Source organism: Peromyscus maniculatus, chromosome X (genome assembly GCF_049852395.1).
Source record: "Peromyscus maniculatus bairdii isolate BWxNUB_F1_BW_parent chromosome X, HU_Pman_BW_mat_3.1, whole genome shotgun sequence".
Lineage (NCBI taxonomy): Eukaryota > Metazoa > Chordata > Mammalia > Rodentia > Cricetidae > Peromyscus > Peromyscus maniculatus.
This window is the reverse complement of record NC_134875.1, coordinates 26489578-26561666: the sequence shown is the minus strand read 5'-3', so window position 1 is coordinate 26561666 and position 72089 is coordinate 26489578. Positions and strand designations below refer to the sequence as shown.

The following is a 72089-nucleotide window of genomic DNA, read 5'->3' as shown; positions in this document are numbered from 1 at the left end:
CCCCATATGTAAAGCAAATGTTAAACTCTTGGTCAACATATAATAGGATTGTACCACAGGACTGGTGGGACCTTGCACAAGCTGTTCTGGAACCCAGCCAGAGACTTCAATTTCTAATGTGGTTTAAGGATGAGGCTAAAAACATAGAAAAACAATGGAGGAATAAAGGAATACAAGTTTGCCAGGATCAGCTTATTGGAGAAGGCCAATATGCTTCAGTACAAACACAATGTTTATATGATGTCCAAACCCTAATTTTATGTTGAACGGCAGCCTTGAATGCATGGGACAGAGTTGAGGAACCAGGAAAAATATCTGAGTCATTTACAAAGGTTATGCAAGGCCCAAAAGAATCTTTCACAGATTTTTTACAAAGACTGGCTTCAGCAGTAAAGAGAATGGTCTCAGATTCAGAAGCTAGTAAGGCAATAATTGAATCTTTGGCCTTTGAGAATGTGAATGCAGCATGCAAAAGAATAATCAGGCCGTTAGGGGCAAGATCTGCACCTTTGGAAGATTGGATTAGAGATACAGTTAATGTTGAGGCTCATGAGCATGATGATATGTGGGTAGGAGAAGCAATTTCAAAAGGTTTGAGGAATGTTAGATGATTTGGATGTGGAAAGCAAGGACATTTGAAAAGGGACTGTAAACAGGTCATTCCTAGAAAAAATGTTTCTTCAAGGAACAATGGCAACAGAATGTCCCTTCCTTCTGGAGTATGCAGAAGGTGTGGTAAGGGAAAACACTGGACCAAGGAATGTAGATCAACAAAGGACAGACAGGGTAATCCTTTGCCTCAGTCTTCGGGAAACTCCCAGAGGGGCCTCATGCAGGCCCCCATTGCAAATCCAGTTCAAACCTTTCCTGCAGCCATTGAAGAAATCCCTGCTCTGAGCGATTAAACAACCAAATGCCTATTGGAATAAATCATGCTGGTCAGGATGATGAAACAGAGAGAATAGAAAATTCAGGAGAAAACATAAAGAAAATTTTTTGGCAAACTTCTATTAATGAACAAAGACCAAAATTAACGATAAAAATAAATGGTGTTTTGTTGTCTGGTCTGGTAGACACAGGTGCGGATGTTACCATAATTGCACCAGAATTTTGGCATCCAACTTGGCCTCTTCAGGAGGTAAATGTTCAACTGTTAGGAATTGGGACATTATCTCTGGTGAAACAGAGTGCAAGATGGCTCAAATGTATAGGTCCAGAAGGACAGAGAGGAAAACTAAAACCATATGTGGCTAACTTAACTATGAACCTGTGGGGTCGAGACTTGTTGCAACAATGGAATACTCAGATTAACATCCCTCCAATCTCAGAAACAAGTCATAAACTAGCACATGTTACTGAGAGAAATATTAGAAGATATTGTTCTAATGAGTGGTCACCAGCCATCCATATTATACAAGAACAGGGCACAATAACTGATCTTCCAAAGACACCAACAGCTCTACCTTTAAAATGGTAAACAGACAAGCCTATATGGGTCCAGCAATGGCCTTTAACAACAGAGAAACTCCAGGCTTTAGAAGAGCTGGTAGAAGAACAGTTAAATGCTCAGCATATTGAAGAATCAACAAGCCCTTGGAATTCTCCTGTATTTGTTATTAAAAAGAAATCTGGTAAATGGAGAATGGTAACAGACCTTAGAGCAATTAACAAAGTAATTCAGCCAATGGGCTCTCTACAATCTGGGATGCCTTTGCCTACTCTGTTACCAAAAGGATGGCCTCTCATAGTTATTGATTTAAAAGACTGTTTTTTTTTTTTCAATACCCTTACAAGAAGAAGACAGAGAAAGATTTGCTTTTACAGTGCCTACTTATAATAATTCTCAACCGGTTAAAAGATTTCAATGGAGGGTCCTCCCACAGGGAATGTTGAATAGCCCAACTCTGTGCCAATATTTTGTACAACAGCCATTGGAAGTGATACGTAAAAAATTTCCTAAATCTATAATTTATCATTAAATGGATAATATTTTTCTAGCTGACACAAATGCAGATACTTTAGAAAGAATGTTTGAAGAAGTAAAGAAAATTTTGCTTGCTGGGGACTACAAATTGCTCCTGAAAAGATACAAGGAGGAGATTCTATTAATTATTTAGGATATAAAAACAGAGCTACAAAAAATTAGACCCCAAAAGGTGCAAATTAGGAGAGATAGACTACAGAGTCTTAATAACTTCCAAAGATTATTTGGAGATATTTCTCATCTACGAACTATTGTTGGGGTAAAAAAATGATGAACTGACTAATTTTTTCAAAACCTTAGAAGGTGATAAGGACTTAAATAGTCCAAGAGAATTATCACCTGAAGCTGAGAAAGAATTGGCCTTGGTAGAAAAGAAAGTGCATGAAGGGCACGTGGATCATATTGATCCAAAGCTGGATTGCATTTTGGTTATTTTACCTTCTAGGTGTTCTCTTACTGGAATATTAATGCAGAGGGAAGATATCATATTGGAATGTATATTTTTACCTAATAAACCAAATAAAAAATTAAAAACTTCTGTGGAAAAAAATCTCTGACTTGATTTGCAAAGGAAAATTGAGACTTCGTCAATTAGCAGGAATAGACCCAGCAGAAATTGTCATACCATTAACTAAGGAGGACATTGAAAAATTATGGACAGAAAGTGAACCTTGGCAAAGAGCTTGCAGTAATTTTTTGGGAGAAATTACTAGCAAATATCCCAAAAGTGATAGAATTGATCTTATAAAGAGAGCTGATTGGATCTTGCCTGGAATTGTACGGCAAAAACCCATATCTGGAGTGCGTACATTTTATACAGATGCCAACAAAGAAGGAAAGGCAGGTTACAAATCAGAAAATTTAAGTAAAGTGGTTCAAAGTCCGTATAATTCAGTTCAAAAATCAGAATTGTATGCTATTCTGTTGGTATTAATGGATTTTTCAGAACCTCTCAACATAGTAACTGACTCTCAGTATGCTGAAAGAGTGGTGTTACATATTGAGACTGCAGAATTTATCCCTGATGCTTCAGAATTAACTTCACTATTTATCCAATTACAAGATACAATCAGGAAAAGGAATCATCCTTTATATATAACTTACATTCGATCCCATACTGGTCTGCCAGGCCCTCTAGCATAAGGCAATGATGAGATTGATAAATTATTGATAGAAAATGTGCTGGAGGCCTCAGAATTTCATAAAAAACATCATGTCAATGGTAAAGGCTTAAAAAAGGATTTTTCCATAACCTGGCAACAAGCCAAAGAAATAGTAAAGAAATGTCCTACTTGTTCCTTCTATAATCAAATGCCATTACCAGCAGGATGTAACCCAAAGGGTACTCAGAGGAATGAAATCTGGCACATGGACGTGTTTCACTTTGCAGAATTTGGAAAACTGAAATATGTACACCACACCATCGATACTTATTCAGGATTTCAATGGGCAACTGCTTTGAGTTATGAAAAAGCTGATTCTGTAATCACTCATTTGCTAGAAGTTATGGCCATCATGGGTATACCTGCACAAATCAAAACTGACAATGCTCCATCATATGTCTCTGTTAAAATGAAACAGTTTTTTGCTTATTACAATATAAAGCATATTACAGGCATACCACATAATCCTACAGGTCAAGCAGTTATAGAAAGATCAAACAGAACTCTAAAGGATATGCTAAATAAACAGAAAGGGGTAACAAAACCCCCCAGAATAGACTGCATAATGCTCTATTAACTTTGAATTTTCTCAATGCCAATGAGAAAGGAACAACAGCTGCAGAGAGACATTGGATAATAGAAAAAACTACAGAATTAAATCAGCCTATATACTTTAAGGATGTGTTGACCTCAGAATGGAAACCAGGGTATGTATTACATTGGGGATGAGGTTTTGCTTTTGTTTCCACAGGAGAAGATAAGCTGTGGGTACCATCAAAATTGATAAAGGTTCAATTTGAACAAGAGAGACCTCTTAATTAGAGGAGGTGATAGTTCATCAACCAGCAAGAATATCCAATTTAAACTAACTTGTACCAGTAACACATGCCTTTTCATTTAATCAGATAATAACTTGCCAAAAGGAAACATCCCCAAAATTAGTCTTGGGGAAAGGTTTTTGTTTTTGTCTTTTAGGAGAATGAAGGTTAAGGAATCTGAAGAACACTGGACAAATGAGACAACTGAAGAAAAGGGACAAATCATCTATCCCAAGTAACATAGTGAAATGGCGTATGGGTTTATATTATCTAAAAAATTTTATGTCTTCTTAAATGTTTGTTTCTGCTTTTCTCTAAAGATTTAACACTATTGGTCTTCTAACAGTCCCAGTTCAATTAAAATTTAAAGCTGACTTTGGCATTGGAGAATGGCTCTCTCCTTCTTTAAAATCAAGCATGTTGTTAAAAGGAAAATGCAAACTCCCTGTATCATGCCAGAATAAAAGAGCCATCTTCTGCTATGGGACAGGACAAAAGCCAAATTAAATAAGGGACTATTCTATTACTAATCTCAACTCTTTGATTCTATTCTGATTCTTTAAACTTTTCTTAAAGTATGAATTTTATATCAAAATTTACAAGATTAATATATATATATATATATTTATACATTTTAAACTTTGTTAAGATATGAATGGTCATATAGAGTACTAACTAATTCTAGAAAAAAGGCTTCAATTAGCTGCATATATATGTCTTTGTGTTCGAGTCTCTTATCAGTTTTCTGCAGGAAATCACGGCCAGGCCTAACATCAACTGAAGTCTCCAGAAAGAAAATGGGGCCCCACAACAACAACAATTCCATGTGGACAATAATAATATCATTAAGCTGACAAACATCATCCACAGATCAGCTTTGAACTGCAAGGTGCTCAGAGCAATTTTGAGATGACGAGCTGAGATGATCCAGTCTCAAAGACTACTTGAATAAGGACTTGAGATAAACCCTGAACTTTGGCATTATACACAGACTGGATAATGAAGGATATAGTTACTTTTCCTAGAATTTGACAATTAACCTAAAATTTTTCTTTCAGGATAAAGAAAACTTCGCCCATACCCAGCAGGAAGCAATTTTAAGAATACGACGCCCACATTCCCAAAGAGGTGGTGTGGGGCGGGTGGTTTTTTTGGTCTTTGTAATGGGTTTTGGTTCTTGGATAATTTTCAATGTTTAGGGGGGTTGGTTACAAGTTGTTTTCAAGGGTTAGGAAAAAGGCTAAGCGAAGGAGATTAGATTTAAGGTTCTTATTTAAAAAAAAAGAAAAAAGAAAGAAAAGAAAAGAAAAAGACAATTACTAGTTTTAAATACTTTACATTGGATTGGATTGTTTTGTATACAAATTTGAAACTGATATTGTTAGAAAATGCTATATGTATGTTTCTAATTGTATTTATACCATTCATTTAACAATGTAATGCAATTTTCAGATCCTTGAATGTTATTATTACCAACTATTAGGATATAAAGAAATGAAAGTTAGTAGTTAGACATTACAATAGAACTTGTAGTCATATTAGATGTGTTTTAAAAATTGAGCAGAGATGTTTTAGACAGGTCATCTTCAAACCCTTCAGAGATCTACAGAATATGGCATTTAAAATGTTTTAATAACTTAGAAAATTTTTCTTTTTTGAGACATGTCGGCTCCTGGCAGTACCAATCTACTTCAGAGAAAATATGGGCATTGAAGAAACTGCATATGGAGTCAACTTTCATTGTGGCAAAAGTTAGCCACTGGACAACAAAGTATCCTCGAATCAACAGGACAAAATGGACAGACAGAACACGAAAAAAAAAGACTACTGATTCTTGTCAAAACAAGTGTGGTTATGGCTTTATCAAAAGGCATCTTCTGAGGCCAGGACAATACGGCCCCATCCTTGAAGTGGCCTTCACAATCCAGAAAAGCACCTTTTCTTCGAAGGCAGCTTAACAGACAAAGGGCCAATGGCTTCTGTTGTGCAATGGAACAGCAGCTGAAAGCTCACGCCTCTCGATAGTAGACTGGCATTTAATAGAGGGATGTGGAGAAGAAGGGGATGCTGAGATGAAGCCATATATACATAGCCAAGAAGAATGGACAGCTGAATTCAAAAACTGTCAACAATTTCCAGAATTTCAAATCCTGAATCATGACAGGACACTAGTGGAATTCAGGTGTTTCTGGTACATGGACTGTTCTCACCCAATGTGAGGTTGAACTGTTGACCTTATGTACATCCTACTTCACAAATGAGTCTGTCAGATACACTAAGCCTGTAGGCTGAAGATGATGCCCCAACATTGCGGAGAAACCTCACATGACTGCCCAGGCAGCTGGCTGTTTCTGTCAACTCAAAAATTTTTTGGAAGTTGCTTGCTTGCACTTCCTGTTTTTATTTTTGTTAGCTAATATTATTCCCTTCTTGGGTCTCTGAGGGAGTTGAAGATTAGTTAGTTATGATTGAAGATTAGTTAGTTATAGTTGAAAATTAATTAGGATAGAAAGTGCATCTTGGATTTACCAAAATAGGATAGATAATGGAATTATTTTCTCTGATTTGTCAAATACCTGTTTAGGTATTTATTACTTGTATATATTGTATATAGTTATTGTACTTTTGTATATAGTTTTTCTTTTGTTAGTTATAACCTTTTGCTTTTTTTCTTTTTATTAAAATAGAAAAGGGGAAATGTGGTATTCTAATTGTACTGAAATGTGATTTTGATTGTATGTTAATAAATAAAGTTGCCCAGGGGTCAGAGCTATTAGAGCCATAGACAGAGTGTGGCGGTGGTGGCACATGCCTTTAACCCCATAGATCTCTGTGTGTTCAGGGATACAGCCAGCATTGGAGACATATGCCTTTAAGACCTGGGGGGATGTAAATATAGACAGTGACGAGGCAGTCACGTGTTTGGGTTTACAACCAATGAGAAGGCAGAATGACTATGAAACGACTTACACACAGGGAAATTGCTCTCTTTCGGGAAGCTGGGACCACCACAGGAGGAAGGGTGAGATTTTAGCTCTGAACTCTGACCTCTTGGCTTTCTCTTTTACATTTTTTACATTTGTTCTGTGTTTCTTATTTAATAAGACGGTTGGTTACATCTACAAATGGAACTAGAAAATATTACCCTGAGTGAGGTAACCCTGACTCAGAAGAACAGACATGGTATGTACTCACTCATAAGTGGATAATAGATATAAAGCAAAGGATAATCACACAATATCCCACAACTCCAGAGAAGCTAGCTAACAAGGAAGACCTAAGGAGGGATGCATGGATCGCCCTGGGAAGAGGAAATAGATGAGATCTCCATGAATTAACTGGGGATGATTGGTGACCAATGGAGGGTAGGGAATTAGGGATGAGATTATAAGGGAGTGGGATGGTCGAGCTGGAATGTGGATGGAGTAGGAAAGCAAAGAGAGATACCATGATGGAGGGAGATAACATGGGGATAGAGAGAACCCCGGTGCTAGGGAACTTGACAGGAATCTCCAAGGATGATCCCAGCTTTGAATACTAGAAATAGTGGATAAGGTGCCTGAACTGAACTGGCTTGCCCCAGTGATCAGATTGGTGAATATCCTAAGCTTTTCTCCAATGACTGATGGAAGTAGATGCAGAGATCCACAGCCAAACACCAGGCAGAGTTCTAGTAGTCCAGTGGAAGAGAGAGAGGAGGTATTCTATGAGCAAGTGCATCAGGATCATGATGGGGAAACCTGCAGAGACAACCAAATCAAACTAGTGGGAATTCATGAAAAATGGATCAATGGCTGTGGAGCCTGCATGGGACTGGACTAGGTTTTCTATATAGTGAGACAGTTGTGTATCTTGATCTGCTTGGAAGTTCCCCTGGCTGTAGGATCAGATTCCATGCCTGGTGCATGAGGGAGATTTTTAGGGCCCACTACCTATGATGGGACACCTTGTGCAGGTGTGAGGCAGGGAGAAAGGATTGGACTTGCCTCTACTGGATGTGCCTCCCCATGGCAGGCCTTACCTTCTTGTGGGGGGTAGAGGGAGGCTGGTGGGGTGGGAGGAGGGAAGTGGGGGATTTTTGATTAGTGTGTAAAATAAATGAAAAAATAGTTATAAATGAAAAATTTAAAAATTAACATAGAAAAAAACACATTGACCCATCTATTTTTCTCAGAAACAGTGATATTAATGACAATCACTTAAAAAGACCCTTTAGAGAAGGCACATTTTTCCACAATTTAGTTTGCCATGTTCTGAAACTGTAAATAGAATTTACTCTTGACCTTCATATAACCTCACTTTAGTCCAAAAATCACCCAAATAGTATCTACAATTGGTTGGTCAACCGTTACCCACTGAAGACTAATGTGGCAAGATTAAAGTTTAGTCAGTTTGCCTAATCCATCTTAGCATCTTGTCTTTAATTCTAATTGGTGACCTTCTCCTTGTTTCTCAAATGTATAGATTTGAGGTGTGATACCTCCTGATTTTCTTCATAATCCAGCCTACTGCTGAATACACTTATTGCAGCAGTTGGATGGGATCTGAAAGCAGAACCTCTGGATCCCAGCATCCTTTTTCTAACCTGAGAGCCAATGATTACATAGCTCCATCCACGGCTGATTCATTTATTTTTCTTTTTTCCCTCTTCATTTTTCTTTTTTCCCTAAGCACCCTCCTACCTTTCTTTCTCAGAGTGATACAATGTATGGCCTAGTCAGTTTCTTCCCATGACATTCTGAATGCTATGAACAATGAAACTAATAGTGAAAACTGCTGCTCATGAGTCCTTAGTTCCAACTCTTCTAGGAATTTTGGTCTGAATGCCAACACTGTTCATTGCCACACACACTACTTCACTTTGCCCACACATTTGCATCATAGTTTGGGACTTAGGAAGCTCATCCTGTACCTTATTTGATTTGTTGAGCATTTAAAATATGATGCTGCTATGTGTGTTGCATTGGGAGTTACTTCACATGTGTGGTATATTACTCAAGGATGTAGAGAACAGAACATTGTCAAAATAGATGGCTACTAGTGTTTGAGGGCTGAGAGGCCAATAGACTAAAAAATAAAAATCCTCTCTACAGCCTTTAATTTCCACCACTAAAAAAATATCTGTAATGTGAAGTAACAGTGGTTAATACTATAGAGCAGAACCATTTATTCTCATTAGGAAATAACCCCACAAGATGTAAGTAGCAGCACAACTTTGACTAGTTAGGTCCAGAGTCACAGCAGCTACACAAAGAGGTGGAGGTAGAAGTCTACCTGAAAGGAGGGTAAAAGCCCTGGGTATGAAAGAAGCATAGAAATAGATGGAAGAATGGGAATGACTAACTTTGCCAACTTTATTTACTCGGTTAGCTTAGATCTGAGAGGCCCCAAGAGATGGTAGTACCACTGCATGGAAATAAACTCTGAATGAAGATGGAGTAACATCTGCTCACCGAAGCAGTTCTGTGCCATTAACAAAAAGGCTATTATGTTGCTCATAGAGACTTCCCTGCTGCCATTGCTCTATTGTGCTCCTCCAAAGACTGGCAGAGAAGCCTTTTCCCTCTTACCTCAGGGTCGGTCCCCACAACATCTCCCTATCTGGAACTCAAGTGTCCCCTTTGAACCTCTTAACTTTTCAGGATTTGTTCAGCTCCTACAATCTTCTCCAGAGAGCTTTCCTTGAAATATGCCAAGGTGTCTTCCGTCAGTGCTTCTGAAGAACCCTACACACCTTCCTGGTATAGGACCTACTGTTCTGCATCATAGTTACTACTTTACAGTATCTGATTCATAGAGAAAATTTAATAACGTAACATTTCTCGAGTGAATGCTTTATGTGTTTTTTCACCTGTTCGCCTATCATTAATTTCTTCCCATTCAAACACAATTTAACACGTTTTAAAATCATCTAGTTCCACAAGTAAATTTTATAAAATATTTCTGGGTATTTACATTTGAGTGAGTACTCATTGAGATAATGTTTGTGGGAATCCTGGAATGGTATATGTCAATTAGACACAGTCCTGAGTAAAACCAAGCCTTAAACAGGATTCTCTGAATAACAACAGTAGTAGAGATTAGAGCCCAATTCATACTCAAGGTATTTTGGTATTTTTCTCCCAATAAGTGCAAAGTATACTGTGAAGAAGCTGTACATTATGATCAGAGCTGGAAGTGCAGCTTAGTGGAAGAGCATTTGTCTAGCCTGTGCAAGGCCCTGGGCTCAAAAACCCCAGCAGCACAAAAATTTCAATGATCTATTTTGAATGTCTTACTTAAATTACATGTACTTTGTGTTTCTCTGCGAATATGGTGTGTGTGTGTGTGTGTGTGTGTGTGTGTGTGTGTGTGTGTGTGTACGCACGCACGCACACTGGCGTGCACAGTTCATTGCGTCTTCCTTGTTCAGGATACGTTTCTCACATTGGCTGTTTTTATAATCTCTTTTTCACGAGAAGCAGTTTACCATACTGAGACTTTCCTTATATGAAGACTGGTGGATAAAATACTAACAACTTCATTATATTATTGGGAGGGTTAAATAAGACTATCTACGGACTAGCGTAGTGTGGGTGTACAGTACACATTCCACAAATGCTGTTTTTAATTTTTATTGCTTATTTGAATCAAGTATTTTTCTACTAATTCCATTTCTCTCTTTCACAAAGGCAAGTTGTGACCAAATTGTGCATTTGCTGAAGATCTTCAATAGCTTCTCTGAGATAACAGGGTAATGTGTATGTAGATGCTTGGCATGTCATATCAGAATCTGAGTGATTCAGTCCTTATTTACCAGTCAAGCTTCATTTTCTGTGATTTCCATGAGCTTTTAGCTAGGGCAATATTGAAATATTTAGTTTATACAATATACACTGTACTCTAATGTCCCTTGGCAAACACATTCTTATTTGCTAGAAGGCTCTGTCTCCCATCATTCCTTCGTTTGCTTGGAAAAGCAAACCCTTTGTGCATCAGCTCAACTGTGGCTTCTTGTATAAAAGCCTCTGTGGCTTCACTGTATTTTCGTTGTATTTTATGTATATCTACTTCTGTTATGCACTGATCATATGGGGTGTGATTACTGACATGACTTCTCCACTAAACTATAAAATACAATGGTTGGGATCACGGTTTTGCTCCTTTGAATGTTCATTAGCTAGCCTGGTATTTAGCAGATCTCAATAAATATTATGTGAGTGAATGGATCACATGGTTTACTTAATAAGTATTGCTGATGTTTCTATAACTCATGTGTAGTGCTTGATTTCTTGGTCTTTTCTTTATCAATCACACTACCATTTGCAGATATATATGCCAGAAGGAAAATAAAAACAACAAAACAAAATCCCTCCACTCAGCTTTCAAAGGACTTTGACATTGGCTGTTGTTCACACTAAAAACCCAGAAATGTAAGAACTAATTTGAAATGTATATGTATGTAAATGTGTATGTAAACACCATGTTTTATTTGACTTATGCTCTATGTATTACTCTTTGGAGACTTAAATAATGAAGGCAAATGAAATTGATTTATGTTCTCAAGTGAACTAATTGTGACTGGGGATGCTGGTGCCATGCTTGTCTAGCACGCTCAAGGCTACTTCTACCCCAGCTACGCAGAATTCATTTGGGAAGACATCGGAAGTTTCCTTCTTGATAACATTGCCCTCAAACCATGTCGACATTTTAGAGCAGCAGAAGCAGTTAACACAATGCAGATGGAGCCTTAGATCTGATGCAGATTTGACTGCTGTCAGAGCAAGCTGTCATCCTTACAGCAGTGGTTCTCAACCTGTGGCTCACGACTCCTTTGGGGGTTGCATATTAGATATCCCACATATCCGATATTTACATTATGATTCATAACACTAGCAAAATTACACTTACGATGTAGCACCAGAATAATTTTATGGTTGGGGGCCACCGCAACATGAGGAACTATATTAAAGGGTAACAGTATTAGGAAGGTTGAGAACCATTGCACTAGAGGCAATCTGTGTTGACACCAGAGGTTTCACTGTGAATACCTGCTACTAACTAACCTTCCCAAGATGGTTCAGAACCAGTGCCAAAGGAGACAGATGAGACAATATGGCTGTCTTTGCACTCTGTCAGCAGCAGAAGAGAAGCAATTCACAGTTAATTGGGTGTTTCCTCTGCAGGGCACAGCATGTGCCTTAAATGTTTTGTAGTCCACCGGTGAGAAGCCCTATAACTTGATGGTTATTCAGAGTGAATACTCCAGTTCCATCAGGTGATCACTAGTAAGAATCCTGGCAAGTTGAGTCTAGAGGGCCTAGGCCTGTAATTCCAGCTACTTGGGGGGAGGCTGAGCCTGCCTGAGCCGTATAGTGACATTTGAGGCCAGCCTGAACAACTTAAGAAGAGCGTAACTCAAAAATCAAAAAGTAAAATTGGGGTGTGTGGATCAATGCTTTCCTAGTGTACACAAGACCCTAGAGTCAATCTCTAGTAAATCAAAAGAAAGGGGCAAATATAGTGTCCAAATGCAGACGTGCCCAACAAATTTCAAACCCAAGGGTGACTGCTTTTGTCAGCTTGCTGACTGTTAGTGGTATTCCACACATGCTCAGTCTGGCTACGCAGACACAACTGGTAGAAATGAGTGTCAGCATGCAGAAGTAGCCCGACACTGTTACTGGAATTCACAATTTAATTTTTTAATAGAATCATTAATGCCAAGGACCAGAGCTTTTAAAAATTATCATTTAATGAATGAATTTTTACACTAATCTTGATCATAATTTCATAAATCACTTTCTCTGTTTATGTGTGTTTTGAAAAGGAATATTTGCCTCTTGTTTCGGAATATCATGGAGAGATTGTCTGGAAACTTCTGTTGCTTGCGAAGTATGAGATGAAGCAGGAATTGAGATTCTTTTGGTTCCTGGGGTGAAGAAGAGGTACCATTGAATATGAAAATAGCAAACAGCCCTCCTTACTGGGAATCTACATTACTGGTATACTAGACTACTAAGGATACATTGTCAGATACAAGAAGGTATTATTTATATAAGATAAAGTAGACCCTCCAAAGAGAGGATGACTCCATGGCTTTTGAAATTCTTCTTCCTATAAAATTCCACTGGCCCACCCTTGCCCTAAGACACCCTAATCTTAGGGGGCTGGTGTTGCAAGAGTGAAGAACAGAGCGACACAAACAGAAAGGAAATGGGGTTGTGAGAGGTTAAGAAGAAGGTAAGAATGTAGACAATTTAGGATGTGAAATAGAAGCAATAGAGAAAAAAAAAAGAATTAGGTTTTCTGCCTAGGCAAGAAGACAAGGAATGGAGAAACAGGAAAAAGGACTTTGGCTCACTGGAAGGTGATACATTTGGTTTTGTGCACAGTAGATTTAGGGGACTTGACAACCACCCAGGTAGTGATGTCCTAGTGTTCTTCATAGGTGTGTGGATGTGTGTGTGTGTGTGTGTGTGTGTGTGTGTGTGTGTGTGTGTAATATGCTTGAGAAACTTTGTAAGATAGGCTGCATTTATGTCATATTTGTGAGAAAAGTATAGCAGTAGAGGTATGCTGTGGGATGTTCTGTATGTCCTGTGGGAGCCCTTCTTGGGTTCTTTGTGGCGTTACCCAGCAGGTCCGTATAGAGGATGATTAGGACCATGGGCCTGAGTGCAGGTGTTTGAGATGGTCTGCACTTGGCTGTGCTGGGGGATGGTCTGTATGTCAAGTTGCTCTGATTGGTTAATAAATAAAACCTGATCGGCCGTGGCTAGGCAGGAAAGATAGGCGGGACTAACAGAGAGGAGAAATAAAAGGACAGAAAGGCAGAAGGAGACGCTGCAGCCGCCGCCATGACCAGAGACACTGTAGCCGCCGCCATGACCAGCAGCATGTGAATACGCCAGTAAGCCACCAGCCACATGGCAAGGTATAGATGTATGGAAATGGATCAATTTAAGATAAAAGCACAGTTAGCAAGATAAGGACAGTTAGCAGGAAGCCTGCCACGGCCATGCAGTTTGTAAGCAAAATAAGTCTCTGTGTTTACTTGGTTGGGTCTGAGCGGCTGTGGGACTGGCGGGTGACAGAGATTTGTCCTGACTGTGGGCAAGGCGGGAAACTCAGAGCTACAGAGGTATACTTCTTGGGAGAATTTCCTGCATCAAAGCTCCCAAGGCAGCTGGGCGTTGGTGGCGCACGCCTTTAATCCCAGCACTCAGGAGGCAGAGCCAGGCGGATCTCTGTGAGTTCGAGGCCAGCCTGGGCTACCAAGTGAGCTCCAGGAAAGGCGCAAAGCTACACAGAGAAACCCTGTCTCGAAAAACCAAAAAAAAAACAAAACAAAAAAAAAACCCATGTTTAGCCGGGCGGTGGTGGCGCACGCCTTTAATCCCAGCACTCGGGAGGCAGAGCCAGGCGGATCTCTGTGAGTTCGAGGCCAGCCTGGGCTACCAAGTGAGTTCCAGGAAAGGCGCAAAGCTACACAGAGAAACCCTGTCTCGAAAAACCAAAAAAAAAAAAAAAAAAAAAAAGCTCCCAAGGCACAGTATAATATGTGAGGAACTCGGCCTATCTGTACAGACCCTATAGCAAAGACCCTAACTTCATTATACTTTATAAATCCCAAAAAGGCCTATTTACCTAGCGACTGTCCAGAAATGTAAGAGTGACACTAACGCCATTGAATTTTAAGAATCTTGTAGCAAAGAAAGCACAAACTTTATAATCATGAGGAAAACTACAAAACTAGTTATTTAACTGAAAAAAACTATGAATATTGTTCATTTTCTTACCTCTGTCAAGAGAATGATGTGATCTCCTTGATGTTTCTCTATCATGCTGTGTGGTATAACATTAAAAGGAAAAACACTATTGACTAAGCTCCTAAAAGGGACTGTTAACCTACTCTATAGTAATCTAAGACAGTACCCTCCCCTTAATCCCCACTGTTCTCAATGCTAATACATAATACCAGAGTTCTTTGGGTGCCTTGCATAGGTACCTACATCTTACTAGTTCAAAACAAAGCCCCATGTATGTGAGTACCTCATCTTTCCAAACTTACTTCTCTTCTACATTTTATATTTTGGCTAAACACATGGCCAATACACAAGGTCAAAAACTTCAGAGTTCTTTCCTTTGTTTCAGAGGAGGATAATCCAATGCAATCTAGTAATTATTGGGCACATTTCTTGGAACTAAAGTTGACTATTTCTGACCTGAAGAAGTCCAGCTACTTGAATAGACAAACACAACCCAATACAATGAGTTCTGATGAGGAGGTAAGCCTGTCACTATGAGAGAAAGCATTTGTGAAAACCTACACACAAAACTGTCATCATCATCATCATCATCATCATCATCATCATCATCATCATTTTCCTCATCTACCTCAGGAATTTATTCAGTGGCCAAGTCCTGAAACCAACTCTGAGATCCCTCGATTCTGCGGCCTCTAGTTCAACCTCATTGCCACTTCCATAGTTGGGCCCTTGCACTGTTCTCATTTTACAGTCTTAGTGACTGAACACGGGTCCTTTTACCTGCTGGGCAAGTACTCTGCCACTGAACTACTTTCCCAGTCCCTGTATTCTACATCTTTATCTCGACTGTTCCAGAAGACTTGGAACTAAATTTCACTTTTCTCCATTATCCTTTCCACAAACTGCAGCTAGTTTATCATTTTGGAATCCAAATAATTCTTTTTTCCTCCCACATTCCAACTTCCTCCCACATTCCAGCTAAAAAAGCTCCAATGTCTCCATTACTGAGCGGATAAATTTGTGCTTCAGCAAGGTTCTGGCTTCAATCTACTTTTACAGGCTCATCTCCATCTTCTTGGCTCATGCTCCCATACTTCCAGTCTGCAATATTGCCTCAGTGTACCCTTACATAGAAAAACATGGAAAATCTCTACTTACATGTCAAGGTTTAAATCAACTAACCTTCCTTTAGTAAATCCCTGTTAAACCCCACAAGGCAGGACTGGTCTCTATCTTCTGTACTCCCATTGAATTTTATACAAATAAAATCTTTTGGTATATTGTAAGGTTTTTGTTTATGCATGCTTTACCCCTAGATGGTAACTATCTTCCATCTTGCTATCCCCATTGCCCTTTTCCTTTCCTCTTGTTTAGCCCAGGACTTGGCCCACAGTAGCCCGGTTTAAGCTCAGTTCTGCTCTACTAAGCATGAAGCTGACCCAGTATACCTTGCCATGGAGAGGGTAAGACCTGCCTAGGACTCCATAGTCTCTGATTAGACCGTATCAAGTTAAGGAAGGGGCTACCCCATACAAACAAAAACTAGATATATTAGCCATCAATGCAAAACATATGTGACACAACTTTCTACCTTTTGCTCTGTTGTATTTGGTCCGCTCCTCTGTTGAGGTGGTAAACTTGCGGATGTCTTAACAAAAAACTTATGACTTTGAGAATATAGGCTTGATCCTAAAGCAGACCAGAAGAAAATGATATACTTTTGAAAGTTCATTGAATTATAATTGAAGTAGAATAAAGTGCATATATTTAAAATGTGCAATTTCTTCAGTTTTGATATATTAAACTCATGAAACTATCGTCAGAACCAACAAGTGTTTCTATCACAACAAAACGGTTTCTTATGCCGGTGTAACTCACACCTCTCTGTACCCATGTCCTCAGACAACCTGATCCTTCTGTCATTATAAATGACTTTCCATTTATACAATTTTATACAAGAAAATTAGACAGGATACATTTTTTGGGTTTAATTTCACACTGTCACTTGATATTCTTCAATATTTATTTCTGTGTTGATAGTTTATTCTATTTTATTACTGAGTAGTAGACTATTTTATGTATGTCCCACAGTTTATCCACCTACATGTTAAAGGCCATTTTGATGGTTTCCCATTATAGACTACTATAAATAATGCTGTTATAAACACTGGCATATGAGTATTAATATGAACACATAGCTTTGAAACTTTGGGGTATATACCAGATTGTGATGGCTGGATCCTTTGGTAGATTTAAGTTAACTTGCCAAACTCTTTCCCATGGTAACTGTGTCATTCTATATTCCCACCAGCAGATAAGGGAATTTGAGTTGTTTCAGCAATTGCAAATACCTTCATATTGCTTAAGTTTTAACTCATTTATTGTGATTGTGTGTATGATGTTTCTATGTGTTCATGTGTTCTGGAATGTGCACAGAAGTCAGAGGACAGCTCTATGTAGTTGTTCTCCCACGTTCATGTGTTAAGAACTCAGGTCATCTTGCTAGATTCATCATACCTGGTGAATTTAAATTTTACCGTTTTACTGAGCATATAATGATCTCATTGTATAATTTGAGTTTCTTTGATGCCTAAATATGTTGAACAATATTTATGTGCTTATTTGCCTTCTGTATATTTTCTTCATAAAATTTGTTTATACCTTTTTGTATCTTATTGGGTTATTGAAAAATTTACTGTGTATTTTCTATAATTTTCATCTTCCTACAATGAGTGTGCTCTCAATATGGAGATCTGGCTTATCCTGTTTTACTGGGCTTGCGGCCGATGCTTCATTGACATGAAGCAGCCATCGTACAACAGAACTGTTTCAAAATACTGTTCTCTCAGTTTTGATGCTGTAAGACACTGTCCTAGTCATTCATTCATTTTATATATATATATATATATATATATATATATATATATATATATATATATATATATATATATATATACTGTTTGGAGGTAGAGTATGGGTTAGGAAGATTAGAATTTGTGCCATGAAAAATGCCATTCATGTCACATTCAGCACATGTCACCCCAAAATAAGAAGACAATAGTGACGCCTTGCAAGTTATGCAAGTGTCTTTAGAATTACCCTAAATTTTGTTTTCCTTATGTAGCAGTAAGGACTACTTGGCTCAGAAATTTCTCATATAGTATTGTTGTTTTGATGATTTTTTTTTAAAAATTAATGTGTATGAGTGTTTTGCCTGCATGTATGTAAGTGCACCATATTCAGTGTCTGCAAAGACCAGAGAGGATGCCAGGTCCTCTGGAACTGGAGTTACAGATGGTTGTGAGCTGCCATGTGGATGCTGGGAAATAACACAGGTTTCATGAGGGCAGTGAGTACTCTTAATGGCCAAGTCATCCTACCCAGGCCTGTGGTTTGGATCTCAAATTGACCTCAAGACTCAAATGCAGAAGATTGATCATCAGTTGATGGTACTATCTGGAGTGGTGAGGACTGCAGGAGGTGGGAATGAGCTGGAGGCAAGCATGTCCTTGAAGGGTATATTGAGATGCTGGCCCCCATTCCCTATCTTTGCTTCCTGTCTGGTATGAGGAGAACAGGTCCCTCCTCCCTACCCACCATGTTGTACTACCACAAGCTCAAAGAAACAGGTCCAAATGTTCATGAATGGCAACCTCTAAAGCTATGAACCAGACTAAATCTTTCTTCCTACAGATTTATTTTCTCAAATAATTCTGTTCTCTTTTTAAGTGACTTATCTCAAGTGTTTTGTCATAGACTCAGAAAGATGACTAATATGCAGTGTACTGGAGATATGTTTGTTCACCATTAAGAGTTATCGTGGACAGAAAAGAAGGGAGATATAACTTAGGGAAAATTATTAGTGAAATGTCACTCTATTAACAGCACAGAAGTGGTGAGAAGATGGAAGGGTGGTGAGAAAGGGGAGAGTAAAGGTGTCAGTTTGGCTTCTCTCATGGCTTATTCTGAGCCTTGGTTAATGCAGAGAGCAGACAGGAGGGACTACTACTGCTCCACTACTGTTTAAGACTCTAGAATGAGATCTCTTAGGTCATCCCTAGCCTTGACTCCTTGTTACCCAAGGCATGGCTCAACAACCTAGCTGTACAGTGTGGCTGAGCACAAGGCAATCTTTCCAGAGTGTTATTTCCTATGTCATTCTTAGTTCTAGACATTTCTAGTCATGGTATAGCTATGTCTAGAAAGATCTAAGACTTTAACTAGGGAGCTTCCTAGGAGCTACTATGGAGGTGGTCTACCTCGGGTATTATGCTGCTCCTAGCCAGAATTGTCAGGGTATAGAAGAGGGAACATTTAGAAGGCTCCACTCAAACTAGGGAGACAAGAGTATAAATAATGAGCTGGTAGCAGCCTTCATCTGTCAATTTTAACCGGCTGAAGACATTCAGAGTGGCAATAAGGAAGGACATCCTCTGGAAAGGCAGAGGATGTTTCATCCAAATAACCTATTCTGCTTCCCTGGGAACACGGAATCCAGTGGTGCCTTAATTGTAATGTGCATGGGAAGCATGAGGATAGCCTGTTGAAATTTAGTAGGGTGTGATGGGGGCTGGGAATCTGTGGTTACAGTTGCTTCCTGGGTCAGTGCGGCTGATACATAGATGAGTAAGAACAAAAGCCATGCTTCTCATATCCAGAGAACAACTTTGGGGAAGAAGCAGGACAACAGGGAGACTCCATGAAGGTCTGAGGCATTTAGGGAGGCTCCACAATGATAGAATCTCCTGGACTATGGTTAGGAAACTAGGTGACAAATGCAGCAATAAAAAGAAAGACTACATGTAATACGTGGTACTGGTCGTATGGGTGTTCCACAGTCAACCTAAGAAATGGGCAGAAATGTCAAAATGACACCACCATCCTGTGCAATACACAGAGGACATCATCACTAAATCCAGAATTCCCACAAATTAATTTCAAACCATAAAATTTCAATTACGTTTGGATCCCAGAGATTCTTGAGATGATTTTTGGTCAGCGAAGCTTGTTTTCTTTATGTATTGTGGAGGTGCTTTTGAAAAAAGAGAGAGATTTAGTTTTAACAATGGTCATGGCAAATATAAAATAACAAATACTAAAAATGGTGACTGATTGCTACTCAGGCTTTTGGCATAAGACCAGGGAAATAAGAGTAGAGAATAATCCACAGCTTTAGAAATACATGCGTATAAAGCATTTTGCTGCCAGTGATGTGACTTACTACTGTACATCTCAAAACTCAAAGCCAAAGGAAGAAGCACAAGATCCGGAGAGCACATTGGCAGGACTCTTGGTCCTTCTTAGGATCATAGGGCCAGAGGCTTCAAAGACTTCAGTACATCCTTCATTCAGTACTAAAGAAGGATGCTTATGCAAGTGGAACAAAGGACACAGAGGCTATCCCGCTTCCCTGCAGACACAGTGATGGAGTAACTCAGTGGGTGGCAGCATCACAGATGCCATCCCCAGAGGCATAGACTGAAGAACTGCCTCTGGATCCTTTAGGAGTGGGAAACACATCCCAGAGATATGTTCAGAGACAGTGGCTTGGGAGAGTTGTGAGCTGCACAGAGTGGTCTGGTCTGCTGGGGGACGGTGAAGAGAGCAACACCAACTGAGGATCAGGGTGTCTGATCCAGGGGGCAATAAGGACAGTGACGCTTTTCAAAATGTCACACAAACTAAATCATGCAACTGAATTAGAGAGAAGATTTTTTTGTATCATAAGCAGAAGAGATCTTTACCAAATCCAGTATTCCCACACATTGTTAATTTAGAATAATAAAATTTCAATTACTTATTGCATCCATGAGTTGTTGAAATGACCTATCTTCATCAAAACTTGTTTTCTTTACATTTGGTGGAGCTGCTTAAACAAAATAAAAAAGACATTTAATTTTTACAGTGAAAATGACAAAATGATAAAATAACAGATATTCAAAGGGTGACAGACTACTACTGTTGGACTTTTCAAAAGATACCAGGGAAAAGGAGTCGAGAAAACTCTGTTGCTATTGAAATGTGTGTGGCTTGTCAAATATTTTTATTCCCAGTAACACGGCTTTGTCACCCAAGGTCTCAAAAGCACAAAGCTAAAGGTAGGATGGGATTGAGAAAGCATGTTAGCAGAGGTCTTGGTTATTGCTATGCTCATATTACCACAGGCTTCCAGAAGCATCAGTAGACACTCTGTCAGCAACCTGTAAGGAGAGTTTTCCAGGGGGACCGAAAAGACATGGGGGTAAAACCTCCACGGGAAACAAGAGTGGAAAGGCAAGAGCTGGTGGGGGCACCAGCAGACACAGGCTTTTCAGAAAGTCACTGTTCTGAACTGGGCTTTGAGAGTTGTCTACCGGGAAAAGTGGCATATCCCGCTAAAGAGAATTTGGGAAGAGGGGCAACAATCAATAATCAGAGGATGTCAGAGAGGGTGTGAACATTGGTAAGCATTGCACTAAATACATCATTTCATGAAAGAGGCTAGAGTTTTTTTTTTCCCCGATTATTAGTAGAAGAGCTCATTACCAAATCCAGTAATTACTAACTTGTTGGAGTTTTTTTTTGTTGTTGTTGGTGGTTTTTGTTTGTTTATTTGTGTTTTGTTTTTTTTTTGTTTTTTTTTTTGTTTTTTTTTTTTGGTTTTTTGAGACAGGGTTTCTCCATGTAGTTTTGGTGCCTATCCTGGACCTCATTCTGTAGACCAGGCTGGCCTTGAACTCATAGAAATCCACCTGGCTCTGCTTCCCGAGTGCTGGGATTAAAGGTGTGGGCCACCACCGCCCTGCTTAATTACTAACTTATAATAATAAAATTTCAATTATATTTTAGTTTGACAGGTTCATAATACAATTTCTTGTCTGAAACTTCATCAAACACAAAGAAAATGACAATTGAGTTGATAGTGGAATTGCCCCCATGAGAAAATAGGAGATACTAAAAAGACAACTGACTGCTACTATGTTGGGCTTTTCTAAGATGACTAGTGAGCAAGCCCGAGGAATACTCTGTTGTTGAAGGAGTATATGCGGTAAATAAAGCACCTCTGTTCCCATGCTATAAAAATGCCACTCTATCTAAAAGAGGGGCAGGGTAAGAGAGCACACGGGCAGGGGCCTAGATCCTTCCTGACTTGTAGGGCCCAGGCTTCCAAGACATCACTACTAACTCTGTTCAGTAATATGGTAAGATAGGTTTCCAGATGGATCAAGGACTCAGGGGAACCCCTCCCTGAAAGGTCCAGGTGCGAAGAAAGCGGTGTCAGCAACAGAGGCAGACACTGCATATCAGAAAAGAACAAAGACAAGTCCACAGTAGTGGGAGCTCTGCTTTGAACTGGGCTTGGAGAGTTGTCATCTGAAAAAAAGGCGGGGGGAGGGCTATAATCTCAAGTAGTGTGGCGAGAGCAGCACCTATTGACTGACTGACTGGGGAGCTAACTCAAGGGGCACAAAAGTGGTCACTCTTTCCATAAGCACTATATGGGAAATGCCGTTTCATGGATGACAACAGGATATTAAAGCACAAGAGCCCACTGCCAATCATGAATTAATTAATTTATAATATTTCAATTACATTTTGTTTCCAAATTATCTTCCTTCAGTCTGGGGTCGGTGAAACTTGGTCTCATGGTATTTGGATAGAGATCTTAAAGGAAAAAGAGAAAAAGACATCCATTTCAAAACTGGAAAAGACAAAACCACCAATATTAAAATGACAACTGACTGACCTCCTCTGGGTTTTGCCAATAGTACTTGGGGAACACAATTGGGAAAAAGCACGGGACAAAATACTTCTGCTGCGAGGGATGTTGACACATGTTAAGGTAGATCTCCAAAGCACCAAGTCAAAGGGAGGGCAGGACTGAGAAAGGACCCTGGTTGGGTTGGGGACTCTAAGGCCACATTAGGTTTCCAGAGCCCCAGGCTTCAAGAATATAGTTAGACCTTCTGTCAGCAATAGCAGCCAACTTCACCAGGTAGAAAAAACAAGACAGAGGTAAATTCTTCCTGCCAGGCAGAACTTCTGAACTGCTGGGGTACAGCAGCAGAGGCTCAAGAGCTGCCTCGGTTCTCTTTGGGAGTGAAAATGTAGAACACATGTTCAGTAGCAGGGACTATGGGGAAGGTGGGAGATCATTGTTCTGAACTGAGTTGGAGAGTTGTGTTCAGGAAATGTAGTTTCCCCCACTCTGAGAATGTGGAGAGAGCAACACCAATTGAGTAATTAGGGAGTGTAACCCAGAGGGCAACAGAGAGGGTAGCAGAGTTAGTAAGTGTTTCCCCAATATACCACTTGATATATGATACAGCATTATCTGCATTGTATGCAGTAGAGATCAATAGCAAATCCAGTACTCCCATAAATTACTTATTTCTAAGCAGGAAATTGCAATTACATCTTGCTTCTAGGAGGTCTCCAATGAATTTCTGGTTGATAAAACTTGATCTTTTTGTAGTTGCTGGACCATCTTTAAAAAAAATAGACATCTATTTTTAGCAATGGAATTGGCAAATCCATACAATGACATTATATTAACTTGGCAATTGACTATTTGTCAGCTGGGGTTTTCCAAAAGGACCGGGAGGACAGGAGTGGAGGAACATGCTCCTGCTACAGGGAAGATAGGTAACAAATAACATTTCTGCAACCTTGGAAATGACTGAGAGTAGATCTCAAACCCTCAAAGCCTAGGGCAGACAGAATTAAGCAAGCACATTAGCGGGGGCCTTGATCCTCTACCGTTCCTAGGGGTGTAGGTTTCAGAAACATTAGTAGATCCTCCACTCAACAAGAGCCCCAAACCAACCATCTGGAAGGGGAGTTCTCATGGTTCTCAAAAGCGTTTTGAGGCAAAACCTGCACAGGAGGCAGAGGTGGTGATCAAGGCGTGGCAGTAACAAAGAAGCACTGAAAGAGAATCTCGGGAATCTCATTTATGATAGAAAAGTACCAAGAGGGGTTAAGGAGCAGGGGATCTGGGAAACTCGAGGCTTTGAACTGGGCTTAGAACTACAAAGAGAGGGCTTCCCTACTTAGGGAGTGTGGAAGGAATAACACTGATTGAGAAATTAGGGAATCTAATCCAGAAGGCAGTGGAGATGGTGACATTGTTCACAAGCACTACTGAAACGACATCATCTGACAGAGAAGGGCAAAGGATTTTTTTCTCTTCACTTATCATAAAAGGTTCCCAAGTCTTATAGTCCCACCAATTACTGACTTTCAATCCTATCAGTTCAATTACATTTTTGCTCAGTAGGTTCGTAAAACAATGTCTGCTCGGCAAAACTTGTTTTCTTCATACTGGGATGACGATGATCTGTAAAAATGAAGAGAATTTTTTTAACAGTGGAGGTTGTAGCAGGACAAGCCCACAGGGTCGAGGAAATTGGCTCAGAACAGTAGCCAAGACATGCACATAATGTACTCCTTAAGAGCCAACCTAGAGTCTGCCCTAGGGCCTAGCAACAGGAGCTGTCAGAGTTCCTACAATGTCAGATTTCCTGATCACTGATCAGGTCAAGTCTGTCTGACGACCTAGCAACAGTCGATGTGATGCCTGAGTTCCTGATTATGCCCAGCCAATGAGGGACAACCACACTGACTGGGAGCTGGGAAGAGGATATATAAGGCCTCCCCTGTTATTGAATAAAGGAGTTCGTTATTTGCTCTCAACTGACTCCCAGTGTCTGTGTCATTGACACCGTGCCTTCTCACCCCCTCCCCCAAAGCAGCTGTTAGAATCCAAGCCACAGGAGGTGATGGAATAAAGTGACCAATATTAAAGCCATGGCTACTAACCAGGATTTTCTGAAATGGAAAATAAAGAGTAGGGAAACACCCTAATGTTGCACAAACTCATGTTGCAGCTAAACCATTTCTGCTGCATGTGATGTCACGTGACAGTTTGCAAGGCAGCAAGCTGAACAAGTATCAGAAGAGTATCTGTTCAGCAACATGAAAGGATAGTTTCCCAGGCAGGTGTGCCCAACCCTCTGATATCATGTCACATTGCTGTTATCTGCAGTATTCATACTTGAGAAATGCAGACTTGTATAATAAACAATATTGCAAAAAAAAAACTTTTAATGATTTAAAGTAAGTTTCTAATTTTGTAATGGGCAGCATTCATAACTATCCCTGTCCACAGGAAGGATGCACCTGAGGGGAAGACTGGAGTTTGGGGTAAAATCTGCATGAGAAGCAGAGCTGCTGAGCAAAGTGTGGCTGCAGCAGAGGCACAGGCTGAAGGTCTGCCTCAGAATCACATTGATGATAGAGAAGCACAGAAACAATTCTATAGCAAGGACTATTGGGAATGTCAGGGATATGAAATGGGGCTTGGAGAATTGTCACCCACAAGACAAGACCTCTTTTACTCTGGAACAATGTGGCATCAGCAGCAAGAGAGTAATTAGGGAGTCTAACTCAGAGGGTGACAGAGTAGTGCCACTCTTAGTAAGCAGTACCCCCAAATACCCCATTTTGCATGAGGATAGAGAATTTTTCTACATTATAGTCAGAAAAGATCTTCACATTTCCAAATCCAGAACTCCCACCAATTATTAATTTCTAATGATAAAATTTCAATTACGTTTAGGTTCCATAAATTCGTGAAGGGTCTGCTCATCAGGCAAACTCGATCTCCTTGCACCTGTCGAAGAAACTTAAAAGGGGAAGCATTCATTATTAACAGTGGACAAGAATAAATGATAACATGGCAAATTAAAATGACAGCAAGTACTCAATTGGGCCGACCTAAAAGAACAAGGGGACCATTCTATGACGCAGGAATATAAATGACAAACGAAATATTTCTGATGCCAGTGACATCTTACTGTGTGTCTCAAAGGCTCAATGACAAGGGAAGGTTAGGACTGAGGAAGCACACTGGCAGTGGTCTCGGTCCTTAAGTTCACAGGGACACAGGCTTCAGATGCATGGGGAGAACCTCTATGGAATAATCGGGAAAGACAGTTCTCCAGGTGAAACAAAGGGATCAGAGGCAGAGGGATGCCATCGACACAGGCATACACTGAAGAGCTGTCTCGGGTTCTCACTGGCAGTAGGACAGTACAGAGGCATGTTCAGTAGTGGGACTCATGAGAAAGCCAGGGTCCTCATTGGGGTATGGAGATTTCCCAGTTGCAAAAGGTGGTGTCCCCTGTTCTGGGAATGTGGAGAGAGCACCACTAACAGAGCAATTAAGGCATTTATTCAGGGGGCAGTGGAGAAGGTGACACAGTTCCTAAGCATTACCCCCAAGGTACCGTTTGATGGGAAGGCATAGAAGATTTCTGCATTATGTGTGGTATTCCCACAAATTATTAATTTCTAATCATAAAATTTCAATTACATTTTGTCTCCAGAAGTTCGTAAAATGAAGATTTCTCTTCGTCAAAACTGGGTTTTGTCGCTTGTGAGGTAGCTTTAAAAAAAAAAAGATAGTTATTTTTGGCAATGGAGATGACAAATTAGAAAAATCACAAACATTAAAAGGATCGTTGACTACTACTCAGTTGTGTTTTCTCTAAAAGGACCACGAAAACAAGAGTGGGCAATGTTCTATTCACGCAGAAATGATTGTGGTGAATAAAGTATACTTAAGGCAAGTGAAAAGATATGTTACTAGAGGTCTCAAGAGCCCAAAGCCGAAGGGAGGGTGGGATTGAGAAGGAAGCACATTGGCAGGACTCTTGGTGTTGGCTAGTCTCACGAGACCACACACTTTAGTCGTACTAAGTTAAGTAGTATCAGAGTTTCCATTCCACAATCTGCACTGTTGTTTGTTGACACAGAGCAAGAGACTTGAAGGTCAAAACCTCCTTGGGAGGCAGAGCTGCTAGAGGAAGGGGTGGCAGCAGCAGAGGCATGTCTGAAAACCTGCCTCGGGATCTTCTCAATAAGGAAAATTATAGAAGCAAGCTCAGTAACAGGCTCTTCGAGGATTCTGAACTGGGCTTGAAGAGGTGGCAGATGCACAGAATGGGCCTCGCTGCTCATGGGAAGAGGAGAAAGCCACATGAACTGAGTAGTTCCAGAGTCTATCCTAGATGGCAATATAGATGGTAGTGCCACTGGCAAACATATCCCCAGGCATCATTTGATAGATGGGAACAGTGGGCTCATCTGCATGTGAAGCAGGAGTGATCATTGACAGGTCTCAAAAATTATTCAATTCCAATCACTACACGATACTTACATTTTGACTCTCTTGATTCTGCCAACTGTCTTTGTTCATCGATCCATGATTCTTGTAATAGTCTTTCGTCAGAGAAACTTGTCCTTAAACTTGATATAGATGCTATAAAAGAGCACATTAAATTTTAACAGTGGTAGCGACAAAATGAGAGAATAACAAATGTTAAAATAACTACTGTTCAATTGTGCCTTCCCAAAAGAAGCAGGAGAACAGTCGTGAGAAACCCTTTGCTAAAGGTATATGGTAAATGAAATATTTCTGCTGCCAGTGGCATGTTACTGTGTGTCTCAAGGGCTCAATGACAAGGGAAGGTTAGGTCTGAGGAAGCACACTGGCAGTGGTCTCGGTCCTTAAGTTCACAGGGACACAGGCTTCAGATGCATGGGGAGAACCTCTATGGAGTAATCTGGAAAGACAGTTCTCCAGGTGAAACAAAGGGATAAGAGGCAGAGGGATGCCATCGACACAGGCATACACTGAAGAGCTGCCTCAGGTTCTCACTGGCAGTAGGACAGTACAGAGGCATGTTCAGTAGTGGGACTCATGAGAAAGCCAGGGTTCGGAATTGGGTTTAGAGAGTTGTCAGGTGCAAAAAGTGGTGCACTCTTCTCTAGGAGTGTGGAGAGAACATAACTGAGTAATTAGGGAGTCTGGCCTGGAGAGTGAGGATGCTGACAGTCATTCGTGAGTGTTCACAAGACACCAGTTGATGGAAGGGGTTAGAGGATTTTTCCACTCATCATTACCAAATCTAGTATTCCCACTAATTACTAATTTCCAATCATAACATGTCAGTTACATTTTCGTTCTAGATGTTCTGGAGACGTGTTCTCCTCAGCCAAACTTGATCTTTTTTGCGTTATTGACGAAGCTTTAAAAAAAAAAAAAAGACATTTATTTTTAACACTGGCGATGACAAAATGATAAAATGTCAAATATTAAAATGACAAGTACTTCTCAGTGGTGCTTTTCCAAAAGGCCCAAGATAACAACAGTGTAGAAAACTCTGGTGTTGGACAAATTCATGTGGCCAATAAAATATATCTGTTCCCAGTTGCATGATATATTACGGTAGGTCTAAATGGACCAAGACCAAAGGGAGGAGGAGACTAAGAAAGCACATTGGCACTGGCTGTAGTGGGTAGCCATTCCAGCTTTGATCTGGAAGTTCCAACCCCCACTGAGGCTTCGGTAACTGTCACGCCTACAAGGCGGGGCCACGAGAGAACTTGGTTCCTGCTCCGTGGATGCTGGAGGTAGACCAAGCAGAGTTCACCAGAGAATACCACTGGACTGTACTACGCCTTTCCCAGACTCTGTAAACTATCCACTCACTTGTAAGTTACCCCACAAAATAAACCTCCCTTTTAACTACATGGAGTGGCCTTAATAATTTCACCAATATCTGGTGCCCAACGTGGGGCATGAACCCTCGACTCTGAGATTAAGAGTCTCATGCTCTACCGACTGAGCTAGCCGGGAGGACTTGACCCTCAGGATGTTAATAGGGCTACACGATGCCGATCTTTCCATAGAACCCCTAGTCAGTAATCTGGATGGGTAGCTCACTAAGCAGAAATAGAACGAGGCAGAGAGGCTGAGCAAGGCCTAGTAGAAGCAGATGAACAGTCTAAGATCTGGTCAGGATCTCACTGATAAGCCAAAGTACAGGGATGAGTTCACTACTAGAGCCTGTGGGGGAAGAGTCAGTGTTGTGAACCACACTTGAGAGATGTAAGCTACACAAAGTGGGCTAGCTCACTCATCAATGTGGAGAGAATAATACAACTGAGTAATGAGGGAGTTAAATCCAATGATCAGTAGATCATGTGGCATGGCTTGTATAAGGAATCTATGCAATACACCATGTGATGGCTAAACACAAAAGATTTATTTGCATCATAAGCAACAGGTATCATGACAAAATCTAGTATGCCTACAAATTTCTATTTTCTAGTTATCATACTTCAAATAAAATTTTGGCTCCAGGCTTTCTTGGAATGCCTCCAGCTCAGTAGCAATGGCATGGGCTCTCTTTGGGTTTGTAACAGAAGCTTAAGAAGTAGAGGAGATTCCGATTCTGATCTTGCCCTGTGTTGCTCAGGCAAGCCTTGAACTAATGATCCTCCTGCCTCAGCCCCCAGAGAAGTGATTACAGGCCCACTATTTTGTCTTTTTGAGAGGACTGTATACTCGAAATCCTTCTGCCATAAGCAGCCATTAGTAGTTCTGAACAAAGGGATCAATGTCACTAACGTAGCCTAGCGTCTGAGGCAGAAGGCCACACTTTGTCACTGAACTGTATTAGGAGCTTCTTAATGACTCATCTGTAAAAATGGCATTCTCTGTCTCATCTCTTCTTGCTCATTGTGTCTCTTCAAACTCGTGTGTGTTTGTGTTTGTGTTTGTGTGTGTGTGTATGTGTGTGTGTATGAATGTGTGCATGTGTGTGTGGTGTGGTGTGGTATGTGTTTATGAATGTGTGCATGTGTGGTGTGTGTGTGTGTGTGTGTGTGTGTGTGTGTGTGTGTGTGTATGTGCGCACTATTACCATTTAAAAGAACTCTTCTTTTCTGCTTCCCCTGTAAAACTTGCTTAATCCTCCCCCGTACTTTTCTCACCTCCCTTTCTCCTTCACTTTCATTTTTCACTCTTTTCAGTCCTATATTTATTTCATTGTTTCCTTCTTTATAGAACTTATTTTGATCTTTCTAGATTTTTATATAATTTGCAGTAGCAATTCTTGAATCTTCCTTGGTATACATATCATTTTATCTATTTCCCCTTATTACTCTTTTTGCTCTCTTCCTTCTTCCTCTACCTCATTTCATGCCTTGTCTTTCAAGATACCTTCTTTTAACCATATACCTATCGTCTATGTATCCATCTATATATGTATGTATGTATGTATGTATGTATAACTATCTATCTATCTATCTATCTATCTATCTATCTATCTATCTATCTATCTATCTATCATCTATCTATCCATATATCTATGATCTATCTATGATCTATCTAACACCTATCGATCTATCTACTATCTATCATATATCTATCACCTATGTACCATCTATCTATCTATCTATCTATCTATCTATCTATCTATCTATCTATCTATCTATTTATCTATCTATCCATCATCTATCTATCTATCTATCTATCTATCTATCTATCTATCTATATCATTTATCTACCTTTATCATCTATCTATGTACTTATCATCTACTTGTCATCCATCTATCAATATCTATCTATCTATCTATCTATCTATCTATCTATCTATCTATCTATCTATCTATCCATCCTCTATCTATTATATATGCATCAGTATCTATCATCTATCATATATGTATCTCTCTCTATCATCTATGTACCTGTGTATCTATCTATCTATCTATCTATCTATCTATCTATCTATCTATCTATCTATCTACGTATCATCTATCTATGTACCTGTCTATCATATCTAACATCTAACTATGATCTATCATCTATATATCTATCATCTATTTATCTATCAAACATTCAATCTACCTATCATCTATTACCTAGCTATCATACATCTATTTATATCTATGATCTATCTATCAACTATGTATCATACATCTATATATACATATATATCATCTATCTATATATCTATTATTTATCATATATCTAACCCTATCTATCCATCATCTCTGTACCTATCTATCCATCATGTATTTATCTATTATATACCTATCTATCATCTATCAATCTATGTATCAATCTATCATCTATCTATCATTTATCTATCAATCTAACAATCAATGTATCATCTATCATCCATGTATCAGTCTCTAAAATCTCAATATATCATCTATCATATGTGTATATCTATCTATCCATCATCTATGCACTTGTCTATCGTCTATTTCTATCTATCTATCATCTGTTTATTCATCATTCAATCAACTTACCTATCTTCTAGCTATCAGCTATCTATCTATCTATGATATATCTATCATCTCTATATCTATCTATCATCTATCTATCCCTATCTATCTATCATCTATCATCTATTTATCGGTCTAACACCTATCTTTCATATATCTATCAATCTATCTCTATCTATCATCTACCTATTACCTACCTTTCATCTATTCATCTATCATTTATAATCTATCTATTATCTCTCTATCGATTTATCATCTATCTATCATCATTCTATCTATCATCTTTCTACCTATTGTCTATTTTTTACCATCTATCTATGTATCTATCATCCATATATCTATCTATTTCTATCTATCATCTATCTATTTATCATCTCTCTATCATCTAAGTATCTATCATCTATCCATCATCTATCATCAATCTATCTATCATCTATCAATCATCTCTCTATTATCTATCATCTATCTATCATCTTTCATTCTATCCACATATTATCTATCCAGCATCTGTCAACTCTCTATCAATATTTCTATCTCTCTATCTAATTATCTATCATTTATCTATCTATCTTTCTATCTCTTCTAGTGGTTCTGTTCCTTTAACCACTCTTTCATCAGGCTATTCAACATGCTTTCCTACTACTTCCAAAACACCAAAATACCTATCTGCTGATGAAACAACAACAGCAAAAACCAGGTTCCCATAAAAAGGGAATGAAAAAATTAAAGAGAAAGACAAGGGGAAGAAAAGAAAGGGAATGAGAGGAATAAGGGCACAGAAGATTGTAAAGAAGACACAAAGGGAAGAACACAACTGAAAGGATAAAAAAGGAAAGATAGTAGTAAAAGAAAAAGAAGGAAGAAAGAAAACACAGAAATGAGATGTCTGGAAAAAGAGTGAACTTTAAAAGAATGAGAGAGTAAGCGAGAGGGCTGTTAGCAGGGCAGGGTAGTCGGGAAGTAAGAGCACAGATAGTGGGAAAACGTAGATTCTAGAGAACTCGGGAAAATGTTAGGGATGATGAATACATGGTGGCCAGACAGGAAAGTGGGAACACAGAGAAAAGAAAAACAAATTGAGTTTTCAAACATGGAAACGGCCAAAGGTTAGTAGTGAAAGATTGTCGGAAGGGAGGTGCTAAATAGCCAGGTGTGGTGCTGCAGGGCTCGAATCCCCAGACTCTGGATGCAGAGATGGAGGTCAGCTTGTTCTACATAGTGAGCTTTAGGCCAGCCAAGGCTACATAGTTAGACCAGGTCTCAAATGGTCATAAACGATAGGTGACAGTTGATTGATAGATGACAGGTGTGTGGGGGAAAACAGAGCTACATTCTGAGCCTATATTTTCTTCTTTTTAAAATGGTGACTGCTTTAAAATTATCCCCCACGAACATAACTATTCTTGTTTTACTTATTGCTTATTCTTTCTCAGTGTCATATTCTCTCTTTGTAAAACTTTCTCACCTGTGGTATGAAAGTGAGAGGAATACTGGGGTTAAAGTTTTAAGCAGGGATAAGGTAGGAGGACAGAAGAGGGATGGAAGTGGGTTAACCAAAAGTCAGGGTGTATGGAGAGTCTCATGGAGACCCACTGCTTTGTAAGCTAATGAAAAATAGATAAATAGATCTTGAAAAAAGGATTTCAAACAGAGGTCCCCTGTATGGTGCCCCACTCAGATATAGATTATTAAGAGAAAATCTCAGTAGCAAGGGCGGGACACTGTTTTTACAATTGGGGTTCACACAACATGAGGAACTGTATTAAAGGACAGCAGCATTAGGAAGGTTGAGACCTACTCCTCTAGGTGGTCCAGGTCGGCTTTGAGCAGGTGATCCTTCTGCTTCAGCTTCCCGTGGTCTGGTATCACAGGTGTGCATCATCATGTACCATGGTGGGCAATCATTGCCTCTTTTCCTGTGTTATTTCCACTGTCTACTCACTTATCTAATTGTCCCACTAATCTTTATTCCAGTTACAACTGGATTCCTCTTTTAATAACCCCCTTACGTCTACCTTTCCCACTTCCTTCATTCCCAACTTTATAACCTTGGTAGTTGTTAGCTATTTGTTTCTTGTGTCTCTCCCTCGATATCTCTTTTTATCCTTGTCTCCAAGCTCAATTCTCCTTCACTTCCTTCTGTTTCTTTTCCAGTCACCTTAATCTCTGATTCCTTCCTTCCTACTGTTTTTTCTCATCTTGTCATACATATTTCATCTATCTTGTCTTCTTCCTCCTCAACTTAACTTTTTATACTGATTTTTCTCTCTCTCTCTCCTCTCTCCTTTCTCTCCTCATTTGAGACAGGGCCTCATGTAGCCAAAGCTAGCCTCAAACTCACTGTGTAGCTAAGAATGACCCAGAATTCCTGATTTTCCATTCTCCACCTCATGAGTGCTGGTATTACAGGCGTGTGCCACCATGGTTAGCTGTGATGTTGGGAATTGAACCCAAGGCTTTCCGCAAGCTAGGCAAGCACTCTACCAACTGAGCTACATCCATAGCCCTAGTTTCTCTTTGTCTCTTCCTCCACTTTCTTTCTCTTGTGTTTTGCACACTAACTTTTCTACTGGTCTGTCCTGTATCTATCCTTAGTTGACTTTTTCTCCAAGCTGCAGGCTGTCCTTTCAGTTAGTCATCATGTGACTTCCCCTTCCTCACACCTACTTCAAAATTTCCTTCTACACTGCACAATTGCTCTTGATTTCTTATTGGCTTTCCCTCTTACATCCTCTGTGTATCTCTGTTCCTTACTGACTCATTTTAACCCCCCTTCTTCTTCAGTCTCTGTCACTGCCTTCTTAATTTAGTCTTTCCTTCACATCTAAAATCGGCACCTACTTTTAGAATGTCTGCCATTTTACTCCCAGCGTCCCCAGTTCACCCACCTATGTTTCTGTAATACTTTGTTGGCATCTTACATACGCATCACTGTATTATCTTGTGCTCTACACTTTGACGGTTCTTCCTAATCCTACCTTTCTAACCTTGTCTTATATGGAAATTCTCTTTTTAGGACACTGGTCTTTGCAGGGACTTACAAATTGTCTTCAGAATGGTTTCCTAACCTCCTCACTTCACTCTGTCCTCTTTGCACTGTGCCTGCATGTCTCCTTTTCTTGCGCCATCTCTCACTTCCTTCTACTCCCTTCTCTTCTTCCTCTTCTTTCATCATTCCAGTTCCTTTCTAGTAGCATGATTTTTTTCTTTGTTTCTGAGACGAGGTTTCTCTGTTTAGTCCTGGCTGTCCTGGAACTCACCCTGAAGACCAGGCTAGCCTCTAACTCACACCTGTCTCCTCTGTGCTAGTCTTAAAGGAATGCTCCACCACTGCCCAGCTCCTCCCCTTCTTAAAAAAAACTGAGGCAGGGTCCTTCTATGTAGCTGTGGCTCTCCTTGGACTCTATATATACACCAGGCTGGCCTCAAACTCACAGAGATCTGCCTGTCTCTGCATACAGAGTGTTGGGATTAAAGAAGTGTGCCACCGTGCCTGCCTTCTATTTGGCATACTTTAAAAAATACTTTATCATTTTGCATGTACCTCTTTTTTGAAATCCTCTGTATCTGACTCATACGACTTTATATTGTGTATTTTATGTTGTATGTATGCCTTCCAAGTTTTATGTCCTTTAAGCTGCAGTCTATGTGTCTGCCTATCTGTCTACTCATCTGATTTTCTATACCCTTTACAATCAATCATCTTCTGAATCCTTCTTTATTCTCCCTCCCACCCTCTGTTAATTTCGGTTATATTCTGTCACATTTTGCACACTTAAAACTCCTTGTAGAAAGTCTCCATCCTCTTTGTCTCCTGCTTTTGTTTCTGGAGTAGCATTTTGCTCTTGACTTACAATAAACACTTTTCCCTTGTTCTCTAATATTCCATCCCTCTCTTCCTCTGTTCCTCCCTGCTTTCTGTAGCTCCAGGCTGGATTTGACCTCCATGTGTAAAACAGGCTGGCCTGGCACTGAACATGATTCTCTTGCCTCTGCTTCTTGAGTGTTGTGCTGCCGGGAGCCATCCCCAGCATTGGATGGGTCCTGCAGAGGATGTAAGGAATGGAATGGCACAAGTCATAGAGCCAGCACAGCTGCTTGACAAAGATCCAGCAAAGTTGAGCCCCATGATGGCTGCCATGCTACCTTTGGTTTTCATCTCCACCTGTTACATACTTGGGGCACTTTTAATATTTGTACAATCTGGGGATGTTGGATTGATGGAAAATTACTTATAAATCAGTTATGCCTTCTCTCAGGAATGCTGCTTCTAAGCTTACCCAGAAAAGTCCTGAACATACTATTGCCCCCCACTTTGAGGGAGATATCCTTTTCTACTTGAAGGTCTTCCTTATGCCTTGGAGGTTGTGACACATAAAGAAGCCACAGGTCTCTCTATGAGGCTATGAGATATCCTTGAAACATCTGTCCCTCTACGTACACAGGAACAAGATATTCAAAACAATGTAAAATTTAAAAAGTCAACAAAATCCAGTGGTTTAGAGGAATTGTCCATAGTTCAGATTACAAGGCTCTTCCCACTGTACACTCAGACAATTACGTGGCATACAACTCTGCCCTACATAGAGACATATTGGTGAGCAAAGTATAGAGTGGAAAGATGATAAAAGTATGAGGTGTTAGGACCTCCCTCTTTTAGAAATTAACTCATGAAGAGCCAATATAATGTCATGTGACCAAGGAACAATCGAATGCCAGGATTAGACATATAGACCAATTCTATAAAGATATAAATGTGAACATTGATTGCATTATGCCAAAATTTGAATAATAACTGCAGCAACTTTAGCCTGAGGATTTTTCCTGGGCACTCTGACCACTAAGAGTTAATAATACCCTGGTTGAGACATGACAAAATGCCCAGAGTGATTGAAGATTTTGTTTTGGTCTAGTGTCCTTGAAGCAATCAAAACAACCAGCCTGAGCACAGGCTTGTCATAGGCCTCTAGATTCTCAAAAATTGGGTTATGGGGTTAATGAGTAAGAATGATAACTCTGTTTATTTATGATGTCAAAACTTGAGGGAAAATGATTGGAAATGATAACTGTTCTATCATAGTTTATTAATGGTGACTAAAAGATGAGAAAACGAAGTGAAACACATGTCCAAAACCAAAAATGATATGATCTATGTTTTAGAACATCATGAATGTATCCCTGCTAACTAAATTCTGTATAAACAAAGAAACACTCTGGCTGCTAGTCAGTCAGGCTGCAAGATTCTCCTGACCACCATGGCCTGGCTCACTTTCTTCTCCTGCCCACTCCTTACACCCTGTGCAGGACCCACCCACCGCTGGGGATAGCTCCAGGCATTGTGCTTTCTTCCCAAATGCTATCATCTCTTAGTCCTTTATGATCACTCACTCCCCTCCTCCTTTCTTCAGCGACTTCTCTTAAATAGAATTTACTGGCCCTTCCTTCACAACATTTTCCTTTTGTCCCCAAAAGTCTCAGTACAGGTATCTCATTTCAAAACTTCCCTCTGCCTTTGGTCTTTCTCTCTCTTGCCTTTGGTTTTTCTCTTCATCCTGTTCATATACTTTATTCTTACCAACGCCTTCGCACTTTGGTATGCTTCTTCTTTCCTTTAGTGTGTGTGTGTGTGTGTGTGTGTGTGTGTGTGTGTGTGTGTGTGTGTGTGTGTGTCCAGAAGACAGCTTTGGTGTCACCCTCAGGAAGGCTATTCACTTCCATTGACACAGGGTTTCTATTTGTCCCAGTACTCACAAACTAAGCCAGAGCAGCTGATCAGCGAGCCCCAGGTATCCTGTCTCTGCACCCCTAGTGTCTGGACTACAATCCTGCTCCCCAGCACCACTTTTACACCCTCATGATATTTTCACATGGTTTGGGGGGATGACACTCAGGTCCTCCTGGCTGCAAAGCAACCTAAGTCACAGAGCCACAGCCTCTAGCCCTTCTTTCCCTCATTGATATCTCCCTTTCCCTTCTCTTCTCTCTTCCCTTTGACTCTGTGTTATCTCATTTTGTTTGTAGATACTTTGTTTGTCCTGACCCTTCCTGCTTATGTATGCTCTTCTTTAATTTACTTTCCTTTGTCTCCTTTTCTTCATTACTTTTGTATTTTTACTTTGTTTTGTTTTTAATGAAAACTTGAAAGCATCTATATTTCTTTCATCTATTTCTCCCTCTCTTTATTCTTTCCTTTCGAAGTCTCTTTTCTATTTCTTTTGTGCCTGCCTCCAAGGCTCCTTGCCTGCCCCATAGCTTTGCTTCTTTTTCATTTGTTCCTACTTCTGTCTTCCGTCCTGCCTTTCTTATCTTGCCTTAGATTCCTTCATTCTTTCTCTACTTGCCTCCCTTGAAGATGGATTTCATTTCTCTTCCTCTCCCTTTTCCAACTTGTACTTACTACTGAATTTTTACTATTTCCTTTAGAAAAATGCATTCCTTTTCTCTATTTTTTGTAGCTATTCTCACTTCTTCTCTGCTCTAGTTGCCATCTAGTTACACTTCTGTATTTTAGTTATTTTGGTTGAAGTTTTCCATACAGACCTCTGTCTTCCCCTGCTGTCCTCAGATTTATTTCTTTGGTATGCACTGTGTGCTGTACACATATGTTTTTGCATGCATGTGTGGGCATGTGCGCTCATACACATGCAGATGGAGGCCAGAGAAGGACATTGGATGTCCTCTTCTAACACTCTACACTACTCCCTTGTGATGAGGTCTTTCACTGTACTTGTGTGGTACTGCGGACCAGGAACGCAAGGTCCACATGTTGGGGAGGCAAGCACTTTTGTCCACTGGACCCTCTCCCCAGCCTCCTTGCTTTGGTTTAAAACAAATACTGTCCTTCCAAATTCCTGCCTCTTACTCTCACACTTCTTAGTAAATTTTACTCTTTCCTACAGACTTGCCACTATTAACTCCTTCCTTTAGTTCCTTTTCTATCCCTTTGCACTCTGCTTCAGTTTTCTCTCATCATGCTTGTCTTCCTTCTCTTCTTCCTTGGTCCATTTCATCCATCTCTTCCCTCCCCCCTTCTTCCTATTTCTCTCCTGTCATTCTTAGATTCCTTATCTCTTTGACTTACAAAAAAACCCTTAGCTCTTGGTGTCTCTGTCTTTGTATCTGTTTCATGACTTTTAAATCCCACCTACAGTTTTTGTTTGTTTTTTGAGACAGGGTTTCTCTGTGTAGTTTTGGTGCCTGTCCTGGAGCTCACTCTATAGACCAGGCTGGCCTTGAACTCACAGAGATCCGACTGGCTCTGCCTCCCACGTGCTGGGATCAAAGTCGTGTGCCACCACGGCCAGGTCCACCTATACTTCTATCTAGTTCCCTATCTGTCTACCTGTCAGTCTATCATCATTGAAAATAGCTACTTATGTATCTCCACACTACCTTGTTGTCACTATAGTTACGTTACTTTTTTATTTTTCAAAATATTCTAGCTATGTATTCCAGGGTGGCCTTGAACTGGTGGTCCTGCTACCTCTATCTCCTGAGTTCTGCGCCACCAACCCTGGCTCTGTTTTGTCTGTTCCTGCCTTATCCTACACTCCTTCCTGTCTACCTAGCCATCACCATTCATCTGTGTTTATTGTCCTCTCCTTCCAGTGGCCTTCTTTTAATATCTCTCCTGCTGCCTCCTTTATCCTAACCCCATTGTCTTTGGGTTTCTACCTTCCCCTCTCTCTCCCCACTCACTTTCTTCTCTGCCTCATCACCTTCCAGTTTCTGTTTTCCCTGCTCTTTTCACTGCATCCCTTATTCCTTCCCTTTCATCTGTCTGTTGTCTACTGTTTCATTTTCTCCTCTACTCAAGTCCCTATGATCTCTGTCCCTTTCTCTTTATTTCCCACTCTTCTTTCCCTTACCTTTCCTTTATCTTTTCTCTCTTCTTTCTTCTGAAACTTAATTCTGACTTCCTATTTTATACTGGCTTCTCCCCCATACACATCATTTCTGTCATATTACCTGCACACACTCAGGTCTACCGGCTTTTATATCCTTTATCTAGCATCCAACTCTCTGTCCATCCATCTATCCATCATCTTCCTTCCTCTTTCTTTCCCTCTCTTCCTTCCTTCCTTTCTTGCCATCCAACCAGCTGGCCAGCCAGCAACCTACTTCTTGGCCCTTTTCTTGATCCTTCATCCTTTGTTTCTTCTTTCCCACCTATCTTCCATCTTACTTTGTTATTTATCCAGCTACACTTACCAGGAACTATCCATTTCTCCTTTCCTCTTTATTCCTCCCATTTCCCTTCTTTCCTCTATCAGTTTTGCTTTCACTCTTGTATTTTTTGTACTGATTGGTCATTTTAAACTGTCTCCTCTATGCACTTATTTTTGTCACATTCTTTTCTACTGGCTTCATATATATATATATATATATATATAATCTTTTTTCTACATCTATCTACCTATAATTTATGTTCGTTCATTCTATCATCTATCTATATGCCTGCCTGTCTGTCTATCATCTATCTATTTTTCTGTCTACCTATCCACCTATCCATGGGTCCACTGATTGCCTATAAGATATCTATATCTATTTTTCTGACATTTAAAATGTCTTCCTGGCCAGGTGGTAGTGGCACATGCCTTTAATCCCAGCGCTCAGGAGGCAGAGCCAGGCGCATCTCTGTGAGTTCGAGGCCAGCCTGGTCTACAGAGCGAGATCCAGGACAGGCACTAAAACTAAACAGAGAAACCCTGTAAAGAAAAAACAAAAACACAATAAAAAAATCCTCCCCATTTAGAACTGATGTAATTATTTTTCTGACTTTAGTTTTTGAAGTAGTATTTTTATTGATTCACCTGAGAGAAACATTTTTCACTCCCTTTTCATTCTTCTCTTCTAATTAGCTATTATTTTTGGCTTTTCCCTGTCACTGATTTTTTTTTTCTGATCTTCTTTCTGTGTTTCTATTAAATGTATTTTCTCTCTCCCCACATGGCCCCCTCTCTTCACTTTATTTAACTATTTTATTTTTGAGACAGGGTCTCACTATGTAGTCCTGGCTGCCCAGAACTTGCTATGTAGAACAGACTGAGCCAGAATTCATAGAGATGTGCTTGCCTCTACTTCCTCAGTACTGGGATTAAAAGAATGCAACACCACACTCTGGCTATTTTCTGTTTTAGCAGGAGTCCCATCCTCTATACAAAACTGGCTTTCAATCCATACTAATCCCTCTTTAGCCACCAGAGCCTGGGGTCACAGATAGGAGACTGAAAGCCCATTTTAAAACTTATTTTCTTATCGGCACTTCCTTTTAAACTAGTTTTCTCTTTTATGAAATGAATTGTTATAGGCATTCATCTTGAAACCTTTCAGACAGGTTCTCACTCTGTAACCCAGGTGACATCAAACTTGCTTTCTATCTATTTACCTCTGAATAATTTTCCCATTTCCCTTTTCTTTCCATTTGCTACTTTTTACTGAGTTCTTATGAAAAACTAATGATTTTCCTGTTTCCTTTTCCCAACTTATTCTCACTTCCTTCTTGTCCTGTTGTCACTGATTTTCCTGCATTTTTTGATATCTGCATAATCCTCTTTCATTTTGGTTTCTGTATTTCCTTGCTATCTACAGTTTCACTTTATTATTACTCTGCCTTTCCAAGCTCATTTCTCATTCTCATTTTTAATTTTGTACTTCTTATACTTATCACTTTAAACGACTCATCCTCCCTTTCTCCTCCCTCCTTTTCTTTATTGCTTCTCTCTTGTTGTTCGTTTCCATTTCATTTCATTCTTTTATCTTGCCTGCCTCCCTCCTTTCTTCTTCCACCCCATCCTTCACATTTCTCTGATTTATTTCATTCATCAATTTTTGAAGCTCTTTTCAAATGTTTTCTTTCATTTACCTGTATCTTTTTTTGAATCCCTTCTCTATATGTGCCGCCTAAGACTTTGAATAGACTTGTGTCTTCAGTTCAGATTTCTCCCTTTGTTTCCCCACTTGCCTGTTTATCTTTGGCATACAGTTTTCCTTTTTCCTGACTCTTTCTTGCATCAGCACAATTATATGAAAGAGATGAAAGATTTAAAAAAAAAAAAAAACCTCCCACATTAAGCCTCTAATTTGGACAGATGTAGATTCCTACAAGTGACCAAAAAAGTATAAAAGGCTACTGACCAAATGATAAGCACTTGTGAACTATGCCAGAGAAATAATCCCCAGACACTTGGACTCACTTTCCCAGAACATCAATAGACAAGACCCTATCCTGGGAAAGACTAACAGATTCTGTTCATTTGCCCAAATGCTGGGGCATCAAATCCCTCTTAGTATGGGTGAAGATCTTTGCAAACAAGACAGAAAGGATGTTCAGGTGCTCAGAAGTTTAATTCATAAAATTACCCAAAGATTTGGGCTGCTACAAAGTATTCTAGGTAACAACAGACCTGCCTTCAAGGGCTCAAGGATTCAAAAGTGTCAGCTGCCCTGGGAAATAGAATTTAATCTCTATTGTGTTTGGAGGTCCCAAGCCTCAAAAAAAAAAGTAAAACAAAGGAATGAGCTTTTTAACAAAATTTAATGAAACCGACTCAGGAAGTTAGCCTCTCCTGGACCTTTCTCCTCTTCTTGCCTCTGGTTCAGATCACAAACTATCCTTATGGTCTGGTGTCAGTTCCTATAAAGCAGTGATTCTCAACCTTCCTAATGCTGGGACCCTCTAATACAGTTCCTTATGCTGTGCTGACCCCCAACCATACAATTATTTTCCTTGCTACTTCATAGCTATAATTTTGCTACTATTTTGAATCATAATGAAAATATTTGATATGCAGGAGATCTGATATGCAACCCCAAAGGGGTCATGACCAACAGGTTGAGAACCACTGCCCTTCCTTAGAACCATCCACAAAGTCTTGATGTACCCTTAGAGTTTCTTCATGTCTACTAGTTTCCCTAGACTTGAACTCCAGTTAATATTTACTATCTCCTTCAAGGTCTATAATCTACTTGGCCTCCACCATTCAGGCATTAAAGATCGAGTAAAGCATTAACTCAATGGCTTATGCGGTCCTTTAAACTTAGAGGACCTTAGACTTTCTCACTTCTGAGTGTACTCTGTGTTGTGAGATCCACCAGACTTCAGATGGTTTTGTCCACATAACCTGAATTGGGTCTTCTGCCTTGTATCATGGGTCATTAGAAAGACCTGTAAATAGGGAGCCTGGCTGCTGTCAATCTTCCATATCCTTTCTCAGCCTGAAGTAGCACTAACTGTCTTTGCCCTCATTCTCCTCTCCCCACACCAATGGCAGCTAGGGCCACCTGTTCTGAGGGGGATTGAAGCAGGACACAGACAGACTGTTATGAACTTAGCTCCAGAAGACCCTGACTCCAACTACCTCAAGCAAATTTCCTGACACCAATCCCAGGTGTCCCATGAGAAGTCTTACAAGTGCTTGATGAATCAAAATTCCTCTGAATGATGACATTTAGACAATTATTTTAGCTCATGATGGAGCTCTGGTGCCAGGAAAGGAATTTATCATCTAGTGTATCAGTGGACAAGTCACCTTTTAAGTCCTTACCCAAAATTTTCCAATTTTCCTTTTTGCTCCATGACCATTTAAAAGCACATATCCCTTGCCACTTAATGGTGTCCTCTCTTGGAACTCCTCGTGCTTTAGGGGTTTCTCTTTCAAATAAATGACACTGGTTGAAGCACTCAATTTAAGTCCGAGGGCTTCATTATTCACTGTCCAGAGGACAGGATCCTAGGGCCCCAGCAACTTGTAACTAGAAGCACCACAGATTGCTGCCTGCTGCCTCTGCTCTTACATCTTTCCTTCCCTCTTCTATCTGGTTTTCCCTCTAAAATCATCTTCCCTTTGGCTCATTCTGTTTTATATACTATTTTACTAGACTCTTTTATGTTTTTCCTTTTCTTTCTTATCACCATTTACCTACCCACTTACCTTCCTGCTAATCTACCTACCTACCTACCTACCTACCTACCTACCTACCTACCTACCTACCTACCTATCATCTATCTATCATCTATCATCTATCTATCTATCTATCTATCTATCTATCTATCTATCTATCTATCTATCTATCTATCTATCTATCTATCTATCTATCTATCATCTATCTATCTATCTCCATCCATCCATCCATCCATCCATCCATCCATCCATCCATCCATCCATCCATCATCTATCATCAATGATCATTTTTCTGGGTTCTTTTTATTTTCTTGACTCCTACTTGTAAAATGTGTCCCCTACCATAAAATTGCACTTGTGTTACTGGTCCCTACATCTCAGTCTTACATTCTCTCCGACTCTTCACTGACTCATCCTTTGTAAGCTTTCTTTTTCTCTTTGTTCATTGATTCCTTTTCAATTCTCTTCATATTGCTTAGGTTTGAATACATACTTTTATTTCTTTTCCTTTTTCTGAATCTTCTATCTTGTCTTTACTACTGACTTTAGAAAAACCAGTACTATGGATCATGCAGGACAAAAAAGACAAGGAAAAGTTAAGAAGTAAGGGTGAGGTAAGGAGCCCCTACCCTCAACCATCTGGATTTGGCTTAAGTCGCTTGATGAGTTGAGAGTTTCAACACAATCGACTGGAGACTGAAAGCATATCTTGAAGCCATAATTCCTTTCTATAAATATCAGTGATTTTCCTGAACCAAACGCTGCCCCACGCCTTCCTTTTCTGCTGCGGGCCGCAGGAATATCATAAAAACTCAGCTGGTTATGGCAAAGTCACTACCTGGAGGAATCATGGAATTCCTCCAGAGGAAGCCAAATCCCAAGGAGTTTTTGGTGTTACTTGGCTTGTTATATATCAGCTGTATTCTGTTATGAAAATCATGTGTGCCTTCATAGTTTTCCCAATTGACTCTTCCCTAAGAAGGGCTAACAGTGTGGACTGATTACTCTCTGGACATACACATTCCAGGTATTTGGAGAACAGCCTCAGGAAAGGCTTTCTCTGCAATCAGATATCTCCCCTAGCCACTTTCAAGGACTAAAGGAGACATCACCCAGGTGGTCACCCAATTTCCGAGGATTAACAGTGATAACAACCCACAGGCGAGTCTCCTGACTTAAGGTAAATTCCACAAGGGGACACTGCCTAGGTCAGGTAGACACTAAGTAATAGCTTTACACAATTTAGCTCAGACCCCTCCTGTCTTACAGCCTTACTAACTTTATAGACCTCTAACTACTTACCTAACCACTTCTAGGAATTTTTAGATAACCTTCTGTGCTAACAGCTATGCTCAGCCAGAACTCCCAGTTCAAGCCTCCCTGTAATTATCATTATTCGTAGCATCCGGCCAGGTCCATCACCGGATGGAGGAAAGTACCTTATCAGAGATACCTCTGTACTCTCTAAGAACAGACTTAAGCATCCAGGTTACCTGTTTGAGAAGGCCTGGCGGATGTGTCAATTAAGCCTATTCTTATCACCCCTCCATTTGACCCTGGAAGCCTGGCTTTGCACGGCTAAGGAAATACTGCTTGTAAGTATATATATACCAGAACTCCCAGGGCAGGAGAGGACAGAGAAGAGAGAAGAGAATGGAAGAACTAGATGGGTAAGAACTTGAGAGGAAAAAACTGAGATGGGGAAGAACTAGATTGAAGAGCTAAAAGAGAGGACTAGAGGAACGAGATGGAAGATGAGGAAGAGCCAGATGGGGAAGAACAAGATGAGGAAGAGCCAGATGAGAGAGAAGGAGATGGGAGAGGAGCTGATAGGGGAAAGAACTAGATAGATGAGAACCTAGAAGGGACAGAACTAGATGAAGGAATTAAGATAGAACATAGAGGGGATCGCAGACAAGTGTAGAGAGAAATCAGGCTAAAGATGACCTAAATATGAGAGCAGAATATAAGCTTATAACTGTCACAGAATAATAAAGTATATGGACTAAGGAGTTTCGTGTACATAGATTCATTCCATTTCATCAAAGATTAATTATCAGCTGGTTGATAGATCCTTCCGCGGACCCTGGAAAGGAGACTATTAGGGGCTGGACCCCAATAGTCCCAAACACTTTTCTCCCTGTCTCATGCCAGTATTTTCTTTTCCTGGCAAAGTTCTAGCAACTGTATGTCTATCAAAGCAATTACTCACCTTCACAACTGTCAAACATCTTTCTTTATGGTGTTTTATAGGCTTTTAAAAAGTAGCCTTCTCCTCGTTATCAACACTGTATGAGGCCCTTTGACAAGTCTTCTAACCTAATCTTCCTAAGCCCCTCCCTTCCTCTATTCTCCTTAACTCTCATTTCCTTTTTTTATTGTGTATATATATATATGCGTACACACACACACACACACACACACACACACACACACACACACATATATATATATATGATTTTTTTGCCTTCTCTGCAGGCTGCTTTCCCTTGCTGCCTCCTTCCCTGACTTTCCAGGCCTCCTGTACACCTATCCTCTCTTTCTTCTGTTTTATCTTCCATTTTCTTTTCCTATTTTTCTGACTTGGTTTGTATTCATTTTCTAATTTCCTAATCTCTACAGTCCCTCTCATCCCTTTTATAGTTCTGGGAATGGAAAGGAGGGCCTGAGCCCACATCCTTTGCCCTGAGGTTCCCCTTTACCGTCTGTCCTTGTATCTACATCTCCCGCGACAAGGCTGTTGCCACCCCTCTCTGTCTTACCTTACTCTACTGATGTCTCTACTTTCCTCATTCCCTCCCTACTGGCCAAGATTCTTGCTGACCAGACTTGAGGTAGGCATGTGACTTCTCTGCTAGGCCATCAGTGCACTTCCATAGAAAACCCAGCTTGAAGGAAAGCCTTGCTGCATCAATTCAGACACCACTTTCCTAGTGTTCAGTGTGGTGGTATTCTAATTGTACTGAAATGTGATTTTGATTGTATGTTAATAAATAAACTTATCCGGGGGATCAGAGCTATTAGAGCCATAGCAAGAATGTGGCGGTGGTGGCACACGCCTTTAATCCCATAGATCTCTGTGTGTTCAGGGATACAGCCAGCATTGGAGACTTTTGCCTTTAAGACCTGGGGGGCTGTACATACAGACAGTGACGAGGCAGTCACGTGTTTGGGTTTACAACCAATGAGAAAGCAGAACAAAATACTATAAAAAGACGAACAGACAGGATATAGCTCTCTTTCGGGAAGCTGAGACACCACAGGAGGAAGGGTGAGATTTTAGCTCTGAGCTCTGACCTCTCGGCTTTCTCTTTTACATTGTTTCTGTGTTTCTTATTTAATAAGACTGTTGGTTACAACAACAGCTCAGCCTGCTCCCTTGTTCTCTACCATTCCCCGGGAGATATCCTACCACCCTGGTCCGTCTTCAGCAAAAGTTACTAGGTTCCTTTAACTCGATCCTCCCCACCCTTTGCCCTTCTCCTCTGAAACTCCTCCTGAATTTTGCATCTCCGAAGCTCCACTTTACTCCTTGACTAAGTTTCCGTGGCCTGTGGTCTCTCGGGAGTCTGGCTCTCTTTCTGCAGTTGTCCTGAGAACACTGTTTTAACTGCTGGCTGTCTCTTCCTTTCCTTCTTCCCCGTCTTTCCTGGCTTCCGGTTTTCTTTTCTTTTACTACTTCTGTGCAAAGTTCCTTTTAAACATACTAATTTCTCCTTTTACAGTCGTATCTATTTGAACCTGCCTGTTCTTGTTCTGTATTTTACTGTCTGCTCTTAAAAATTCGGCCTTCTCCAACAATCGATCTTGCCTTTCTGTACTGGCTCCTCTTTTTCACCACTCTTCCCTCATTTCCACATCACTTTTGGTTTCCTCTTTTGATGTTGGAGACAAAGTCTTACTTTGTAGCCCACCTTGGCCTGACACTCACTATGTAGCCCAGGCTAACCATGAATTCATAGTCATCTTGCCTCTACCTCCCAAGTCCTGGGATTACACGTCTGTGCCATGTCTTGTTCCACTGACTTCCTTTTTTTTTTGGGGGGGGGGTTTGAGACAGGGTTTCTCTGTGTAGCTTTGCGCCTTTCCTGGAACTCACTTGGTAGCCCAGGCTGGCCTCGAACTCACAGAGATCCTCCTGGCTCTGCCTCCTGAGTGCTGGGATTAAAGGCGTGCGCCACGACCGCCCGGCCTCACTTCCTTTTTGAAGGTCCTTTTCTTATTCTTTGGCTTCCCCTGTCCCTTTTTCCTGTCTTTGTTATTTCCTTCTTTTCACTTTTCTTCACCTTCTGTCCTTCCTCCTTCTTTTCCCTTGATCTTCAATTCCTTTCCTCTCTTACTCCTTATTCTATTCACCTTTACCTGTCTTTTTCCTGCCTTTCATTTTTCTCACTCTGTCTTTTTACTGGCTCCATATACTATTTTTTTTTCTTCCCATCTCTTTCTTTTAACTTTCTAAACATTTTCATTATTTTTTATGTGTATGGGTATTTTTCCAAATGTGTATCTGTGTGCCACATGTATGTGGTGCCCTGGGGCCAGAAAAATGCTTCCTATGCCCTGGATCTGTAATTACAGAGGTGAGTTACCCTGTGGGTCCTGGGAATTAAACCTGGGGCCTCTGCAAGAGCAAACAGTTCTCTTAACTTCTGAGCTGTTTCCCCATTCCCTGGCTTCATCCTTTTAAGATGTTTCCTGTTATCTTTTACTGTGTTTACATTTGGATTGAATTTTGAATCTCTGTTACTGTTGCAAATCTATATCACCTACTTGCTCCTTTTCACTTTTCTTTCATTATCAGATTCCCAAATTGTAAACATGTTATGTTTTCCTTCTCATTTTTATACTTTCCCTTTCCCCACCCTGCCTTTTCTTTTCGTGCCTTCTCTGATGACTTTCTCGCTCATCCTCACTAATCCCCCTCTTTTTCCCTTCTTCCAATGTCTTCATTATGTTACCTGTCACTCCCCCTCCATGTCTCCCCTCTGTCTTCCTCTATTTACAAGCTCCTGTTATTTTATTCAATGTGCGTGCGCGCGCGCGCGTGTGTGTGTGTGTGTGTGTGTGTGTGTGTGTGAGTGAGAGAGAGAGAGAGAGAGAGAGAGAGAGAGAGAGAGAGAGAGAGAGAGAGAGAGAGAGAGAGAACGTCCTGGGTGCGTGCCTGTCTCAGTGTAGGTGTATGCACCTCATGTGTGCAGGTTCCTGCATAGACCAGAAGAGGGTGCTGGATCCCTGGAACTGGAGTAACAGGAGTCTGTGGGTCACCTGATGTTGGTGTCGGCACCAAGCTTGGTGCTCGGCAAGAACAGCAAATGTTCTTAATCACGGAACCATCTCTCTGGCTCCTCAGGCTCCTATTTGCTAAGCCTTTGTTCTCCTTCCTCAGGTTGTTTATTTTCTTAATCTACTAGCTGTGTTTTAGAATCCAGTCTATGCTGACTCACTTTTCTAGTGAATCACCTGTGTATTTTTACCCTTTTCCATTTTGGATCCCCCTGTTGTGCCCGATTTCCTTGTTCTCTTGAGGGATTTCTTTCTAGCCTTGCCTTTTCTTTTTGCCTACTTATCTACCTAGCATAATCTCTAGTTCAAGTCTTTTAGTGCCTTTTCAAAATGACTCCTACCCATATTGGACTTGATCTCACTAGTTCCACACCACACTAATTGACTTTGTCTCCAGTAGTTCACCTTTTATTCCTACAAGTTTTCCATGCAGGTTTTGTTTTAGGGTTTTAACATGTCTTTACTTTTGTTCATGTTTGTTTTTAAATCTCCCTTTTGCTCCTCTTTCTTCTGCCCGTCCCCTTTCTAGCCTCTTCTTCGTCTCCTCCTTTTTCCCTTTCTCCTTCCATCGCTTTTCATGAGCTCACATTTTATTGGCTCCCCTCTTCAATTTTTTCTTTTCTTGCCTTGTTTCTGATTCTCTCTTCCTGCCATGTTGTTTTATGTTTTCTTTCAGGTTTATTTTTCTAAATTTCAGACATATGAATCTGTCTACATATCATGTTTTCAAAAACTAGTACCCCTCCCCCTACAAGGCCTGAATTACTCTTTGGGCCCCTCCTTTTCAAGCAGCTCTCCCATGATTCCCTCTTCTTCTTTAAACATCCTCCCTTTCTTCCCCTGCTTGTCTTTGACTTTCACTCCATTTTTTCCATTTTCTTTGCTGTCTTTCTTCCCTATGCTCGCTAGCTTCCCTTCCTTCTGTACTATCTTCCTCATTCACTTCCCCTCCTTCTTCCCCATTTCCTTCCTTTCTTCCTCCCTGTTTCTACTATGCTTTTTCTTCACCTTATTCTCTCTTCTCCCTCCTCCTACCTCTAAGCCTCCCTCATTTTTCCCTCCCTCCTCCCACCTCTCCTCCCAATCTTTTCCCTCCCTCCTCCCACCTCTCCTCCCAATCTTTTCCCTCCCTCCTCCCACCTCTCCTCCCAATCTTTTTCCTCCCTCCTCCCAACCCTTCTCCCACCTCTTCCCTCCCTGCTATCACCTATACTCCCTCCCTCCTCCCAACCCTCCTCCCAACTCTTCCCTTCTTCCTCTCACCCTCCTCCCACCTCTTCCCTCCCTGCTATCACCTATACTCCCTCTGCCCATCTTTATTTTTTCCTGCTCCGATCCTTCCCCCTCCCTCCTTCCTCTTTCCTCTCTTCCTATTGTTCTTATCGTTCCCACTCCCTCATTCATCTTTCTTTTATTCTTGTTGTTCTCATCTGTCCCCTCCCTTTCTTCTCTTCCTCTTGATCTCATCTTTCTCCCTCCTTTGTCTTTCTTCTCTTACTATTGTTCTCATCCTTCGCCATCCTACCTTCCTCTTTCTTCTTTTCATCTGGTTCTCATCCTTCCCTCTCCTTCCTCTTTCCTCTCTTCCTCGGGTTCTCATCTTTCTCCCCCATCCTCTTTCTTCTCTTCCTCTTGTTCTCCTTTATCACCCTCCTTCCTATTTCTTCTCCTCCACTTCTTCTCATCTTTCTTCCTCCCTCTTTCCTTTCTTTTCTTCCTCTTGTTCTCAACCTTCCCCTTCCTTTCTCCTTTTCCTCTGGTTCTCATCCTTCTCCCTCCTTCCTTTCTTCTTTCCCTTGTTCTCAACCTTCACCATCCCTCCTTCCTCCATTTTCTCTACCTGTTGTTCTCATCCTTCCCCCTCCTTCCTCTTTCTCCTCTTCTTCTTGTTGTCATCTTTCTCCTCCTTCCTCTTTCTTCTCTTCCTCTTGTTCTCATCCATCACCCTCGTTCCTTCCTCTTTCTTCCCTTCTTTTCCCCATCTTTCTCCTCCACCCTTTTTCTTCTCTTCCTCCTGTTCTTGTCTTTCAAACTCCTCCCTCTTTCTTCTCTTCCTCTTGGTCTCATCTTTCCCCCTCCCTCCTTCTCTGTCTTTTCTTCATCTTGTTCTCATCTTTCCCCTCTTCCCTCTTTCTTCTTTTCCTCTTGTTCTCATCCCTCCAACTCCTTCCTCTTTTTTCTTTCCCTTGTTCTCATCCTTCCTTCTCTTCCTCTTTCTTTTCTTTCTCTTCTTCTCCTCATGTTTCCCCATCCTTCCTCTTTCTTCTCTTCCTTTTGTTCTCATCCTTCACCTCTCCCCTTCCTCTTTTTTCTCTGCCTCTTGTTCTCATCTTTCCCCCTCCCTCCTCCTTCTTTTTTCCATTCCTCATGGTCTCAACTTTTTTCATCCTTCCTTTCTTCTCCTCTTGTTCTCATCTTTCCCCCTTCCTCTTTCTTCTCTTTCTCTTGTTCTTATCTTTACCCTCCTTCCTCTTTCTTCCCTTCCTCCTGTTCTCATCCTTCTCCCTCCTTCCTTTCTTATCTTCCTCTGTTCTAATCCTTCCCTCTCGTCAAGTTTCATCTCTTCCTCTAATTCTCTTCTTTCCCTCTCCCTCCTTCCTCTTTCTTTTCTTCTTCTTGTTATCATCCTTCTCCCTCCTTCCTTTCTTCTCTTCCTCTTGTTCTCATCTTTCTCCTGCCTCTTTATTCTCTTCCTCATTGTCATCTTTCTCCTCCTTCCTTTCTTCTCTCCCTCTTGTTCTCATTCTTCACGCTCCTACCTCTTTCTTCCTCATGATCTCATCACTTGCCCTCCTTCTGTCCTTTTTCTTTTCTTCTTCTTATTCTCATCCTTCCTTCCTTTCTTCTCTTGTTCTTATTCTTATTTTTCTCTTCCTTTCTCTTTCTACTCTTCATCTTGTTCTCATTCTTCCCCCTTCCTTCCTCTTTCTACTCTTCCCCTTTTTCTCATCCTTATCCCTCGTGCCTCTTTCTTCACTTCTTCTTGTTCTCATTCTTTCCCCTACTTCTTTTATCTTCCTTCACTTCCTCTTGTTCTAATCCTTCTCTCTCCTTCCTCTTTCTTTTCGTCCTCTTGTTCTCATTCTTCCCTCCCCTTCCTTGTTCTTCTCTTCCTCTTGTTCTCATTCTTCCCCCTCCTTCCTCTTTCCTCTCTTCCCCTTGTTCTCATCCGTCCTTCTTTCTTTTTCTTCTCTTCCTCTTGTTCTCATTCTTCCCCCTCCTTCCTTCATCTTTCTTTTCCTCTTGTTCTCATCCTTCCCTCTCCTTCCTCTTTCTCCTCTTCCTCTTGTTTTCATCTTTTGCCTGCTTCCTCTTGTTCTCATCCTTCACACTCCTTCCTTTTTCTTCTCTACCTCTTGATCTCATATTTCCCCCTCCCTCCTTCCTCTTTCTTATCTTCCTCTCTCTCATCCTTCACCCTCCTCTCTTCCTCTTTCTTCTCTTCCTCTTGTTTTCATCTTTCACCTATTTCCTCTTTCTTCTCTTCCTCATTATCTCTCCTCTCCCTCTTTCCACTCTTCCTCTTGTTCCCATCCTTCTCCCCTCCCGCATTTCTCTTCTTTCTCTTCCTCTTTTTCTCATCTTCCCCCACCTTCCTCTTTCTTTTCTTCCTCTGTTCTCATCTTTCCCCTTCCTCTCTCTTTCTTCTATTCCTCTTGTGCTCATCCCTCCTGTTTCCTCTTTCTTCTTTTCCTCTTCTTCTCATCCTTCCTTCTCCTTCCTCTTCTTCTCATGGTTCCCCCTCCTTCCTCTTTCTCCTCTTCCTATTTTTCTCATTGTTCCCCGTCTCCATCCTCTTTCTCTTCCTCTTCCTCTTGTGCTCATCTTTCGCCCTCCCTCCTTCTGCTTTCTTCTCTTCCTCATGTTCTAAACCTTCTCCCTCCTTAATCTTCCTTCCTTCCTCTTGTTCTCATCTTTCTCTTCTTCTTCTTTCCCCTCTTCCTCTTGATCTTATCCTTCCCAATCTTCCTTCCTCTTTTTTCTCATCCTCTTTTTCTCATCCTTCTCCCTCCTTCCTCTTTCTATTCTTCCTCTTGTTCTCCTCTTTCCCCTCCCTCCTCTTTCTACTCTTCATCTTGTTCTTATCTTTCCTCTGTACTCCATCTTCTCTTCCTCCTGTTCTCATCTTTCCCCTGCTTTTCTCATTCTTCACTTCCTGTTGTTCTCATCCTTCCCCATCCTTTCTCATTCTTCTGTTCCTGTGTTCTCATCATTCCCCCTCCTTCCTCTTCTCTTCCTCTTGGTCTCATCCTACCCCTCCTTCTTCTTTCTTCTCTTCCTCTTGTTATATTTCTCCCTCCTTCCTCTTTCTTCTCCTCCACTTGTTCTCATCTTTTCCCCCTTCTTTCTTCTCTTCCTCTTGTTCTCATCCTACCCTCTTCCTTTCTCCTCTTCCTCTTATTCTTACTTTCCCACTACTTCCTTTTTCTTCTCTTCCTCATGTTCGCCTCTTCCCCCTCCCTCTTGGTCTCATCTTTCCCCTCCTTCCTCTTTCTTATCTTACTCTTGTTCTCATCCTCCTCCCTCCTTCCTCTTTCTTCTCTTCCCTTCTTCCTCCCACCCCTCCTCCCACCTCTTCCCTCCCTGCTATCAACTCTACTCCCTCTTCCGATTTTTATTTTTTGCTGCTCTGATCCTTCCTGCTCCCACCATCCTCTTTCCTCTCTTTCTATTGTTCTTATCGTCCCTGCTCCCTCATTCATCTTTCTTCTCTTCTCTCGTTCTCATCTTTCTCCTCTTTCTTCTCTTCCTCTTGATCTTATCTTTCTCTTTGTCTTTCTTCTCTTCCTATTGTTCTCATCCTTACCCCTCCTTCCTTTTCCTTTTCTTCATGTTCTCATCATTCCCCTCCTTCCTTTCTTTTCTTCCTGTTGTTTTCATTTTCCCCTCCTTCTACTTTCTCCTCTTCCTCTTATTCTCATCCTTCCCCTCCTTCCTCTTTCTCCTCTTCCTCTTGTTCTCATCCTTCCCTCTCCTTCCTCTTTCTCCTTTTCTTCTGGTTGTCATCTTTCTCCTCCTTCCTCTTTCCTCTCTTCCTCTTGTTCTCATCTTTCACCCTCTTTCTTCTCTTCTTCTTCTTCTTCTTCTTCTTCTTCCCATCTCTCTCTTCCTCCCTCTTTCTTCTCTTCCTCTTGTTCTCATCTTTCCCCTCTTCCTTCTTTCTTCTCTTCCTCTTGTTCTCATCCCTCCAACTTCTTCCCCTTTTTTCTTTCTCTTGTTCTCATCCTTCCTTCTCCTCCTTACTTTTCTTTCTCTTCTTCTCATGTTTCCCCATCCTTCCTCTTTCTTCTCTTCCTTTTGTTCTCATCCTTCACCTCTCTCCATCCTCTTTTTTCTCTGCCTCTTGTTCTCATCTTTACCCCTCCCACCTTCTTCTTTCTTCCCTTCCTCATGTTCTCAACTTTTTTCATCCTTCCTTTCTTCTCCTCCTCTTGTTCTCATCTTTCCCCCTTCCTCTTTCTTCTTTCTCTTCTTATCTTTACCCTCCTTCCTCCTTCCCTTCTTCTTGTTCTCATCCTTCTCCCTCCTTCCTTTCTTATCTTCCTCTGTTCTAATCCTTCTCCCTCCTTCCTCTTTCTTATCTTCCTCTGTTCTCATCCTTCACCTCTCTCCTTCCTCTTTTTTCTTTACCTCTTGTTCTCATCTTTCCCCCTCCCTCCTCCTTCTTTCTTCCCTTCCTCATGTTCTCAACTTTTTTCATCCTTCCTTTCTTCTCTTCTTCTTGATCTCATCCTTCCCCCATCTTCCTCATTCTCCTCTTCCTCTTGTTCTTATCTTGCCCCTCTTTGTCCTTTCTTCTCTTCCTCTTGGTCTCATCCTTCCCTCACCTTCCTCATTCATCTCTTCCTGTGTTCTCATCCTTCCAACTCCTTCCTCTTTCTTATGTTCCTCTTGTTCTCATCCTTGCCCCTCCTTCCTCATTCTACTCTTCCTCTTGTTCTCATCCTTTCCCCTCATTTCTTTCTTTTCCTCCACTTGTTCTCATCATTACTTCTCCTTCCTCTTCTTCCTCTTCTTGTTCACATCCTTCACGCTCCTTCTTCATTCTTCCCTATATCTTGGTCTGATCCTTCCCCATCCTTCCTCTTTCTTCTTTTCCTCTTGTTCTCATCCTCCCCTCCATCCTTCCTCTTTCTTCTTTTCCTCTTTTTCTCATCCTTCCCCCTCCATCCTTCCTCTTACTTCTTTTCCTCTTGTTATCATCTGTCCCTCTCTTTCCTTTTTCTTCTCTCGTCTTGTTCTAATTTCTCCTCCTCCCTGTTTGTTCTTTTTGTCTTGTTCTCATCCTTCACCCTCCTTCCTCATTCTTCTCTTGCTTTTGGTCTTGTCTTTCCCCCTCCCTAATTCCTGTTTCTCCTCCTCCTCTTGTTCTCATCCTTCCCTCTTGTCCTCTTTCTTCTCTTCCTCTTGTTCTCATCTTTCCCCCTCCCTCCTTCCTCTTCCTTCTCTTCCTCCTGTTCTCATTCTTCCCCCTACTTCCCTCCTCTTTCTTCTCTTCCCCTTTTTGTCATCCTTCCCCATCCTCCTCATTCTTCTGTTCCTGTGTTCTAATCATTTCCCCTCCTTCCTCTTCTCTTCCTCTTGTTCTCATCCTTCCCTCTCCCTCCTCTTTCTCCTCTTCTTCTTGTTCTTACATTTCCCCTACTTCCTTTTTCTTCTCTTCCTCATGTTCTTCTCTTTTCCCCTCCCTCCTTCCTCTTTCTCCTCTTCCTCTTGTTGTTATCCTTCCTCATCCCTCCTTCCCCTGTTTTTCTCATCCTCTTGTTCTCATCCTTCTCCCTCCTTTTTCTTTCTTTTCTTCCTCTTGTTCTCTTATTTCCCCTCCTTTTTCTCCTCTTCCTCTTGTTTTTATATTTCCTCTCTGTCCTCCTTCTCTTCCTCTTGTTTTCATCTTTCCCCTGCTTTTCGCATTCTTCACTTCCTGTTGTTCTCATCCTTCCCCATCCTTTCTCATTCTTCTGTTCCTGTGTTCTCAACATTCCCCCTCCTTCCTCTTCTCTTCCTCTTGTTCTCATCCTTCCCTCTCCTTCCTCTTTCTCCTCTTCTTCTTGTTCTTACATTTCCCCTACTTCCTTTTTCTTCTCTTCCTCATGTTCTCCTCTTTCCCCCTCCCTCCTTCCTCTTTCTTCTCTTCCTCTTGGTCTCATCTTTCCCCTCCTTCCTCTTTCTCCTCTTCCTCTTGTTATCACCCTTCCCCATCCCTCCTTTTTCCTCATCCTTTGTTTCTCATACTTCCCTCTCCCTCATTCCTCTTTCTTCTCTTCCTCTTGTTATATTTCCTCTCCATCTTTCTTCTCTTCCTCTTGTTCTCATCTTTCCCCTCCTTCCTCTTTCCACTCTTCCTCTTATTCCCATCCTTCCCCCTCCCGCATTCCTCTTTTTTCTCTTCCTCTTGTTCTCATCTTCCCCCTCCTTGTTCTTTCTTTTCTTCTGCTTGGCCTCATCTTTCCTCACCTTCATCTTTCTTCTCTTCCTCTTGTTCTCAACCTTCCCCTTCATTCCTCTTTCATCTCTTCTTCTTGTTCTCATCTTTCCCATCCTCTTCCACATTTTCCTTTCTTTTAATTCTCCCCCTTCTTTTCTTCCTTTCTCTCTCCTTCCTTCATTTTTCCGACTCTCATCCCTGTCATGTACCTTCTTTTGTTCCTTCTTTTTCTTTTATCTTCATTCCTTCTTTTCTCCTTCCCTTCCTCCTCCTTTTTTCTCCTCTCTTTCCTTTTCTGTTTCCTTCCCTCCAATCTTTTTCCCATCTTTCTTCCTCCTCCTTCCAGTCTCATTTTCTCTTTCTTCCTCTTTCAAACAGCATCTTCATAATTTATTTACTTTAAGTCTCTCCAGGAAGGATCACAAGTATGGTGTCTCCTCTCCTTACTTCCTTTTAAAGAATACTGTCTCCTTTCATCCAAGCCTCTTTCTTCTTTGTACCTTACAGTCCCCTCTTTCCCTCCTTACCTTTTACTTACGTTTAGAAAAGCTCTCCACTTCTTTAACTTTGTAGGGCTGAAGTCTCTTAGATATCTCTGCACACCTTTGCAAGTTCATTGGACTTCCTTCCTTAGTAATCCCTTTCAAATCCCTCTCTCACCATCACAATCTTCCTTTTTATTCCTTTCCTAGTGACTCTCCCTTCCTTGTTTACCTTTCCTCCTTGTCTACCCCTCCCATCTCTTCTCTATTTTGTCTTCATCTCTCTCTCGTCCCACAAACGCATTCATGCTGGAGTCTACTGGTTGCTCCTGGTCTTTCTTTACTCTCTCCTTGTCTTCATTGCTTCTCCTTATATCTTTGCCTACTGGGTGCTTTATCTTGTCCAAGATGTTTGTTCTTTTTTCCCTATTACTTGCTTTGTACATTTTAATATTCTCTTGATATTTGTATATTATCCCTTTCTTGATGTAACTTCTGTGATTTATTTCTGCTCTTACTGGTTTGTTAAACTTTTCTTCTCTTTTTAAAGTTTTCTTACTGCCTGCTCAACTTACTTCTCTCATTTGCTTCTGGGTTTCTTACCTGAGTGTACATGCTATCTTCTCTTCCTGGCTGTTTGTTAAACTATGTATTTACTTGTTAGCTATATGTATTGTGAATATACATTTGTTAACTGGATCTGTAACTGGAAAGTGCATCACAGAGTACCTGACACAGGTACTGAGGGCTCCTAGTACTTACTTTTTCAGGGGACATTTTAAAAAACGGTGTGAGCATAAGGTGGTTTGATGTGGACACTAATAGTCAATACATTGTTGCTCAGCTTCCACTCATCCACTATGTCTTTTATTTTCTCTCTCCTATCTCTCTCACCTGTTTCAGGTTGTCTTTTGCTTTCAGGGACGGTTGCTTCCCGCTTTTTCTTTACACTTTCTTCTTTACTATCTTTTTCTTGCAGTTTTTGTAAATGGTAGGCAATTCTTTTCTGAAGCATTACTTGTTTCTGCAAAATATTAAAAATACATTACATATGTTTCAAATTCAAATAGAAACCTGACAATAAAAATACAACATTGATTATTTCAAATGTGATGATGGTCCTGAGGTAGACCTTTGTTCCTGTCTGGAGATACCTAAATTTACAATGAATTTAAAGAGAGGTATTAAGAGGCAAGTTTCCTTTTATGTGCATGTGTGCATGTGTTCGTGCTCTCTTACAATCTGGAAATTTCAGCTAGGGTCTTGTACATGCTAGGCAATCCCTTTACTGTTGAGGAAAACATATTTTACTAACAACTCAATCTAATTTAACTTTCTGGAGACTCTTTCTTGAATTATAGATTGGGGCTAGAATCAATACCGGTTGGGACTCCATCAATAACTATCTCCTGAAAATTCATACTTTAAAATATAAAATTGTGGCAAAATCCTTTCTTAAGACAGCCCAAGTCCAGCAAAAGCTGACTACCTTTTGGTTAATTTCCTCTCTGATTTTTCGCCGATGTTCGTCAGCTTTTGCTTCTCTCTTAACTTCTTCTCCAATCTTTGATAGAAGTGCCATCTCCTTGGATTGCCATTCCTATGGGACATGCCATTACAGTTCTCAGCACATGTCTACTTCATTTTAAAACTATTTTCTTTTTCCCTAACCAATATGCAAATTAGGTCAAATCAATGGCCTAACACATTTTGGGTCAATAATAAAGCAAATCTTGCACTGACTTGTGAACGTGCTTATCTATCTGCCATTCCCTGGGACTGTCCTGCTGGATATGATGAAGTAGAACAGGAAAGAAATTATTTTGTTATTACAACCATGAAGCCAGCACAAACGTGACTCTGAAGATGAATCACAAAAGATACCGGCAAAAGGGTGTTGACTTCTAACTCAGGGAAGACATCACATGTACTTGGCTGCTCTTAAAGGTATTCTGACAGAGAAACTAAACAAGTAGCCATGCCAGAACTCATGTGGAAGTCAAAGGAGAACTCTACAGACTGAGCTCTTTACTTACAACTTCACATACGTTCTGGGACTTGAGCTTAGGTCACCAGGCTTGCAGCGGAAGTGCCTTTCCCAGTGAATCCTTCTAGCCTGGGTTTCTTTTCTAAACTCAACTTCAAAGGATAGAGTGAATCTGTTCAAGTAGATTACGGAAAAAAGAACCATACAAGTTTCCCATTTAAAATTACTCCTGACCTCTTCAATCTGTTTGTGTTGATTCAGTTTTGTTTGAACATTATGCCAATGTAGTCTGTCTTCTTCTTCTAACTGCAGTGTGTTTCGTCTTCCCAAGGTGTCTTCAATTTTGTCTAGTTCTTTATTAATCATACGCAAATGTCTAAGTAGAAGTGAAACAAAGGAATGTAAGTCTTTCAGGATACCTGTCACTCTGGAACTCTGCAATATCAACATGCATTCTGGTATACTCTGAGATGAATGGATGGATTATAGGAACCACATAATGAGTAGGAACTAGCTTTCAATTAAGATAAAATTTTTGAAAAAGAAAAAGTGTACAATTTTTTCCCTTTAGCTTCTATGGCGCTTGATTTCTACATGGGATGTGTGATTAGTAGCTGAAGGAAAATACCCAGTTGTGAGAGGAGAGGCATGTTTACTTTAGCATCAGATAAAGTTGTAGCAATTTGATCATTGTGACTTTAAAACAATTTACTTAAATTCATGTTTGATATGTGTTAAAGATACTCTCTCCCTCTGGTACCACAGACCTGGCTTTCACTAGATCAGTGATTTATATTTTGCATTTCTTCAATAACAGTTTGACTTGCCTCTTGGGCTCCTGGCAGCTCCAGTTTCTCAGGTAGAAACTGAACTTCCTAGCCTTAGGAACAAGGTTCCCAATCCCTGCACCTCTTGATGTTATTTTTATAGTTTAATTTTTCAAATTGTGTGTTGGTGTTTTGTCCATAAGTAAGTCTGTGCACCACGTGCATGCAGGGCCTGTGAAGGGCATCAGATCCATTAAAACTGGAGTTATTGACAGTTGTGAGCCACCATGAGGGTACTGGGATTCAGACTCTAGTCCACTGGAGGAGCAGGCCCCCTTGATTACCTCTTTAGTTCCCCATGTTGAAAATGCTGAGGGCCTTAAATGTGTCTAGTACCTTTCTCACTCCATCTTCAATTCTTTCTATTTTTTTGCAGTTTTGGGGGTCTCTAGTGTGCCCATTTTGAAATATACTCGAACCCTGACTCTACCTTCTTTTTATTATTTGGTCTTGATGCGGGGAGGTCTTCTTCCCTTCTCGTAACAACCACTGCTGAAATGAGGCAGCAGCGGCAGCTTCGTCACAAGCTCGTCTCTCTTCGTTCAGCTTATTCACCTGGCTTTCTATAATTTTCTGTAAGAAAACAATTATTGGATGTCAGATGCTTGACTGAAATAAACCTTTCCTTTGATATATTTTCTTTAAATTTAAGCTTAAGTAAATGTTCTGAGTATTACAAACTGTCAATTCTGCTAACCAGCTTTTAGGCCTTGCATGGCCTCATCCCACAAATAAACATTTTATATGTAAAAATCAAATGGGATCTTTATCTTTTACAGATTCTTTATAGGGACATTATTCCTGGAATATTTTAAGGAAATATTGTGCAAAGAGTCTAGCTTTTCACAAATCTTTTCATGGGTCCCATGAAAATAAAACAAACTCAAATATTTAACTTACTTGTTCCCTGACATAATTTCTCTCAAAGTCAATTTTTAAAGTGGTAAGATATTGTCTGTATTTGTTCAACTCTTTTAAGGAACATATGACCTAAAATTCAAAATGGGAAACATTATAAAGTTTGAAAATTACAACATGTTTATACAAGTGAAGAAGAACATTCATTTTAGTGACAGTTGTGGGATACAGTGTAAGAATGCATTTTTGGTGACATTTGGGTAGTCAGGATCTTTAGACAGTTGATGACCCACCAGAGATTTTTCTAAATACTTCACTAGCATAGCTCCAACTTCAAGTTCCTTCTCGAGACATGAAAATAAATGTGTCAGTGCATTCACATACCAAAAACTGCAATTATCTTTTCCCATCACTGAAAAATTGTCAACTAGAAAGCATCTTTTACAAGAAAAAACGAGGCATTTTACTGGCTTCTTTCTGTGATCTCTGCTAGTGTTCTACTAGAAGTTGGCAATGGTATTAAAGCACCTAGCAAGTGCCTAGAGTTTGCTGGATAGAAGCAGGCCTCCACGCACTTTGTTATTGCTGGTGATGTATCCTCCCTGTCTTAGTTTCTTGAGCATGTCTTTTCGTCTGAAGTATGCTTTAAGATGTGGATCGTGAAGACTTTGGTAGGTGGTTTCCATGAGTCTACAGTAAGGATCACTAAGATTAAAACCAAAAGAAGGCCGATAGAGCTGCAAAAAGAAACATATTTGAAATTATTGCAAATGCAAAATTCATGAAAATACACTTTTAAACATCAGTTTATTGAAATAATTAGAATGTTCACTGGAAATAAAATAAGTGAAAGAATGTAATGGGTTTATCTGGGTAAATATAATGCCCTTCAGTGAACTTCCCTCTCTTCTCCCCTCTAATTTTTACTTTAGAGGTGGCACGTGGAATACTATTTATGAACTCTGTGCTTGATATACCTATAGCCTCTACCTTAGTCCAGTTCCCGTATACATAGGTCAGGATAGACTGTCAGCAAAGAGACGAGAGTACATGGAAAGTTTCAGGAGCCAGATGAACCAAGGCACAGAAGCAGAAATCAGCATGTTGTATATGTGTATGCCAGAAAGATCACAACCTGTCAAGCTGAGGCTGTGGTTGAAGAAAAGTCTGGATGGAGTGATTGCAGCTCTTTCTGGGGCTTTCCATCATTAAAGTGAGTTTAAAGACTTTAAAACATTGCAGCTCATGTAATTCCATTTGTGTGAAACTGAAGGTGATATACAAAGTGCGATCATAACAAAATGTTTCAAATTTAACAGCTAAAAAGGGCAAAGAAAACCACTTAAACACCATTAAAACATAGTTTACCTTTTCACTTATATTTGTGGTATAGAATATGTTAGTACTTCCTGGGATAATAGGTAGTTTCGCCCCCAGGGGTAAGTCCAACAGGCTAGATGGTCCAATCTTTGGAACAACAGGTTTCTGTTTCTTCTGTGGGAAAGAAATGCAAATGTTTGTCTTTTCTACTAGGAAGTGTTCATTTAGTTTACATCAGTTGTCACACCTGAACCAGATAGCACAACCCAGGTTGTTAGGCACCTGGGTGGAAGGATCCGTCTGGCTGCAAAGCAAGAAGACCTTACCTCCCCACTTCCTAAGCCAGCACTCTACTTCTGGGTCCTGCCCAGGTTAGTATAAGTCAGTGGCACCTTGAGTCACCCGTTGCCCTGGTCAGAAGGTGGGACGTTCCATTGTGAAAAATTCTGTCCTGTACCTGCCCCTCAGCCAGAGTCTTTCCCCATGATTCTACCTGCTGGCCTGAAACCTGCCCTGACCAAGAAAGAAGGGCAATGAATAAATGGACACTATGGAGGGCCCACCACTCACGGTACTACAAGTGTCTTTGTCAGTTTTGAGGTTGCCAGAAGCCGCTTTGGAGGCGGCAGCCTCGGCAGCCTTCAAACAGTTGTTCAGGTACAAGTCCATGGCTACCCGTCAGCCCCCAAGGGCTGGGGGCTGAGGGAGTGGACTGTCTTCTGGTCTCCCTTCCTGCGACTGTCTTCTCCGGTGTCCGGATCAAGACTGAGCCAAGGCCCTAGACAGCCTGGTAACAGGACCTCAAGAACGCACACATCACAATGCTGCTTTGCTGACATCCTTAGTGGGCGCCCTCAAGGCCACGCCCAATGGGCGTCGCCCTTAAGACACGTCATACCAGCAGAGATCACCCAGTAGAAGTTTCCAAAATAGATGTGGCTCCAACAGAAGTAGCTCTAACAGATGCCACTTCAACCGCTGTCGGTTTCTAAAGAAGATGCCAACAAAGACATTGCCTCAACACACACCGCCCATCTGACAATCCCTCCATGGGCTGCCCTGATAGACATTGTTCCAGCTGATGTCGAGCCACTGAGTGTCATCCCAGTGGATGTCGCATTAATAGACGTCATCCTTGGGCGCGGGTAAAGACCTGGGTGCCTCTCTTGGGGCGCATGCGCATCACGCAAACCTGGCAGCTTGAATGATTTGAGTTGGGAAAGTACCCTGAAAGGCCCTTAAAGAGTACCCTAGTGCTGATGCTGCCACATGGTTTAGCTGAAGAACATAGAGAGTTACAGGGTAGCCTGGCTACAGAGTGAAACCCTGTCCATAAATAACAAAAGAAAATGAAACAAAACCCCAAAGCTGTCAGATATTAATCCCAACAGACTTTGTGGGGTTTTGTAAGTTCTACAGCAATCATTAAAAACTATATAAGATGGTAATTTAAAACATCATCAAAAATTAAGATGGGTTTCTAAGAGTGTTCAAGAAACTTACAGGAACACAAGGCAAACCAAGGAGCAATTAAGCAAGTAGAGAGAAATGGATACTAAAATAGATGACTTAATCCTTCACATATCAGAAATTACTTTACATTTGATAGTCTTAACCTGACAATGAAGGGGCAGAGACAGGCAGAATAAATGAACAAACATGATAGCACTATATGCTGTCAATAAAAGACGTTCAGAAGATACAGTGACATAAGCAAGTTGAAAAATTAGAGGATGTGAAAGCATATTCAAAACAGATCCAATAAAAGTGGGTGTGGTCATATATTAAACTACATATTGTTAAAGACAAAAGGAAACATTATGTAATAACAAAAAGATCATCCCACCAGGAAAATATTGTAATTCTAAGTGTCCATATGCTAGATTGTAGAGCTTCAGAATACACGAAGCAGAAAACAGTAGAGATAAAAGGAGAAATAGACATTCAACACCTGCCAATAGAAGATTATATAAACATAAGTCAGGTCATCCTGATGCCTATTCAATAGTTTAAATATTTGTACCTACATAATGCATTCCTCAGGAAAAATAGCATTGAGTGAAACCCAACAAGCTGCAAGATGATATACCTGACATTTAAAGTTTGCTTATGATACTCATTTATGAAATAATTAGATCTGAATGTCCTCCAAAGGATATGTGCCAAGGTCTTGGCTTCCAGCCTGTGGTGCTATTGGGAGGTGGTGGGAACGTCAGGAGACTGGGTCTAGTAGGAGGAACTAGGTCACTGAGGACCTACCTTTGAAGGCTATAGTGATATCCAACTCCCACCTCAAACAATGTGCTTCCTGGCCACAATGCCAGGGTGAGCATTATTCCTCTTCTACTTGCCCTGACATAACATACTGTCTATCTGGATTCCAAAAAAGCAACAATGGCAACTGCAGATGAACTGAAGTCTTTAAAACTCTAATCCAAAATAACATTTGTCTTTTTAAAGTTGATACATTTCAGATATTTTTTACTCACACAAATAGTAATAATAATATAAAACAGTAGTTCCCCTTAGGAAGAAAGAGAAATGAATGAGATCATTAAGTGGATATGGGAACTTGGACTTCATTTGTTTTATCTTATTCCTTTTTTTAAAGAAAATGGGTATGCGTGTCTCTCTCTCTCTCTCTCTCTCTCTCTCTCTCTCTCTCTCTCTCTCTCTCTCTCTCTCTCTCTCTGTATCACATGTGTGCCAAGTAGGCCAGAAGAGGGTGTTGGATCCCCTGGAGCTTAAGTTGCAGACAGTTGTGAGCCAGCAAATATGGGTACTGGAAACCGAACTTGGTTCCTCTGGAAGATCAGCAAGTGTTCTTAACTGCTGAGCCAACCCTCCAGTCCCTTCATTTTATTCTTTAAAATAAAATCTGGCCATGAAAGCAGAATCAGTACTATTTACATGGAAAAGGGGGACAATCTGGAGGGGGAATGAAGGACCTTGGAGAGTACAAGTATGGAATATGAGCAAAGTAGAGCTATATACACATATAAATATGCACATTTATATATGAACATGTAATAATGAAAATTTTGTACATTAAATAAGCAAATTTTTTATTTTATTTTACAATACCATTCAGTTCTACATAACAGGCTCAGATTCCCTTGTTCTCCCCCTTCCTGCCCCCCTCCCCTTCCCCCAGCCCACCCCCTAAATAAGCAAAAACTTTAAAGTTGAGTTTCTTAGTTCCTTTATCTTATCTCTTCCTGTATTTTTAGAACATGTCAGTACTAATGTCTGTTATGTTATGATATTTAATATATACTGATGTAATCAATGTATAGAATATCTTGGAGTGTCAGAGCCTGTAGTAGCTTCGAGGGCTGCCTCTCAAAAGTGCCACAAACTAGATGCTTTACAAAACAGAATTTATCATTTCAGTGTTGGAGGGTAGATATCTTAATGTGGTGGCAGCGCCCCCACCCCCATTTTCTGGGTTATGGGTCTATTTAAGTGCATGGCTTCCTTTCAGAGCTTTGAGGACATTCTCTTCTGTAATGACCTTCCTTTTCAGAGAATTTACACTTCCTGAAATGCAACTACTGTGCTCTCCACAGCCTCTCTGATCAAGGGGGCAGGTGATTTATCAGAAGTATAAGGCCCCTTTTGAGGTGTGATCACTTGTTTCTGTAGGACCTGGATAAACCAGGAGAGAGGCAAGCCAATGTCAAAGTGGTAGCTGTCCTCTTAGCTACTCTATTTTCATTGGCTTTGGCCTCTAAGTACGGCTGTTGTATGCCAAGATCAGTTAAATCAGTCTTGAAGAATGAAGACTAGTTTAAAATTTACTTGTTACAGTGGGACATGGTGGTACATGCCTTTAATCTGAGCACTAGAGGCAGAGGCAGATCTCTGTGAGTTTGATGCCATTCAATGTTACTTAGTGAGACTCATTGTTAAAAGCAAAACAACCTCCCCCTAAACAAACAAAAACACCATCCAACCTACCAATCAAACAAAAAAGCTTATCTTTTTTCTAAACCGGAAATGTATTTAGGTACCTATATCCCATTATATCTCGTTTTCACAATTGCTGGTTACTTTTTGTCTTCCTCCCCTCCTCAAAATTGTTGATGTAATTTGGGTTTATTTTTTTTTAAACCATGAAAGTCTGGACACATCTCATTACTTTAATTTTTTTTGATAGTTTCATACATGTATATATGCAATTTTGGTCATTTTTATGCCCTGCTGTCTCCTATTGAAATCCTTTCCCAACAAGCCCTCCTCCTACTTTCAGGCCTCCTCATGTTTGACCCACTGAGTTAAGTTAGAATCGCTTATTCAGGCATGGGTGGGATGATGTTTACTGGACTGTGGGCAACTGATCAGTGACTATACCACTGGGAAAAATGACACCCCCCCAGCAACCATCAACTGTCAATGATCCTCAGGGAGGGGGTGAGACCTCATGGGACCTTCTTGCATCTGTCATTCAGTGTCAACAGGCAGAGTTTGGAGCAGATAAACATAGCTGCAGTGAATTCATGAGTACAAGAGCTATGTCATGTCTCCCCCTTTCATGCTCTCTTTCATCATGATCCCTGAGCCATGGATGGTATGATATAGATGTCTCATTTAGGGCAAAGCACTCCACCATCACTTATTCTCAGCATTGTGATAGTTATGGGTGTCTACATTAACTGCCACCTGCTGCAGTAATAAGCCTCTCCAATGAAGTTGGGGGAAAGCACCAACCTCAAATGGCAACCAGAAGCTGAACATCTCAGTTTTAAATCTTTTACAAAACAGATCTCCCTGAAGGCTACAAGAGCTTAAGCTATCAGTTATTAGCAATATCTCTTCAATAGCTAACAAATTGTTTTGTGACATTGTACAAAGCCAAATTAATACTATCTTTCTTCACTTTTATAATAAAACATTCATTAGATTTGTTTAAGTCTTATGAATTAAAAGTAATTTAAATTTATATTTACTCTTGTTTACTTATAGACTGATTTGAAGTAAGCATACCATTATAGCATTTATCTACAGGTGGCTCACAAAAATGTCAAATCATATAACTACATGGTAAGACCCTAGTGCTGAAGCTACCCTATGGTTTAGCTGAAGAACATACAGAGAAATCAGTACTAAACTGACTGGGAAATTTCTTATCTTCAGGAAAGCTTCCATAGTGGTGGAAGTTGCTATCCAGGCTGGTGGGGAAAAAAAAGACATCAATAGTCTTACTCAGCACTGCACACTACAATATTGACCTGCCAAGCAAGATATGCCACTGGTACAATAGAGACAGGACTGTTTATGGAGTAACTATCTACTTTCTGATTTTGAGTTTTGATCTACAGGATGAAATGTCATGTCTGATCCTATAATACTGGTCAAAAGTCCATGGTTTGGATGGTCATAGACCATAAAATCATTATTGTTATTTTGCTAAATGATTGCATCATCAAATTGTCATTGAAACATTTATGATCATCTCCATAGACATGAGGTTTTCTCAAACTTGGATAGAGAAGCTTCTTTTTGCAATGTAGAGACTCCTAACTTGTCAACGTGCTGAGAAAAAGAGACTGTGAGTGATTTTCCCTAAATGGAACATCTTTAACAAGCTCAAAAAGTCTCAGGGATTGTTGTGGAAAAAGAGATAGAAAGAATGTAAGAAGAGCCAAAGAATGAAGAAGAGGGAACACATGAACACACAGTAGCTGGTTTTACCTGCATAGGGCCTGCACAAGATCAAACCAATCAAAATTCTGGTGTAGACAAGGGAGGTGCTCTCCAGGGCCCACCCAGTCTTAAAAACTATTGGCAGTTGATAACTGCTGGGGAAGGGAGGATCATTTTTTCTTGAGGATATGGCCACTAGTAGGTTTCCCATGCTCCAGGAGATGGCCCCACATCCATGTACATGTGATAAGAACTAATTGGAGTTAGTGGGTTATAGAAGGAAGAGGAAAAAACGAAGAGGAGGAAGAAGAAGACATGAAGTTGGGGGTATGTGGGGAATTGGAAGGGGGAAGTAGGATAGACATGATAATATTTGTATACATGTATGAAATTCTCAAAGAATAATATAATATCAAATAATATATATAGAATAGCTAGACAAGCAGACAAAACGATATTTAAACAATTACAGAGACACTTGAGTAAAAGACTCAAACAACACACAGCATGATTACATTTCATCACAGCCTACTCAGTAGAAAGAAGACAGACAATTTTATCTCAAATACATAAAGTTTAAACATTGAGAGAGACCCTGTGATGGCAAATAGTTGAAAAGTAAACTTATGTGGACATAAATGGAAGAAATATTTGTAGAAAATAATCAGCCATTGAACTAAAATTTTGTGTCTTATTTGATGGTGAGAGATGTGATGTCATTTTGAGGTCAGGGTCTTGGCTTCAAGCTTAGACCAGTTTTTCCATGCTGTGGGACAGTCTGTATGACAAATATGTTGCTCTGATTGGTCAATACATAAAACACTGATTGGCCAGTAGCCAGGCAGGAAGTATAGGTGGGATTAACAGAGAGGAGAATCGAGAGAACAGGAAGGCAGAGGGAGACACTGCCAGCTGCTACCATGATAAGCAGCATGTGAAGACGCTGGTAAGCCATGAGCCACGTGGCAAGGTATAGATTTATAGAAATGGGTTAATTTAAGATGTAAGAACTAGATAACTAGAAGTCTGAGCCATTAGGCCAAACAGTTTAAATAATATAAGCATCTGTGTGTTTATTTTATAAGTGGGCTGTCAGACTGCCGGGGCTTGGCAGGACCCAGAGAGAAAACTCTCCAGCTACATTTCCAGATATGTCTCAGGAGTGAGAAAGAAGGGAGGGCCTCTTACATACCATATTGGTCCTAGTGAAAGTATAACTATGGGCAGTTTTGTGATTAAAGATTGACATGCAAGGGGAGCTCACTGTGGGTGGTGCCACCCCTGGCCTGGTGGTCCTGGGAGCTTTAATAAAGCTACCAAACAAGCCATAATGTGCAAAGCAGTAGGCAGCACTCCTCCATGGCTTCTTCTTCAGCCTCCACCCTCAGGGTTCTGCCTCAAGTTCCTTTTCTAACTCCACTTGCATGCTATAAGCTGAAACAAACCCTTTCCTCCATATTCTATTTTTGGGCATGGTGTTGTATACAATAGATACCTAAACTAAGACAGGAAGCAAATGCTCTTAACTGCTGAACCATCTCTCAAGGCCCCACACCTCAAATATTTAAATATCAATAGAAGCAAGAAATTTAATTAGTTGGCCTCAGTTAATATTCCTTTCTGTTAGTAGGGAAAAATTGAAATGTATTTTTGAATTTGGATTTAAAATAACATTATCCCCAAAATGGAGTTCCTTTTGGAAGATCTCGAGAAGTTCTTTGCCAATTGAAAAACTAGATCTTTAAAAAGTCAGATTATACTAAATAATGAGAAAATTCTTTTATAAAGATAGTGAAAAGTCTTGAATCTTTTTAGACATGTAAAATTGATTTAAGTAAGGTGGGAGGCCTGGGTAAGCAGCCATGACAAAAACATGATTAATGAAAGGACATAATGGCATCTTCATTCGCAAGTTCACGAAGAATTATCATAAATTTTAGCCTCAGAAATACCATGCAAAATATAAAACATCATAAACAATTCATAAATATCTAATTATAAAAGGATTGGAGGAGAGAAACGTTAAGTTATTTGGTATTACAGTTGGCTTTAATGTCAACTTGCCACAAATGAGACTCACCCAAGTAGGGAGGCCCTCAACTGTGAAGTAGTAGAGGATGAGTATCACCCAGCATTTCTGAAGTCCTCTTGGATATGTGCTGAGAAATCTGAGGAGAAATAGAAACCTGTGAGTTCATTTTCTGAAGTTCTGTAGCATAGCAGTATCTGATAAGGATTTTTTCCTCTAGGTAGAATGGATTTGAGATGATTTTTTTCATTTGATGAAATAATCTGGTTTTCTTTATCTCATGTGGGAGAAAAAAATCTGTAACCAATTCTGAATGTTTAGTTACCATATTTAAAATTCACTTATAACCAGGTGTGGTGGTGCACACCTTTAATCTTGGGAGGCAGAGGCAGGCAGATCTCTGTGATTCTGAGGCCAGCTTGCTCTACATAGTAAGCTTCAGGACAGGTAGGGCAATGTAAAGAAACCCTGTCTCAAACAAAACAACAAAAACATCACTTGTAATGGTGTATGTATCCCATTAATAGAGAGGGCTCATATAGTTTTTACTTAATTTTTATAGGGTGCCATATCCTCACTTTATAAGGTGATAATGGAGGCTTTCCAAAAAGAGTTGAATTTTGGAAGTAAGCTGAAACTTTAGTTCATTATGACAATTTGTCAGTGTCATTTGTTATTTAACAGGTCAAAATTTTAAAACCACATTTAACCACTTATCCATTAGAATGAGTTTCATGATGACACTGTAATTCAGCAGCAATGCTCCAAATAGAGATAATTCTAACAGAGTTGTCCTACTTCTCCATCGGTGGCTATGCAGCAAGTGAAAGCTTCGTCCGAAGGGAAAACATATAAACAGCATTTATATAAAATCTAATCACAGGTGTTAAATGTCTCACTTAGTAAAACATACAGCAAACTCCCTTTTCAACCTAGTTTTTAAAAAACATTACTAAGAATAAAAACAGATCAACTTTGAGAAAAACATTGTGTACAGAGAATCTGCCATTACTTTTATCTCAGTGTATTGAATTTTGACTTGGAAAAATTCAATAACTTTTGATTATAACTAACTTAGTTATACTTGTGTTACTTTTCCTTGTTTGTTTCTTTAGAAACCAGGCAGAAAACCTCTATCTCAAAAACAGAGTATAACCTGATCATCAATAGCTTACACATAAAAATGTGAAACTGGTCATACAGACCTAAAGCAATATTCCTTCCCTTCCAGGGCTAAATAGCAGAGGAAGAGACACTGTACAGGTGAGATCTCCTTTGCAATACCGTGTGGGGCCAACACTTCTATTTCAATTCATAGTGAGGTCAAACCATGTTTCCCATATTTGCTTGTGTATCTGAAAGAAAGGGGAATGGAAAATGATAAAATAAATACTGATTCCTGTGTCATCTACCTGCCCAGTGCTAATCTGGAATATAGTTCCCTTCCTGGGTCAGACAGTGTGGCCCATCTTGTGTTAGCCAAGTAATCCTGCGGTTGGCCATAACCAAAGCTTGGGTCGCTATTTTCTCTCTGAGAATCCCTGGAGGTCCTTGGCTCAGAAGTATTCCATCTAGTGAAAAGTTGAGGTAATCCATTGCTGAATCCCCTCCCCATTGGAAACACTTCTGTCTAGAGAAAGTTTAAAGATGTAGCTATACACACAGCAACTGGAATTGTGACACTTTCATGAAGTGTGTTATGGAAGCCCTTTCTTCAAAACATTATCTTTTGAGGATCTAGAATTAAAGTCAGAAGACAGACTCACAAGGAAAAAAACTCGGGAAAGAATGCAGTTTGATAGAACTTACACAGGGGAAGAAAACCTGTTGCCTAAAGCAATTGGCTTCATGTGTCTTGAGTACATAAGAGTGCTTTTAAGATTTTAGGTTGAGATAGAATATAGAAGTTGAAGTGGCCATTTCTAATGCATTGGGTCCCAAATTGTGTCACTTTGTGGAGTGTGTGTGTGTGTGTGTGTGTGTGTGTGTGTGTGTGTGTGTAGGGGTAGTTTTGTCACTGTGTCTCAAAATGCTCTCTTAAAGGGAAGAGAGAAGATTAGGATATTGGAAGGACTAGAAAAGCCATTTATTGCTCCCTTGACCCAGGAATGGGGTATAGATAATGTACGGGGATTTCTACATTAAAAATGTTTTTGAAGTTAGAGGGATGGTTCAGTGGTTAAGAGCACCTCATCGCTCTTCTAGAGGACCTGGGTTTTATTCCCAGCACTCATATGGAGGCTCACAACTGCCTACGACTCCAGCCCCAGGGGGTTCTTGATGGCCTTTTCTGGCCTCAGTGGGCACTATATGCATGTGATGCACAGACATACATGCAGGTAAAACACCCATACATATAAAAATAATAAATTAATAAAATGTTCAAGACTTTTTAAAAATGATTTCTTTTTACTTGTGTATGTGTTTCTCTGTATGCGTACCATGTGCATTGGGTGCCCATGGAGGCCAGAAGAGGGTGTTTGATCCCCAGGAACTGTAGTTACAGGCAGTTATGAGCCACCCAGTTGCTGAGATGTGAATGCCAGTTCTCTACAAAAGTAGCAAGTGCCCTTAATAGCTGAGCCACCTCTGTAGTTCTAGTCCAAGGGAATTCTATTTTTGGTGCCAATAGCACTTCTCACAGAGTAAGTGAGTTTTGGGCCAGAAAGACAGCAGAGAGACCAAAGGAAGATGCAGTAATATGCAAGCCATGTTTACCAGGGCAGATCAGACCAGCCGCATTCAGGGAAACTTGCCAACAGTGTTTCAAGATGGATCCTGGAATGGGTCTCCAGAAAATTTCAGCATTCAGTACTTCTGACAGAAGTACAAATTCATGGTGTCACTCTCAGCAGCACGAGGAATTCCTTTAATTCTTTGGGACCTTGACTTGGGCCATACTGGGATGCATGGGGATAAATTAGGCTTAACCAGTTGAAACAGTTGGATATTTAATACAAGGATTAGGAGAAAGACAAGGGTCAAGAAGAGAGTGAGACACAAATAGGTGCGTCCTGAGGGAGAGTAGTAGCCATTTCAAATGAGAGTTTTTAATATAATATGGGATTTTTTTCCTGTAGCTTTTATCCTAAAATAAGTCATGACACCCTTTACCTTCAATATAGATTTTTGTTCTGCTAAGAGAGTAAAAAGTTGGGGTTGAGAATAGATTTTTTTCAGAGTTTAACTTTAGTTCTCACATAACTTCTAAAATTTTTAAGAATTCATTTATTTATTTAACATTTTTATTTATTCTTTGCATATAATGCATTGTCATCATATCCCCTACCCTCTCCCTCCAGGATCTCCTCAAAATGTCCCCCTTCCAACTTCATGCCCTATTCATTTAACCCATCGCATCCAATTAGTACAGCCTGTATGTGCATGGGTGTGAGACCATGCATTGCAGCATGGGTAATCTAGCAATGGTCACAGTCCCAAAGAAAACTTCTTATCCCTCCCTCAACTGTCATCAACTGCCAATAGCTTC

The 72089-nt window shown here is 40.4% G+C and overlaps 1 protein-coding gene across 6 annotated transcripts; it reads right to left on the bottom strand.

The window, feature by feature from the left end:
• Nucleotides 1-12681: 12681 nt before the first annotated feature.
• Nucleotides 12682-61696, bottom strand: LOC102906278 (fibrous sheath-interacting protein 2-like). Of its 6 annotated transcripts, none has more exons than XM_076561498.1 (20): nt 61495-61691; nt 60973-61098; nt 60180-60341; nt 59647-59736; nt 59177-59319; nt 58154-58295; nt 57422-57532; nt 56827-56956; nt 27718-27789; nt 26919-27020; nt 26073-26144; nt 25311-25382; nt 23961-24035; nt 23112-23183; nt 22289-22360; nt 20514-20585; nt 19677-19748; nt 16308-16405; nt 14747-14792; nt 12682-12876 (listed from the first exon to the last, which is right to left on the bottom strand). In XM_076561498.1, the coding sequence occupies exons 1-20, from the start codon at nt 61591-61593 to the stop codon at nt 12743-12745; spliced, it is 1962 nt and encodes a 653-aa protein (XP_076417613.1). In that variant the 5' UTR covers nt 61594-61691; the 3' UTR covers nt 12682-12742. The 6 variants fall into 6 exon arrangements, with proteins under 6 accessions (XP_076417613.1, XP_076417614.1, XP_076417616.1 ...); XM_076561499.1 differs by having other exon boundaries at nt 20514-20582; XM_076561501.1 differs by lacking the exon at nt 59647-59736 and having other exon boundaries at nt 20514-20582; nt 61495-61696.
• Nucleotides 61697-72089: the final 10393 nt, after the last annotated feature.

What these genes read in the sequence shown, in the direction of transcription:
- LOC102906278 (XM_076561498.1), bottom strand. Translation starts at nt 61,593, where the DNA reads ATGGACTTGTACCTGAACAACTGTTTGAAGGCTGCCGAGGCTGCCGCC. An exon ending in GACCAAATAATAAAAAGAAG is followed by an intron (nt 58,296 to 59,176) that starts GTAGAGTCAGGG and finishes ACTTCTACTTAG; the next exon opens with ACATTTGCGTATGATTAATA. An exon ending in CGAATTTATGGAACCTAAAC is followed by an intron (nt 24,036 to 25,310) that starts GTAATTGAAATT and finishes TCATTTTTACAG; the next exon opens with ATCATCGTCATCCCAGTATG.